The 72,089-nt window shown below is 41.2% G+C and overlaps 2 pseudogenes, besides 2 other annotated features; both read left to right on the top strand.

Moving 5' to 3' along the window:
- Positions 30,061 to 30,706: an enhancer, noted in NCBI's record as "NANOG-H3K27ac hESC enhancer chr13:107075540-107076185 (GRCh37/hg19 assembly coordinates)". NCBI's record gives its function as "activates a minimal SCP1, AML or CMV promoter by ChIP-STARR-seq in naive H9 embryonic stem cells {active_cell/tissue: H9 hESC(naive)}" and the evidence as "EXISTENCE:reporter gene assay evidence [ECO:0000049][PMID:30033119]".
- RPL35P9 (ribosomal protein L35 pseudogene 9) lies at positions 32,626 to 32,993 on the top strand (annotated as a pseudogene).
- RPL35P7 (ribosomal protein L35 pseudogene 7) lies at positions 40,208 to 48,785 on the top strand (annotated as a pseudogene).
- Positions 47,667 to 48,168: an enhancer, noted in NCBI's record as "NANOG hESC enhancer chr13:107093146-107093647 (GRCh37/hg19 assembly coordinates)". NCBI's record gives its function as "activates a minimal SCP1, AML or CMV promoter by ChIP-STARR-seq in naive and primed H9 embryonic stem cells {active_cell/tissue: H9 hESC(naive and primed)}" and the evidence as "EXISTENCE:reporter gene assay evidence [ECO:0000049][PMID:30033119]".

A 72,089-nucleotide genomic window follows, 5' to 3' on the forward strand; every position in this document is an offset into this window, starting at 1 on the left:
CACTCCAGTATGAGGTCATCTTAACTAATTACTTCCAGGACCTACTTCCAAATCAAGTCACATCCTGAGGTTCTAGGAGTTAGGACCTCAACATATGAAGTTGGGGCAAGTGCAATTCAATCCATAACATAGTTTGAGATGCTCAGGGAAAAGAGTTCGTTTCACTGCTGTGATGGCTAATATTAGGTGTCAACTTGATTGCATTAAGGGATGCCCAGATGGCCGGTGAAGCATGGTTTCTGGGTGTGCCTATGAGGGTGTTGCCAGAGGAAACTGACATTTAAGTCGGTGGACTGGGAGAGGAAGACCCAGCGTCAATGTGGGTGGACACCATTGAATCGGCTGCCAGTGCTGCTAGAATAAGGCAGGTGGAAGAAGGTGGGAGAAGTTTGCTGGCTGAGTCTTCTGGCTCTCTTTCTTCTTCCTGTGCTGGAGGCTTGATTTCACTCCTCCTGCCCTTGGACCTCAGAGTCCAGGTTCTTTGGCCTGTGGACTCTGGAACTTGTACTAGTTGCTTCCCAGGGGCCCTCAGGCCTTCGGCTGCAAACTGAAGGCTCCACTGTCAGCTTCCCTGGTTTTGAGGCTTTCCGACTCGGACTGAGCCACTACCAACTTCTCTTTCCCCAGCTTGCAGACGGCCTGTCGTGGGACTTTGCCTTATAATTGTATGAGCCAGTTCTTCCTAAATTACTCCCCCTAAATTTATTATTTTTCCCTTTCCTATATACATACATCTTATCAGTTCTGTCCCTCTGGAGAACACTGACTAACACAACTATCATAGTTCCCAGCATCTTCCCAACGACTCACCACCTCTCTGCACATGCTCCTCCCCTGGGCCTGTCCTCCTAAGCAGGGTTCATTCTGTACATCCCGCTTTGAACTGTCCCTAACATGTTAAAACCTGCTTTTCACAGCTGTACTGTCTGATAACCTACAGTGTGTGTTCCTGAAAAGCCTAGAGGCAAACGTGTCCTCCCTGATTTCTTAACTCCATCGAGTGAGCATCTAACTGCTGAGAAATCTGGGAGAGGGGAGGGAGTGGGCCTTCTTCCTGGTAACTTTAACCCACGGGCCAAGACCACCACCTACACACAGCACCAACTCCCAGCCATAAACTCATGCCCATCTCTGCTTTTTCTAACTTGAAGGTTCTGTTGTGATCCTTTCATCTCCCTTGCAACGGTTGTATCAAAATCATTTTTCAGGTCATCCCTGGTGACTGAAATGTGCCAAACGTTCCTACAGGTAAGTCAAACACTCCTTAGAACCCACCTGCCTTAAGAATTAGTCAACCCTTAAAATTCGCTGCCATGAGGTATCCATGATGTGAGCTATATTCCTTCTGAGACTGTAGATGATAAGGCCGTGGTAGTCCTCTTTCACTTGGATGGTAATTGATATCAGGTACCAGCGACCACTCCGGCTCAGGTCCTCGAATCATGGTGATAGTGGTTGAAGGAGCTAATGCATGAGGGTCCACAAAAGAACATCCAGTGCTTTTGACAGGCAGACCCGCCCTGTGCACTTTGACAGAGGGAACTGGGCAGCTTGGAATTTTTCATTTTTATGTGACTCCTTTTGGAGACAGGTTTGGTATTAGTCCCTTTTCATGCTGCTGATAAAAACATACCTGAGACTAGACAATTTACAAAAGAAAGAGGTATTGGATTACAGTTCCACATGGCTGGAGAGGCCTCACAATCATGGTGGAAAGCAAGGAGGAGCAAGTCACATCTTATGTGAATGGCAGCAGGCAAAAAGAGAGAGCTCGTGCAGAGAAACTCCCATTTCTAAAAATCATCAGCTCTTGTGAGACCCATTTACTATCACGAGCACAGCAAGGGAAAGACCTGCTCCCATGATTGAATCATCACCCACTGGGTCCCTCCCACCACACGTGGGGATTATGGGAGCTACAAGATGAGATTTGGGTGGGAACACAGAGCCAAACCATATCAGATTCTGACCATCAACTCTGCATTCAAGACTCACAGAATGTAGGACCTTTTAATTCTCAAACAGAATTTTAGCCTTGCCACTTAAAGGATTCATCTACTAAATAAAATCACTATGTCCACTCCCTTTTTGGTGCAAAATGTCAGGGTCACCAAGTAAAATAAAGTTTCTTTCTTGATCCGTTCCTGCTGCTATAGAAAAATACCTTAGACTGGGTCATTTATAAACAACAGAAATGTATTACTCACAGTCCTGGAGGCCGGGAAGTTCAAGATTAAAGTGCTGGCAGATTCAGCATCTGATGAGGACCTATTTCTCACAGATGGTACTGCCTGGGTACTCTCACATGGCAAAACGGCAAAAAGAGGCCAGGAAGGTTTTTGAAGCTTTTTTTTTTTTTTTTTTGAGACAGAGTCTCGCTCTGTTGCCCGGGCTGGAGTGCAGTGGCGCGATCTCGGCTCACTGCAAGCTCCGCCTCCCGGGTTCACGCCATTCTCCTGCCTCAGCCTCCCGAGTAGCTGGGACTACAGGCGCCCGCCACCACGCCTGGCTAATTTTTTGTATTTTTAGTAGAGACAGGGTCTCACCGTGTTAGCCAGGATGGTCTCGATCTCCTGACCTTGTGATCCGCCCGCCTCGGCCTCCCAAAGTGCTGGGATTACAGGCATGAGCCTCCAAGCACAGATAGAAATAGAATGCAATTATTAAAAAGGTATCTTGTCAATGGCCTTTGATGGTAGTGAGGGGGAGCATAGAGAAACACACATGTTCTTCTTGTGTATTAACCATTGAAAATTCTATCAATTATTAGGAATGAATCCACTGTATTTCTTGATGTTTAATTTGTTCTTCAAATGCTATTTAACATATTGCTTTTAAAATAGGACATCTTTTGGCTCATGCCTGTAATCCCAGCACTTTGGGAGGTCAAGGCAGGCAGATGACTTGAGGTCAGGATTTCAAGACCAGCCTGGCCAACATGGTAAAATCATGTCTCTACTAAAAATACAAAAAAATTAGTCCGTTGTTGTGGCAGGCTCCTGTAATCCCAGCTACTCAGGAGGCTGAGGCAGGAGTATCACATGAACCCAGGAGGTAGAGGTTGCAGTGAGTTGAGATCATGCCACTGCACTCCAGCCTGAAGTGCTGGAGTGACTTTTAGACAGAACGAGACTCTATCTAAAAAAAAAAAAAAAAAAAAAAAAAAAAAAAAAAAAAAAACCAAAGCACATCCTTCTGAAAATGTCCTCCTTTTAGAGCTTATGGTATTTTTTTTTTTAACTTTAGGTTCAGGAGCACATGTGAAGGTTTGTTGCACAGGTAACTAGTGTCACGGAGGTTTGTTGTACAGATTATTTCATCACCCAGGTATTAAGCCCAGTACCAAATAGTTATTTTTTTCTGCTCCTCTCCCTCCTCCCACCCTCCATCCTCAAGTAGCCCCCAGGGTCTGTTGTTCTCTTCTTTCTGTTCATGAGTTCTCATCATTTGGCTCCCACTTATAAGTAAGAACATGCAGTATTTTGTTTTCTGCTCCTGTGTTAGTTTGCTAAGGATAATGGCCTCCAGCTCCATCCGTGTTCCCGTAAAAGACATGATCTCATTCTTTTTTATAGCTGCGTGGTATTTCATGATGTATATGTACCACATTTGCTTTTTCCAACCTGTCATTGATGGGCATTTAGGTTGACTCCATGTCTTTGGTAATTTGAATAACGCTGCAATGAACATTTGCGTGCCTGTGTGTTTATGGTAGAATGATTAATATTCCTTTGGGTATATACCCAATAATGGGATTGCTGGATCAAACGGTAGTTCTGTTTTTAGCTCTTTGAGGAATTGCCGCACTGCTTTCCACAATGGTTGAACTAATTTACACTCCCACCGACAGTGTATAAGGGTTCCCTTTTCTCTGCAACCTTGCCAGCATCTGTTATTTTTTACTTTTTACTAATAGCTATTCTGGCTAGTATGAGATGACATCTTATTGTGGCTTTGGTTTGCATTTCTCTGATGATCTGTGATATTAAGTTCATAAATGTAACGTTAATGTCCACTGTAAAACCCAGCCTGCTCAATCAGAGAGAGTAGAGATAGTTAAGTAATTATCTATAATATCGAAGCAATCTGCCCTCTCTTGCTTTTTGGTTCATCCAGAAATCCACAAAATGAGCCCCTCCACACAGGCCATCTCACAGGTGGTCTCTGCTCCATCAGAACCTTGGGTCGCAATTGTCTTTCTCCTCTGTCACCCTGCAATCTCCGGGGCTCACCTGGGTCACTGATTACTTTGCTACTCATTTCTTAGGATCTAACCCACTACGGCAAATGGACCATGTGCAGGTGGCATCAGAAAAGTGGGGAAAGTGTGGCCACACCTGCCCAAAAGACCAGCAGCAGACGCCACTGTCATTCTTCTTGCTTCTCAGTAGGATGCTGACCTCACCACCTCCACTTAACTTACCATTTTTTTTAATTTGTAAATCACTTTCAACTCCTTCTCTCCCTCCTTAAAAATGTATTTTAAAATGCGAAGGAAATTCCAAGGATGGCAATGCATGCCCTTTCTAATTAATGTTATAATAAAATGGTATATTTGTATTTATTTTTCTATAAACACACATTCACATATATACACGTGATTAAATTGCATATTAGTGCTGCCCATCTATAAAACATTCTTCTCATTGAAACAGTCACAGGCTCTGACTGGAGTTCCATTTCACCCAGCACCAGCATTCCAGCAGTGTTCTGCTGTATACCTGTGCACAGTGCCCCAAATATATATATACACATATATATTTATATACATATATATATTTATACATATATAAATATGTATAAATATGAGTCAGGCCAGCCGAGAAATTTACTCTATGATTACTAATAGGTTGATGTCACTCTTTTTGCCTTATTTCTCCTATAATATGGGAATTATTACACTAAATTTATACATATATAAATATGTATAAATATATAAATATATATTTATATATAAATGTATATATACATTTATGTACATATATTTATAATTATATATTCAAATTCATGCACACACACATACATTTTTGTTTGGATCATTCAAAATAAAATATGCTTGAAGTAAAGTCACCTTAATAGTAAAAAATCAAATTGAAAAAAGACAAAGTTAATAACCTGACTTATGACTATCAAAAGACAGTAGGGTCTTTTTAGCAAATGTGCCTTTTTCAGTGGCCTCCAATAATTTCTAAGTGCTTATTACCCACCTGAGCATGCACATTTTAAATACCTTGTTCTATTATACCCATTGTATTACATCAATTCTTTCAGCAATTTCCTTGTAAAATTAGATTTGTGCTTCTGTTCTCTCCCGTAAAGCACTGAACCAAAGAACTGTGGTAATCTCAATTGCCTTTCATGCCAGATTTAACCTTATGATACATGCATTAAATAGAGATTAACATCTTGTCTCTGAGAAACTTACATTTAGTAGACTGGCCAAAGTTTCATTAAAATATAAATCAATATACAATTCATGAAAAGAAAACCAGCCAGCTATAGCATCTGCATTCTTCTTTCTAGGAAAATACATTGCCCCTGCTCAGCTACAGCACACACAGGTAAAGCAAGATTTTACCCAGGACGATGAACCGAATGGATTTTCCTAAAGTTATAGAAGTGAACAAAATGGACTTTTCCAGGCCCACAAATCTCAATTTGGGAACTGATTTTTCAAAATGAACTTAGGAAAGCTGACCTAATTCCAGTGATCTCTGAGGCTCTATTTCAGTGGCTAGCACCTTAGATTTACTTCAGTGCTGCTTTAAAACCTATAAGAACAGGGGATATAATTTCATCAGGAAACTAATTCCCCTCAGGAGTCAGCCTCGTGGTGAAATGAAAATGTACTATATGTTTCAGGCCAGATGGGCAGTCCTACAATTGCATAGTAGCAATTAGATGGATCTTTTCATTTCTTCCTAGAGCAGAGTAAATGCATTTTCAACCAGGAGAGTTTCTTCCCTCTCCTCCTGCCGCATGACAGAGAGACTCCAGCAAAACCCCAGGAAGTATGAGCAACAATCAATTGGAAACAGGTACAGAAAAGGCACTGAAACTGCCATTTCTACCCAAATAACCACCACACAAAGATATAATCGATACGTTGCAAGAAGTGAAAAAAAAGAAAAGGAAAATGACAGATTTTGTAGTCTTGTTATAAAGTCTAAATCTCTCTACTCTCCTTGCATTATTGTATTTTTTTATACTCCCAATCCTATAAAAATTACCCCTTTCATTATTTCAGTATCCCTTGGAGAGCTAAGCCATCGTTTTCTCTGTAACTCATGTTCTTTTATTAATACTAAGAAAGATATTTCTTATACTCCAGGACCGAAAATGGCTTTACATATGAGTGAGGCCAGCTGAGAAATTTACTCTATGATTACTAATAGGTTGATGTCACTCTTTTTGCCTTATTTCTCCTATAATACGGCAATTGTTACACTAAATTTTTCAGAGGAAAAATTGAGAAATAAACTAGAATATTTATGGTAAAATGCATTGGTATAACTATTGTGAGTTGAGCTCTACCTACAGAATATCTTTTGTTCCCAAGTAAGTCAAGGACACTTTTGTTTCAATCTTAACCCAAATTGCTAATGGGACAATTTTCTTCCCCACTGAATTGACAGTTCTTTTGATGCTGATATGTGGCAAAAATATATTGATAAATACAAGGTTAAGCACTCCCATAATTATAATATTTTTACCTAATTGGAAATACTATTTTGGAAACATTTCTATTGCTGGGTATATGAAATAACTCTGCATTTAGCTGGAAAAGTCTGGTCCTAAAAAAAGGTGTTATGCTAAGATAAATCATTTCTAGATCTGGTCTCCATAGAGACCAGTTTCTGAGCTCTAGGAAAGTATTTCCCATAGAGGGAGGACCACAGGAATAGTGCCGTGGTGTTCATAGGACTTGATATCTCAGAATTACATGAAAGAACTTCCTAACATATCTGAAATTTGATGGTGGTGCAAGCAGAAATAATAGAACCAAACCCTATAGAAATAGCTTCCACTTTCTCAGTATTTTGTCATGCAGATAGATGTAAAGGAGTTGAAATGCTGCCTGTGAATGACCTTCCTGTTTAGGTGTCCCCATGTCTGTCCTGTGTTATCAAAGAAATTCATATTCCCAACTGTAACTGGTGAAAGCATGCTGAACTGTGCAAAGTGGCATGAGAAAATGTAAAGTTTGGGGGCTGGTAAGATAGCAAAGATTTCCCTTGTTGATGTTCTCTTGTCCAGGCCTTAACAAATTCGCTTGGATTCATGACCTTCCCTGGTTGGCATTAGAAGAGACAGCTGTATCAAATGGACTAGCTTGAGATAAATTATGAACCAGACCCTGTTGGATCTGGTTATGGTGAGGATGAGAGGGAAGAATGCTTCTGCTATCAGCTAAATACCCAGACACTGCTCTGCCTGCAGGGGACTTCAGAATGGATTGAAAAATGTAAGTTTCAAACTGCAAACTCTCAGAAAGCTAGAGCACTTTTTCTGCTTTGCAGAATTGAAATAATACTCTTTTTCACAATACCTAGGAGGAATATTTAAATGTATATTTACCTCTGTTCCTTGCGCAAGGACTTAAAACCATATTCCTGATAAATGAAAATACTTGTTTAACAGCATTTTTAAGCTTCAGAGTAGTCTCAAATAATAATTTTCCCAGAAAAGTTGGATATTCCTGTAATATATATATATATATGCTAACAGATAAATAAAAAATATATATTTATGTTAGCAGATAGAGGAACTGAGTAACAGTTAATGAGTCAAAGGTCAAAGGTGATAAAGCCAATATCAAAATTTACCTCTTTCGAGTTTTGTTGCTTTATATACTGTGTGCTGATGCTTTAAGTGCATAGGACATTTTATCCATAACAATGGGAATGAACAGAAATCCACAGTATGTGAAGAACAAATACTGCTTTCCTTTGTTTTTACAACATTATCCAGAGCAATGTGTGAATCAAGTTAACTGAAACCCAAAAGGATAATTGACTTGTTCATCCTTATACATATGCCTTTAGAATTGCAACGATAATCATGACCTTTGGGTTATTTCCTGGAAGTTAGTCACTAATTTAAAAAACTGGAGGTTATTTCCAGAGAAGTGATAACAATACCCCAAATATAAATCATGTTACACAATGCTGCTTCAATGGCAGGTCTTGCTTAAATTTCTCAAAACAGGAATAAAAAGAGTAGTCCCCGTGTGAAGCAGGAAGCATCAAAAGAGGTTGGGCAGCTGTGCAACTTCAAGTCAACCATCACTGCATCAGAGAAGGGATGGGCAGCTGCACGAAGCCAGACCCATCAGGGAGGAAGAGCAAAGGCAGAGTGGCTTCAAGACAGACCTTGTCTTCCATCTCTGCTAAGGAAATGATGATCTGCCTGAGAAACAAAACAAAGTCAATAAGAAACACAAAGAAACATCTGCAAGGGGGAAGATACCTATCCAACGAAATAAATAAGAAACACAAAGTGACAGTTGAAAAGAAAAAACGTTTAACACCTTTATACTATGCATGTTCTACAAAAATGAAAGACCAAACTAAATGACATCCAATGGAATGGATTGAAGATGTTTAGCAAATCTATAGGAAAACACACAGGAAAAAAAAAAGATGCTCTATTCTATGAAGCTTGTGTTTCTTTCCGGTGCTGTATATTACTGACTGCACAACATCAGTAATTAACGGAAAATGTAAACGCTGACAAATGGAGGCAGATACTTGGCACCACAGTTTTCCTCTCATCATTCATGTTTTAAAGCCGGCGAACATGAAAGTACAGCCATAGGTGGGAGAGACAAGGACAATTTGGCAAAATTTATTGTATAATTCAAATCTGCTACAGACATTAGAAAGAGAAGGGGTGCAGTAAGGCATCTCACACAGTACACAATGTCTTAAATCACAGCAGCAAGCAACGATGTGAACAGGGACTGGCTTTAGTTACTCTGGCCATCTTAAAGTAATAACTGCATTCCTTTTACACTATAGAAGGTGCTTACCTAAAATATGCCTCTACTATGTCACAGCTTGACAAATAATATGTATCAATTATTCTGTTACAATGATGTTTTCCTTGGTTATTCAATAAATACAGATGAAACCCTATGACCTCCCGTCATTGTGCTGGGCACTTCCAAATCACACTTTTTATAGCTCATGTATGTGTTTAAAAGACATGTTAATACTATCTCAGTGGCTTTAACCACACCAAGTCAACCTCAGAGTCAAGCGGATTTTAGAAATTCACAGGAAAGCTTTGTTATTCCTATCTGCAGAATATCAAAACCTCGTTTTAAAAGAATATTTGACAACATCTAGTACAACACTCCAGCTACACCGCCAGGTACAAATGTGGTGAGCAATAATGTCCGCAGGAGGCACAGCCAGTGCAGTGACACACACAGAGGCTCAGATACAGCCATGAAAGAATGAGTGATTTGTTTTCATTTCCTTCTTAAAAATGTTATCTATTAAAAAACTTTTACTATATGTATGCATTACTTCCTAATCACTTTATGTGTGTGTGTGTGTGTGTGTGTGTATGTGTGTGTGCATACAACTAGATGAAATCTTTCTTTCTCCCCTCGTGGTAGTGGCAATACCACTGCATGAGATATTATTCAAATACTGGGGAAAACAAAAGCCCAAGAGTGTTTCTAAAATCAAAATCCAATCCTATCTCCTCCTCCTCATTCTCAGCTATGACCATTAAAAACTCATGAGAATTCATTGGGAGCCTTTATTCACAGTGAACCATTCTCTGAAATAAAAGTGAAAAATCCAGAATTCTTGGCTCATAGCATCTTGGTCTATTCAAACACAGTTGGAAGAGGCCTGGATTATGGCACACCATAGAGGAAAGGCCTCTGGAGCTGCTAAGTCAACATGTGACCTACAGAGTCTCCCAGACCTCGGCAGGAATATTCACCACGAACGCAGCCTGTGAGATGTTGCGCTGCTTTCTACATTAGGGGTTATGCATTATTAAAAGGCATCTCATTACGATGGAAATTATGACCTTGTCACCAGCACTATAAATGTCAAGAAATACCACTTTAAAAGAATATATTGTCTTGATTATAGAAAGAAACCTCTTCCTTTAAAAAAAGAGAAGAAAAGAAAATATGCTTTTTCATTGAAATCCTTTTCATAAAAAGGGTTGTAATTAATCATGGCTATTTCATCAAGCTTCTATAACACAAACTCTTAGAAGTCAAAGGGAAATTACACACACACACACACGCGCACACACACACACAATTCAAGAAATATTGGAAATCTAGACCTTCCTCAGTAAATAACTGTCAATCATGTACATGTTCTCTGACAACCCGCCACTTTCTAAACGGTATTAAAGACCATGTTATCTAAAAAAAAATCACTGTTTATCATACAAAGCAATGCTTCCCCAACATAAACATTCACATAACTTTTGTTGTATGGCAGTGACACCTACATTATTATTTCTTAATATAATTCCTTAAAGTAGACCACTTTTTAGAAATCTAATTGTCCACGTCAACTTCAGGAAAACTATTGGTATAATTGATAACATATTGATAAAATATTGGCAAAATAGCATCTAGTAAAATATCCTGGATTTTGTATGCTGGCTGCACATTTTTCCTAATACGTATACATTCTTTTTAAAAATCTAACAGATTAGTTTACTTAACATACCATACCATGTAAAACATTGATATATTTTTCATTACAGTGAAACCCTCCTGAGAATACCTAAGTCAGTGCCATGAAAAGGGACACCCCTGGCAGCTTCGAACATTGATGAGAGGGCATCATTATGAGACAGAGGGAAACGCACTGGGCCTAATGGAAGAGAGGTGGATCCAGTGAGGACTCTGTGATAGCCACCCTGTCATGATACGCTAGCCCCCTTTCCTCGTGGGAAAATGAAGATAATATGGAATCCTGAATCAGAATTGCTTAAATTAGCAGATATGCAGGTTGCTAATAAAATGTATTTTGCTAAGACAAGCTATTGTATTACAGAGCAGGATATAAACATCAGTGAACTCTGTTGTGTATGACATTTACATACCCCTGCTCTGTCCCAGGCACTCCGTTAGTGACCGGCAATAATGAGAAAAAGAGATCTAGGTTCCACCCTCAAGAGACAATTATTTCATTCAAAGCTCATGAGCATCTGTCAGGATCATGACTCACTCAATATTGATACCTTCAAGGAATTTGTATCTGGATACATGTCTTTGATCAAAAAGATGGTAGAAGGCTTCTCACCTGTACTTTGAATATCACTGTTTTGATATTTGATGTTAGACAGCTTCAACTCCATAAGTTTGTGAAATACATGGATGTAACTACAGTACACTATCACAGGATTTCCTAAACTAGAGAATGTCAGAATTGTTGGAGGTGCTAGATGAAAACGCAAGCAGGATCCGCTTCTGCTGAGTCGAGACCTCATTGGTAGAAGGACTCACTTTTGATAGCGAGTTTAACAAGAGTACCCCAGGTGATTCTGTTTTAGACAGTGATTCTAAAAGTGTGGCCCCGGAACGGCTGCACTAACGTCACGTGGGAATTAAGAAATGCAAACTCTCAGGTCCCACCCCCACTTACTGAAAGAGAGAGTGGGGCCCAAGCCCTCCAAGTGACTCTAGTGGCACACTAAAGTTTGAGAAGTGCTGGCTTAGGACATAGTATAGAAGTAGAACTAAATGCATGTGCTGAGTACCCAAGGTTCGGAAACACTACATTATAAATAGCAAATAAAACGTATAGCTCTAACACACTGGTTCTCAACTTTGCCACCTCATTAGGTGACCATTAGGATCACATGGGATGCTTTCAAATATCTTGAGGCCCAGTACCACACAACAGACTATTTATATCAGGTCCTCTGGGAGAAGAACCCAGGGATCAGTATTTTCTTTAAATATACATTTCTAGGTGTTTTATTTGGATAGAATAACTCTAATGTTTCATTCAAAAATTCTAAAAATGATACAAATATCCTTCTTTCTTCTTTGTGGTTTTTTGTTTGCCCCAAACAAATAGAATGTGAACATACATTTAGGATGGTTTTATCCTGAAAATTTTAAGGCAAAGAAATTACAATATAACTTATTACATAAAGACACTGTATATGTAACATACCTGTGTGATATACGTGAAAACATGTTTATAAATGTAGAGTATCAAGCTTGATGTTTTGGAATTTATTTTAAATCATATAATCTTGAAACCATTAAACCATATTTTTCTGATTACAGAATGTATTTTCATTTACACAAACACACATTTTTGTCAATAGGATATAGGACTTTTATCTTCTCAAAGAGGTCAAGTGTTAAGTCAGAAACATCTTTCAAAGGAAATGTGATAAAAGTAATGTCAAATTCAAGCTAGTGATCTATTCCAGAACAAAGTATCCTATTTTCTCTCTTCAAAGGTTTCTAACAAGTAGGTATTAAACTTCATCTTAGTGTTTAACACACAAATTTATTTTTCAAACTGCTGCTTTGAAAGCAAAAGCCATGAATTCTGTAATGTCATTGCATTACTTTTAGGATTCCATCCCGCAAATGCTAAAGCAGCGGTAACTCCCAGTAGGATTTTATCTGGGCAAGAGGCAAAACTAAATGCCTGAAGTGATCCCACTGTGCACTAATCTCAAGGCTAATTTGTCAAATCTGCGTTTCATTTGTTTTCCTTGCTTTGTAAAAGTGTATTGATAAGCCATTTTTGTCATCTTCCCGGGAATTAGATGCCGATCAATCTCGTTTGCATTCCTGACTCTTGAGTAATTAGTGACCCAGTGGGTCTCCTACAAGAAGGGTAAATGCGAGGACAAATTCTATTGAGCAGCTCTTATTGTAAACAATTTGCTTTCTTGCTGGCTTCCCAGGTTGCTACATTTTGAAGGTTCTTACTTTTTTTATTCAGAATTTGTTCTGCTTCAGAACATCATAAAAGTGATGTCAGCCTTTTGTATACTTTATTTATGTTTTATTGTGCTCAGGGCAAATGATTCTACAAGACATAAAACATCTGGGACTGAGAGATCCTTTTTATGAAGATGGTGTTGAAAGGAAAGAAGGAAACCCCCGACACCACGCCCCTCCTCTGCAAAATCAAAGCCAAAACTGGCTTTGAAGGTCAAGAAGCCTGTGCTGAAAGGTGTTCACAGCCCTGAAAGGCCCACAGTCAGTCACTTTTTCTGTGGTGGGAGCCCCGGGTATCATACAAGCAGCTCCTGTGTCCTTGGACAAGCCCTCCATGGAGAACCACCATACCCTCATCAAGTTCTTGAAGCACAGAGACAATGATGAAAAAGATGGATGGTAGCACCCTACTGGTGTTTATTAAGGACATCAGGGCCAAGAAGCACCAAAACCAGCCAAGAAGGGGCCCCGCACACAATGTGGCCAAGACCAAGGTGGCCATCGAGCCTGGTGGAGAGAAGGCTATCCTAGGATCAACCCAGATGGGCATGATTTGAACACTGCCAGTCTCTGGCATCCTCTAAACTCAGCCCACCCTGCTGATTGTAAAGATTAGTTTTAATCACCCAAATGAAGGAATGGGAGAAGAAATTCTCTGACTCGTCCAATAACATATGTCCCAGATGTCACCTGAGATTTCCTTGTAAATATTTTAAGGATGCTTCTAACATAGTCTTAGTAGGAACCATATAAGCTCCCATTTGAGCGAACTCAGAAAGAGCAGTTTGTTTAAGTTGCTATTGACCTATCTGAATTCTCTTCTCCCTGCACCATCCACCTCCCTCCCTCCTGTCCTGCTCACCACACCAACACACTGGAACAATTGGAAAAGTAAAATCAGTTGTGGAGTTTGATCTAGATAACATAAACCAGTTGCTTACTAACTATGCACTCTTGCGGAAGCTGCTTTAGCTATAAGATTAAAAAAACAAAATTTATTTGCAAGAATTTTAAGGTAGAAATCATGAATATGAAATGCCTGACACAGAGCATGTGTTCACAGAATGATTTCTATTATCAAAAATAGGAGCCAAAAACACCCCACCACAGGAAAAGTGGGACGGGAGGCAATGGAGCAATGGTCAGAACAGATTGACAGTTATCCACTGCAAGAGTCATCTTAGTCATTTAAATCTGGGGGTCAGTTTTGAACCTTTGAGAGGTTCCAAGTTTCAAACACTCCGGGCTAAGAGTCAGCAAATGAATTCTGGAGATAATAAATTTGAGGATCGTGGATGTGGATTCTGCTCCATGTACCTCCCGGCTGACTGTGGACACGGGGAGAGACAGAGCCTATTCCTGTAGATCTCTGAGAGGTAAGGGACTGAGAATAGCTACAAAATCATTTCAGGAAATGACTCAGCTGCTTTTGTACCTTTATGTGGGTTGTTTTAGTCACATAAATGGATCAATGTCTAAATAAGGCGGCGATACTCGGCCAGTTCTTCTGCATTAAGTGAAAAGCAGGACTGTGTGATGGACAGTGAGAAGGCAGGTTCCGGGAAGAGGGTGAGAACCGGAGTGTGGAGCCCCAAGGCAAATGCTGCCTTCTTATTGTTTCACCTCTGCAGAGGCCCCTGGCTTTCTGATGCCTGACCTGACTGTTACCTCGGGATTGCTTTGTGAAGTGGCACACACATGCCTGTCCCAAGGCCTCCAAGAAGCCCTTGCTCAGCTCAGCTAAATCCAGCCTCTCCATAACATCACGATGTTTCTTTACCTGCTTTCTCATCCCTCCTTTGCTAAAAGAAGAAAGAAAAGGTACAAAAGTGAACTGTTGCAGGCATATTCATGGTCTCCTCTGCATCCTGCTCCCTTTTTCTTTTTTCTTTTATTAAAAAGTCTTTATTTCCATAGGTTTTTGGGGAGCAGGTGGTATTTGGTTATATGAGCGGGTTCTTTAGTGGTGATTTGTGAGATTTTGGTGCACCTGTCACGCGAGCAGTATACACTGAACCCAGTTTGTGGTCTTTTATCGCTCACGCACTTCCCGCCCTTTCTTCCTGAGTCCCCAATGTCTACTGTGTCATTCTTATGCCCATGCATCCTCATAGCTTAGCTCCCACTTATGAGTAAGAACATACATGTTCTTTGCAATTGCGAATTGTGCTGCTATAAACATGTGTGTGCAAGTATCTTTTTCATATAATGAATTCTTTTCCTCTGGGTAGATACCCAGTAGTGGGATTGCTGGATCAAATGGTAGTTCTACTTTTAGTTCTTTAGGGAATCTTCACAGTTTTCCATAGTGGTTGCACTAGTTTACATTCCCACCAGCAGCGTAGAAGTGTTCCCTTCTCACTGCATCTACACCAACATCTATTATTTTTTGATTTTTTGATTATGGCCACTCTTGCAGGAGTAAGATGGTTTTGCATTGTGGTTTTGATTTGCATCTCCCTGATCATTAGTGATGTTGAGCATTTTTTCATATGTTTGTTGGCCATTTGTGTATCCTCTTTCAAGAATTGTCTATTCATGTCCTTAGCCCACTTTTTGATGGGATTGTTTTTTTTCTTGCTAATTTGTTTGCTGCCCCCTTCTTCTTAGCAGTAGACTTGGTACAGTATTCTTAGGCTCCCACTGCGTGGAGTGCATAAAAAGCTCTCTTGCAAATGCCAACACTCAGCTATCTCCTTTCTCAAAAGTTTGCAAATGAGTAATTAAGAAATGTTTTCATCTAACAGATTGCACATCATTCTGTCAGGCAGGGAACTCTTCACCCCTTACTCCCCTCACCCCTGTCTCTCTCTTTATTGTGTAATACACTGGGGACACAAAATTAAGAATAAGATAAAAGGGGCAGCATCTTCCCTCACAAAGTATAATGGAAGAGATGATAAATACACTTATAATTAAATATTTTGCATTTTAAACTCCAACGAAAATTTAAAATGTATTTATACGGTAAGTATCAAGCTCAACATGCACTGAAGCTGAGCTATTCTGAGAGCAAAAGTTCTACCTGGCATTGATGGCAAGAAAGGTAAGAAAGGTTTCTGGGGTAGACAGAAGATGGCCCTCCCAAGGTGTCCATGCCTTAATCCCCCCAAACTGTAAATACAGTAGGTTACATGGCAAAGGGGGATTATCACTGCAGACAGAATGAAGGGAACTAACCAGCTGACTTTAAACAGATTATCCTGCATTACCCAGGCAGACCCAAGTAATTATAGGGATTCTTAAAAGTGAACAAAAGGCAAAAGGGGAGGTCAGGGTGATGGGACGCCTGGGGGACCTGTGATTGCTGGCAAAGACAGGGCAAGGAGCCATTGCCTGTGACATGTAGGAAGCCTCTAGAGACTGGAAGAGGCAAGAGACTGACTCCACCCTCACCCTTTCAGACAGGAAGCCAGTCTTGTATTACCTGGAACCCAGTGAGACTGGGGCAGACTTTTTTATTAAATAGAAGTATTTGTATTTTAATGCACCATAAAATGATAATCTCTCTAAGAAATACCTCTCCCTCCATGTGTGAAAATCCTTAAAAAAAAAAAACCACAGTGTTCATAGCCATCAGGAACTTGGAAAACAAACTTTGGTGAATGCGAGCAACTGTGCTAAACAGGACTTGGGTTGTACAGGTTCTCACGTCACTACAATAATTGACAATCTTGCAACGGACTCTACTGCTGATATCCTAAAAGGACAGAGGGGTGAACTGAATACCTGTAATTAAGAAGAGCCCATGGGGCAGGGGATGCTCAAAACCAAAATTTGGCCCGGCACAGAGACTCATGCCTGTAATCCCAGCACTTTGAGAGGTCGCGGTGGGTGGATCGCTTGAGGTCAGGAGTTCGAGACCAGCTTGGCCAACATGGCGAAAATGCATCTGAACCAAAAATACAAAAATTAGCTGGGCGTGGTGGGGGGCGCTTGTAATCCCAGCTGCCCAGGAGGCTGAGGTGGGAGAATCGCTTGAACCCAGGAGGCAGAGGCTGCAGTGAGTGGAGATCGAGCCACTGCACTCCAGCCTGGGCAACAGAGTGAGACTTTATTTCAAAAAAAAAAAAAAAACAAAAATCCGCATAAACTTGGCAGTGTTGGCATTTCTCCTTCCCTTCCTCCTTGCTTCCTCTCCTCTTCCCCACTCAGGCTGGTATTCTCCTGCCATGCGGATGTCAGCTTGCCCTGCAAAAGGGCCACCAGTTTTTTGGATGTCTCTTTGTCAGACTTCCAATCTATAGAACTATAAGATAATAAATTTGTGTTCTTTTACACCACTAAGTTTGTGGTAACTTGTTATAAGGGAAACAGGAAATGCATGCCACTTCCCTGAAGAGTTGACAACTGAGCTGAGTTTGTATAGATTTAAGCCAAGCTAGGCAGGGAGGTGAGAAAGCATATCCTACATGAAGATAACAAGATTCCTGGCACTGGAGCCAAAGATGATGGTAATGAGGGGTAGGAGTTAAGCTGGAACTGATAGGCACAGCTGGACCAGGGAAAGCCTGGTTTGCAGTTTAACTTTTTCCACAGACCATGTTGCCTTTGTTGGCCTGAACCACTGGCCACTCCAGAAATGTCTTGTAACCTTTCAGAGCTTGTGCCTTTGTTCACACCAATCCTTCTACTTAGAGTAAGCTTCCTACCTATTCCACTAGCCCAAATTTTACCCTCAGCCATAAAACATGAATTAACGTGACCTGTGATCACCTCAACTGAAATGGTCACATCTTCCCGAGAACTTTTATGACACTTTATGTTCCTCAGTTTTGGTCCATCGCCCTAATGGCTCGAATGAGAGTTATTTGTGTGTCCAACTCATGTTATTTATTATTAGCATCTGAAGATGAAAACGGCATCTACCTAGTAAATCCTCTGCGACTTCTCTCATGCCGCCATGATGCAGTGCGTGACAGAGCAGGTCCATGATACATAGGTCTTTGATAAGATGTTTATGAACAACTAAAAGAGTGACATCAAGCCCAGGAGACACCTTCCAGTCTGGAGGAAAAAGACCTGTTCCTGGTCCATTAATCAAAACAGAAGGTCAGGCAGTGAATCCCAACAAATAGTAGATGCACCCATCTTAAACACTTCACACGTAAACATCTGTTCACCAGACTTCTGAGGTGGGGTCTTCTGATTGGTATTTTGTCTTGTCTCTTTGCATAAAACGCCCCTAGAACACATCTCTACTAGATTTCTAGGGCAGCCATAACAAAAGACCCCATACTGCACGGGTTAAACAACAGAAATTTATTTTTTCACCTTTCAGGAGGCTGGAAGTCCAAGATTAAGGTGTTGGCAGGTTTGTTACTCGGCTGGCAGATGGCCACCCTCTTGCAGCCTCTTCATGTGGTCTGGGTATGAGCATCCCTATCCCTGGTGTCTTTTTTCCTTCTTATGAAGACACTGGTCACATCAGATTAGGGCCCACTCTGAAGACCTCGTTTTAACTTAATGACCTCTTTAAAGACCCTATGGTTACATTCTGAGACACTAGAGGGTTGGGACTTCAACATACGAATTTGTGGAAGATGCCATTCAGCCCATAATAACATAATTTTCATTTTCATTTGCTTTAAAATAAATCAAGAAGTACATTTTGGCTGGGCATGGTGGCTCACGCCTATAATCCCAGCACTTTGGGAGGCCAAGGTGGGCAGATCACGAGGTCAGGAGATCGAGACCATCCTGGCTAACACGGTGAAGCCCCCTCTCTACTAAAAATACAAAAAAATTAGCTGGGTGTGGTGGTGGGCGCCTGTGGTCCCAGCTACTTGGGAGACTGAGGCAGGAGAATCCCTTTAACCCAGCAGGCAGAGCTTGCAGTGCCACTCAACTCCAGCCTAGGTGACACAGCGAGCCTCGTTCTCAAAAAAAAAAAGAAGTATATTTTGAGTGGAGAATCCTTCTAGATTCTTACATTTTCCCTTCGTCTTTTAAGAGTTTTCTCCCCCACATCTAATTCAACAGCAACTTCACTCCTCTCTCATGGCCATCTTCCAAAGCAATTGCTTTGATTTCACAGAAATAACAAATCCCTTCTCACATTCAGACATCACCGGTTTACCTTACAGTGAATTAAGTCATGTAATTACAATAGCAAGCATCAACAGTTCTGGGAACAAATATAACTGACTTTTGGTAAGCTTACAACTCAACTATTTAGAAGTCTGAGAATACAGAAATGGGCCAAGCAGAGAATTACCCAGCAACCTTCCACACTCAGCCTGTGGTGGGCCTGAGTCCTGTGCTTCATAGCACAAATGGGGAAGCAACCCAGTGGGGGCACTTACAGAGACCCTGGAGTAACAGAACCTGGGAACTGGACAACTTCATGGAGTCTCATACCCCGACTCCTCTTCTAGTAGAATTCCTATGTTGGATTTGTAACACTCTTTTTAATTCTAGATTTCAATGATTCAGTGAAAATCCCTGACAGTGGGTATCTAACAGTTGCTGGATTCTTCCTGGTGATAGGGTTTTCCATGCTCACAAGGCAAGCCTGTTCCTTTCCCAGATGTTTTCATTGGTGAGAAGCACCTGCATTTTTTGGAGATGCACTCTGCCTCCTTGCAATTCCCATTTATTTTAGCCCTTAGGAGTTGTATCTGTCTTCTAAATACAAAGCTTATATTTTATCCGTCAAACATCTAGAGACATTTTTCTTAATCTTATGTATCACCCTCATTCTTCTCTTCATTCCTCCTGCCATAGGATCTCACATCATTTTTCATCCTAATTGCCTCACTCTGGACACATTGTATTTTGCCAAAGTTCTCTTCAAATTGTAGCCCCCAGAACTGTCATTCTGCAGATCTCAGCTGACCAATCCAAAACAAACTGAAACGACACCTTTCCTGATTCTTTACATTTCCACTAAGATAACTAAAAATCACCTTGATGGCTCTCAAGCAAAACACTCAGATCTTTTTTCAACCCACAAGTATGTGAACAAGTTGGTCCCAGATTCACATTTTATAATATCAAAGACAAAGTTCACTTGAATATCACTTGCCGTTTTGAGTCTCTCACACAGTGTAATATGTGTTTGTGTCAAGTCCACGTATGTCATGAAAAATAGTCCATAAAGGAACGACATGAACTCAGCTCTGCAAGTACCAGCTGTGTGATTTGCACCGGAGTTCCCAAATTACAACCATTCCCTTACGACTCTTGTGACACTATGTCTTAGTACTACCGTTCAGTTATTTAACTAAATCAACTCATTTTCCAAATTGTAAATAAATCATTTAAATAGAAATTTTTATTACATCAGCACCACAAGGCAGGGGAAAAAAAAAAAGAAATTTTTATTCCAATAAAGATCCTCAACAACCGGTGCGCCATGTCTCAATTCTCACCCAACACAAACTGAACTACTGACCTTCCCCCAAAAAATCAGCCTGAGGGTCAACTTTTCCATCTCATCTGATGACAACTCCATCTTCCAATGACACAGGTAAAATCAAAAGACATTTGATGGGATCATTTTTAATTTTTCTCTTTCTGATCCAATTGATCAGAAAGTCTTGTTGGTTCTATCTTCAAAATGCAGCAGAATCTGATGTTTCTCCCAGATTTTACAGCTTCACTCTTAGTCCAAGATCCTCTCTTGCCTGGATGTCTGTAACACTCACCGAAGTGGTTTCCCTGTTTTAATCTTTGAGTTTAAACTCAACAGCCAGAGTGATTTTTTAAAAATATAAGTTGGTGCATGCCACCCTCCTCAAAGCTGCCAAATGACTTAAAGAGCACTAAGAATAAAGGCCAAGCCCCTGTAGTGTCTCCCATTTCTGAAATGATCTGTCCCCACTCCATCTGCTGTCTCTTTGACCTCATCTCCTATGCCTCCCTCCGCTGCTGCTCACCCCACACCAGCTCGCTCGCTGTTCCTCTAACAGCCGGGCACATGCTCACAGGAAGGATCACAGGACAGATCACAGGAAGGACGTGGCCCTGGTTGATGCTCCTGCTGGGATGATCTTCCCGAGAAGTCAGCCTAGCTGGCTCCTTTGCCTCCTTGAAATTATCGCTCAAATGGCACTTCTCCGTCACTTCTCTGACTTCTCTGTTCTAAATTGAAACATCCCAATTCCCAATCCTCTTTACCCGCTCCCTTCTTTTCGTTTTCCCATGGGACTCATGACGCTCTAATAAGGTATTTTGTTTTGTTGTTGTTGTTGTTGTTGTTGACACAGAGTCTTGCTCTTTTGCCCAGGCTAGAGTACAGTGGCAAAATCTCAGCTCACTGCAACCTCCACCTCCTGGGCTCAAGCAATTCTCATGCCTCAGCCTCCCAAGTAGCTGGAAGTAATTACAGCCGCGTGCCACCCCACCTGGCTAATTTTTGTATCTTTAGTAGAGACGGAGTTTCACCATGTTGGCCAGGCTGGTCTCAAACTCCTGACCTCGTGATCCACCCGCCTCGGTCTCCCAAAGTGCTGGGGTTCCAGGCGTGAGCCACTGCACCCGGTTTTCTATTATGCTTTCTAATTTACTAATCTAACGGGTCAGGCATTTATTTCTTGTCCCACCCCCTCCTATGAGGAGGTAACCCTGCAAGGCCTCCGATCTCTGCTTTGCTCACTGATGCATCCAGAGCCCCCAGAACCATGCCTGGAGCACAGCCTGCCTGGTGGTCTTCTCCACCTTCATTGAGCAAAGTGGCTCGAAAATTCCTGATCTGCTACTTTCCATATCAGCCAGAGGCTGCATGTTCACACCAGCGACGCCGACCCCACCTCCACAAAGAAAGAAGAAGACCACCTCTGCCAGGCCCTTCGCTTCATCGACACAGACCTAGGGTAACTCACTAAAGCTCTTTGCTTCCCCTGCTTACTGCAGCCTAAAGACAGTTCTTTGGAATAAGGAGCTAGGATATAGTACAATTTTGTGATAGGCAAGTACCTCATTTTTATTATGCAGTGTGCCTGAGGATAAATTTTGTTTAGAGCTCCCTGTTTTTCTGATAGATATATGACCAGTGTGTAGCGCTCAGAGCTAGTGACATAGAAATAATTTAACAGATGTAGGGATATGATTTTTCTCTTCCACTGTCTCTCTCTCAAACATCTTTAGTTTCACAGCTTCCTCACCGCAACACCTTACGTTTCTTATATATTACTTCTCAACACAGTAAGTCTGTTAAAGTATGAAGAAACCTAGGTGAAATTTTTCTTCTTCCTTGGAATATTCTTCTAAAGCCAACAGGAAGATTTAGCTGCAGACCGGCTGTAGAGAATTGTGACACAAATATAAAATGTCAAATAAAGAATAAAAGTGTTTATGTTGGTCCCTTCCTGAACCTACAATAGCTCTATAACAAATAAAGTAAAATAATCAGAATGAAGTAACAGCTATAACAAAAAAAAAATGGTTAATTAGCGAATCCTATCCCAAATATCCGAGAATTATGAATATTCAACCTCTGATGTGTAGAGGGAGAAACCTTACTGAATCCCATGTGTGAGTACCTCTGTCACTATCTTGAGTTGGGTATTTATAGTAACTTACAGCTGCAGATTCTTGACTGTACAGCCGTATGTTTTATTATTCGACCAGATGTAGGCCATAAAACTGTTTTATCTATTCTGGGGTTTGCTTAGTACTAATAAAATAAACTTCAAATCCCTAACTTAGTGGCTGTTGTGATATTGTAACACTTCAGCAAAGTACAGTTTTGCTATCTGGTACACTGAAAATGTTCTAAAGTCAAAGTGTACTTGGAAAGATATATTTCTGCTCCTAAAGATTTCATAAAGACCCTTGCAATTTGGATGAATTGTGCTGTGCAATGACTTGTTTTTCTATTGATTTCTAGGCTGATGGACCATAACCTTCATTGATAGTTCATTCTGGCTTCCTCCAGACTGAAAAGGAAATAGCACTGAGTCTCTTCTCTGCCTTGGAGCCTACGTTATTGATATTCTTTCATCATTATGTAGGAACATAAAGCTTCTGTTATGTTGCAATTATTATGTGTCTTTACTAGAATGTAGTTAGTGAAACAAAAATAGATGAGGCAGCCCACCACAGGGCTGTCCTGCTGTTCTCTGTTACACTGAGTACAATACACAGAGCTCAGAGAAAGCTCCCCAATCATGCTGATTTTTTGGCAACAGTTGCACAAAAGAAATCTTTCTGAAGTTCTCAAAAGTGAAAATGTCATAATTAGCATTTCAACCCAATAGGAGCTATGCAGAAGAGTTGAGTCAATTTTCATACAACAATGTATTATTTTAACTCATCTTTCTCTAGGTACTTTTTATGAATTTCATACCATTTTTAAGAAATGATATAATGAAACAAGATTATGAACCTCCTATGGGAAAGAGCTGACAAAATTTTGCCAGATTTTAGAAGTCTTTTGAGATTTCTTGCACTAGATTTTATCTACCTGCCCAGACCATGGAACGTAGTCCTATCAACCTACGACTATTGAGATTCCTTAAAGCTTACGAAGTTAAACATTCATAGGAACAAAATCTTTTATGCCTTTTTTTAACTTTTCATTAAACGGAAACAAAAAGATCTAATGATCACGCATGCTCACCAAAATAGATATTAACACTTCTGAGAATAACCACTGAAAGGCAGCATAAGTTAATTCAAAGTCAGGATGGGCATGAGAGAGCTCACTGGGTTTACTCCCTGTGATTGATAACAATTACCTGCCATTTGCAGACTATTTCTTGTTCCCTCCCTCTTTCTCAGTACTTCCTGGTACTGACAGGGACCACGTGACTGGTTCCAGCCAATGCAACGCAAGTAGAAGTGATGGGTCACTTCTGGGCTGAGTGTTTCCCTGGGGGTGCAAATCCCTCCAGAGCTGTCTCTTTCTCTGTTACAGCAACCAGTTATGTGCAAGATGGTGGCCACTCTGACTACCCGGGTAACAAAGGGACAATGCCACCACCCAGGATGTACATGAACCTTTCTTATTTTAAGCCACTGACATTTGGGAGTTGATTCTTACTAGCCTATTCTGACAAATTTTTTTAAATGATTATTTTTGCAATAAACTGATTCTTCATTTTGCCTTATAAAGATGGTTATCTACATTAGAAACAGTATACAATTTGGGCGGGTGAGAGGTGCTTCATATCTCCGGGTTAATAATGTGCAGTGATGAATAGGCAGAAAGCAGGAAACAACCGTGGCCACGAAGATAGTTGTTTTTCTAAATCAGGGAACTAGAAAAGCCTTCAGATTCAGACGGGGCAAAGACTGGGGCTAAGAGTTACCTGTCCCCAAATTCCTTTTGTTTTATAAGAGAAGTCTGGTTAAAATGAACTTCAGAAGTTGCTTTGAAGAGGAAAAATCGGGGGAAAGGAGACAAAATATACAACTAGAATCGGCTAAGTAGGCAAAAGTACCTGGTATTTATATTCTTATTATAGGTACATGAATTTCAGAACTTTGATTTTTCTTTTTTCTTTTTTTTTTTTAGTAACAGCTGTGACTTACCATTTCCCCCAACTACTGCCGGCTGGTCAGGGAAAGAAATCATGAGACTGCCGAGCCGCTTGCTCTACCCCGGGGAGCGACAGGAGAAGCAGGTGTGGCTGAAGATGCAAAGGTCTGAGGTTCCTTTGCTGCGTGTCAACTCCTGGCCTCGCAGCTGTGAATGCCCAGCTTTTTACCTTCTCCGTGTTATGACGACAGGAACACTCACATTTCACTTGCTCAAAATAACGTGCATGTCATACGAAAAGTGAACTTGATCTCTTGAACTTCCAGAAAACCCTCATTTGCAGCGGGTGAGCTTTCGTTTTTGGAATACAAATACAATTTAGGATCCCTCTTTACACTCTGGCTCTGCGTCATCCCGCAGCTTCTTCAACAGATTTTCTTTTTGCCCATGGCAATGTGAAACAAAGTTTTGTTTTTTTGTTTTTTGTTTTTTTTTTTTTTTTGCTTCCCAAAATGACAATATTGAGAACATCTGGTTTGTAGCCATCTTAAAGTTTGTTCTGCAATGCCATTAGGTTTAAACATCCGTCATTAAATCAAGGGATTGACAAAATGCTCTGAGTTGAATTGCAACAGAGGGTACTACATAATTATCTTTTTTTTGGAAACAAATTGAAAAAGAGTTAATTGTCTCTTCTTGAAGAGTGTGGGTCCAAATCACCAAAGGTATCTGTTTTCTTTTCCAAATGAGAAAATGTATTTAATTTATTCTACTAATTTTCCATTTTCTGTCCCACTGACTACTATATTTAATTATTCTAAATCTCTCTCCACATAAAGACAGTGATGCGCTTCTGACAGTCATTACAAAGATATTGTTTTGTAAATGTCTTTGCCTATTTGAAAAGCACTAAAAGTTTTCAGCAGTTTTGCCCCCCACTGGTTTCCTAGGCAGGCACGGATCAATATGTCATTTGATAAAATACAGTGCAGGGACACTACCCCATCAGAGTCCGGGTTCTCCTGACGTCTCCTGGTGCCAGCATCTTGCTCTGTTTTCACGTTCTCCGGGAAAGAAGAACTGATCAAACATAACGTGCACTGTGATTAGCTGTTTAAGCTGAAAGTGATAACAGATGAATATCATTAAGACTCCAGGACCTCTTAAATCCAGAAAGAAAACTAAGGCTGGATGAGTAAAGAGGCTGGCAGGTTGCCCTTCAGTACCCAGCTGAACAGCTCATCCACTGTGAGGGAAGTCATATGCGATTGATTAAATATAAGCTCTCTAGACAGCCTGATACCACTCCCAAAGCTTTTACAGTGATGTCTTTCCCAAGTGGTGGAATGAAGCAGCTTTTCTCTGCTTTATTGGGAAATGGGAAAACCCTGGTGTCTTCCTTTTATTCCCTAAGTTCAAGCTGCTTTTAGTTATCATTTATGTAAAGGATTAGATAATGTGAGAATATTTATTATGCTTGAAAAACATCATTTTTAGTCAAATTTTAAAGTTTCAATTTTTATTTTAAAGACGGGGGTACATGTGCAGGTTAGTTACACGGGTAGATTGCACCCAGATAGTAAGCATAGTTACCCAAGAGGTCGTTTTTCAACTCATCCCTCCAAAAAAATTTTTAAAAGAATTTGCTTCTTAAGAAATCTAGTATATAGAAACACTATCTTTTCTGTATGTAATTATTTTTAGTTTGGATAAGATACCTTTTTTTGAATGGTTACTAAATTATTCAGAATGCTAGATCCCAAAGCACAAAGAAAGAGAATAAAAATTAAGCAAAAGCAGGGTCTTTGTGTAAGGAGGAGCTGTGGGGTTCAAGTCAGGGCTTCACCCCTTAACTAGTTGGGAAATGTGGGCCAAGTTTATTTAACTTTGAAGTCTATTTTCTCAACTCTCCAATGTTAGTAATAAATCCTATTCCACACGGTTGTTATGAACATTACATTAGATAATGCTGATAAGGAACCTGGCAGGGAAGTGCTAAATAACAAGTAGCTATTCCCAATACTTCCAACAATTTTTTTTCTTAATTTTATTTTAACTTCCAGGATACATGCGCAGAACATGCAGGTTTGTTACATAGGTGTATGTGTGCCATGGTGGTTTGCTGCACCCATCAACCCATCCCCTAGGTATTCAGGCCCGGGTGCATTAGCTATTTCCAACGATTTCTGAATATCAGAATCATTTCTGAAGATCACTGAATATCTGGTGGACATCTTCGTTGCTGTTTGTCATAGAACATGTGATCTTGGCCCCCAGGTTTGTCCTTTTCAGGATGGGTTTCTTTGAGGCATGACTTTAAATGATTTTTGTTTTTCCATTTTTATAATAACTAAGAGTTTCACTTTTGTTCTTGGTTGGTGGGGATTTAATGAAATGGAGAATTGAGCACCTTCCCAATTAAAGTTGACCAACCAGGCACACGAAAGACATTGACTTTTCAAAGCACAGAGACAGCCTGAACCCATTATGCATGTGAACGGTACCACACATCAAAATGTCCCATTTAGCCCACTCAAAATTAGCATTAAAATAAAATGGGTAGGTAGACACTTTTTAAATCTTTTTAAAATTTTGAGGAACAAATCAAGAGAGTAGTTTACAAAGGCAACCCTTGGGCATTGCCTTCCTTCCCATGGAGGAGGGCAGAGCTGACTGCGTGTAACCAGGTTTCTGCTGACACCGTCTTCCCCCATCTCCCATCTCAACTGCTGAGTAGAGACAACCCTTCAATTATTATCTTTACTTGATTCTCAAATCCATAAACACGATGTTAAAGGAAACCTCAACCCCATAATGAGACGTTGTAATACTTTGCATCATGTTTTAAAAACATTTTGGCTCTGATCATAAATGGGGAGGATATTGTTTAAATAGCAGTACCTCCAGTGAATACAAAAAGATTCCTAGAGTTATCTTCCAATACTTCACAAAAAGCAATTTATTACACAAAATGTTAGGATGTTTTTATCATTAATAAGAAAATAACTTGATTTTTATAAAATGAAAAAATCATAGCCATATATGTGATTATAAACATATAATTTGTATGTGGTATTCATACTGGACTCTATCCTGTCCCCAGCCTACATATACTAGGACTAAATATTACCAGATAAAACACTGGTACAAAACTAGAATATGGGTTTTAAATTAAGCAAGTCTAACTTTCAAATTGTATGCTTCCTTATGCCATGGATAAGAAAACATTACAAAATGTAAAACCTTCTTGAATTGACACTTCAAATTTTCAAATGAATTCAGCCTTTTTGAGGTTTGAATTCCAATTATTTTGGACAAAATGGCACTTCCTGGCCTTGCAGGGAAAAAATATTCTTAAGGGGGCTTCTTGAAAATCTTCCTAAAGGATCCTGTCCCTCAGGATGCTTTCCAAGGCAAACAAAGTCTGAAGAGATGAGTGAAAATTAAGTCGATCCCTACAGATTAACTTCCTCCAGGGATCAGCCCCACCTGGATGTCAAATGGCCTAGGAACAGTCCCACAGGTGTGGTTGGTATTTGCTTCTAGGGTCAGTATCCTCTGATATAAACAAACTAAAGAGAACTGAGTGTGTTTTTCCTTTGGTTGAAAGTAGAAAAGGCATGAGAAAGGAATCTTGTTTACCCTAATAACTTCAAAATATTTATGAATATTTGAGTTGGGTTTAATTTCTTTTTAATCTCATCTACCTTATGATGGAAACTGCAAAGCATTTCCCCTATACTCCTTAGATTTTATAGAAGCTTGGCAGAAAATTTAGTATTTTCCAATGTACATTGGACATAAATGTGGAATTATAACAAACTATACTATTGTTAGCATCTGGGGCTATACTCCACTTTCATAAATAATGTAAATTTACTGACCATTCTGAGGATAAACACCCAAAGATAAACAAATAAAAGTAGATGCTGGTAGCTTCTATTTAATTTAATAGACGTCCAAACATTGGAAAATTGCAAAGCAGCAAAAAAAAACAAAAAAATGTTATGGGGATTGCCCAAAGAACAGGTAGAATTCTATCAGCTCTATTTTCTTTCTTACTATAATTTTTTTCTAAGTTCCCTAAAGATATTTAATGGGAGATGATTACACAGGGAGTGTGTACAACAGCTGATTTAAAAGCAGGTCAGAATCAGATTTAATGATTTAAAAATTACAATTATGATTACAAATACACGGGGGAAAACTTACACATTGAAAAAAACTATCAAAGAATGAAAATACAGTAAAGTGTTAATAGTTTTTTACCTTTGGGTGATGAGTCCGTTACAGTTTTGATTTTGTTTTTGTTTTATGCCTGTTTGTAATTTGTGTTTTCTGTATTTAGCAGTAACTAAACACACATATGTAATCTTTATTTTCATGTGAATTATTCAAAGGTAAATGACATAAAACACACACATACGTATATATATTAGAAAATAACTAGGTGAGGTCATGCCACAGACCTTTTTTTTTTTTTTTTTTTTAGACGGAGTCTCGCTCTGTCACCCAGGCTGGAGGGCAGTGGCGCGATCTCGGCTCACTGCAAGCTCCGCCTCCCGGGTTCACGCCCTTCTCCTGCCTCAGCCTCCCGAGTAGCTGGGACTACAGGAGTCCGCCACCACGCCCAGCTAATTTTTTTGTATTTTTAGTAGAGACAGGGTTTCACCATGTTAGCAAGGATGGTCTCGATCTCCTGACCTCGTGATCCGCCCGCTTCGGCCTCCCAAAGTGCTGGAATTACAGGCATGAGCCACCGCGCCCGGCTGCTACAGACCTCTTTAAGAACTCTACTCTTGATAATTGTTTTGGTCTGTTGGTAGAAGTAAGACTATGACATAGTTGAATGACTATATTTACTCTGTGCATTTATTTTGCAGTAAGACTTTCACTGGCAGAGCGCTGGCTTGGTCATTTTGGCGTGCCTCTACTGTCCTAATGTCTCAGCAGGACCTCAAACTCAACATGTCCAAAACAAATACAATTATCCTCCCCTGTGCGGAGTGACACACGCATATATCCCACCTAAATCCGCAGCTTCTGTAACTAATGACAGAATTATGCCAGCCTTAAAAGTTCTGGAACAGTGGCGGGCTCTTCCCTTCTTCCTCGCCTCCTACTGTGAGATTCAGCAGCCCAAACTCGCTTTGAGCTCTCTTGATTTCCATTGCCACTGCTCCGTCTCCAGGTTCATTCCCTCTCTGCTTGACTGTTACAGTAGCTTCCTCTTCTTCCTGGCTCTACACTTTATCCTCCTGACATTTAATACAAACAACTCTTCTGTCATTTGCCCTTAGGAAAACCCCCAGGTTTTTTAGATAGGCCGTCTACTGTCCCAGCTTTGGAGGTCAGGAGCTGGCTGTCACTGCCCCTGAACAAGCCTGAGCTTCCCTCTGGTGCCTGCACATGGCACGTGATTCTCATGCTCCCCTCCCACCGCTGCCATTTAAAATATTTGCTGTTCCCCAAAGTGGCTCTTTCATGATGATCACAACCCAATGTGAGTTCCTCCTCTCCTTTGAGCCTCCCTTAGTACTTTATCTGTGTATCTCTCTACATCCATCAAAACCTACCACAGGAAACACTTACCTGTAAACTCACGTTCTCACACGGGAGGCTCGGGAAGGGTAGCCACTCAATTCCTCTTCTTTGCATCTATGCTTTGCACCATGTGAGCCTCTTACCCGCATTGGTTGAATTTAAAAATATGGATTGCCCTGATACGAAAGATTCTGCAGACTGGAAACCTGGAAATTTCCATTAATAAGTTGATATCTGTAAGGCTCTCAGAGCAGCGCCTGGCACGTCGTAAGCACTGTGTAAGTGTTATCCACTCGTCCTATTAGCTATTAATCAGAGCTCAAATACAGGGAAAGGCAATGAATGACTCAGATACTGAACTATGTCAAAAAAGTGAAAACCAAATGGAACAGACACATCTAAAATTCAGAGCCCACCACACACATCACAATGTGGGACCCCAGCAAAAAGCCCAGCCCAGCTGAAAACAAAGGTTCCTGAAGTCTGAATGCAAACAAAGGCCAACCTAACGACACCTAAGGGGAGGGGAATTGGAGAATGAATTCCCTGGGGGGGACTTCCTGACCCTTTCTGACCTCCAGACTTAGCCCGGGGCTTGGAAAGTCACTCAAGACAGTATCTTTTATCGAAGTGACTGGTGAGACCAGTCCCAAGGGGAAGATTGACCTTTTTACTTCTTTATAGTGAAAAGTACAATGTGGGAGGGGAAGGTTAAGCTAACCCAGTCTCTGGAAGGTAACTCCCCTTCCACTTTCTATTGCACGTTTGCAAGAGTTTGTCACCGTCACCTGAGAGAAGCCTGCCTGCTCACCCGCCCACCCGCCAGCACTAGGCCTGTGGAAGGCCTGGGAAGTAGGGTGCAACCACTCCCTTCTCAGCTGAGTGCAAAAGAACCACAGCTAGCCCAAGTTGTTCTATAAACCCCTGAGAAAGAGCCTTCTTGGGAATACGGAGCGTCTAAGGTTCATTCCCAGAAGTAGTGACTGCAATTAACAAGAAAATTTAAAATTTTCAATTTCAGGAAAATTTCCATTTTAGGCAGAAGCCAGAAAAGAAAAAGGAATAATTCTTCCCTTATGTACAAGTTCGCCTCCCATTTTTTTGCAGGAAGTAATCAGCTTCGTGGTACCTCGTTTGAATCAGAAGTTTAGAAATTTATGTAATGATGAGCCTTGTTATGAATCTTAATCAATATTTTTTTGTCCAATTTTGTAAGGAAATAGAATTATCACATGAAAAACCTCATCTTGTTTCATTGTATTTTAACTCTCATTGATTCCAAAATAATAAAACCTCAGCAACGGCAGCTATTGAAAGTTCTTGGCTCTGAGACACGAGGATTCTCAGAGAAACTGAAGAGATTACATCCCAGGACACCAGCTATTTATCCTCCATCATTTTACATCTAAAATATTGACAGTGTCCCAGGCAATTTGCTATTCACAGATCATTTCATTGAGTCAGTACAGCACCCCTAAGAGGTAGAATATTTGTGGTATAGAAAGTCCACACACTCAGAATTCAAAGTAAGTTTATCATTAAAAAAAAGGTGGAAAAAAAGGAGGGAGAAGCTTATCCTATCAGAAACTGGAATCCTCAACCTTTAGGTTGTTACCTCATCAAAACTTCAGGCTTTGGGGCCGGGTGTGGTGGCTCACGCCTGTAATCCCAGCACTTTGGGAGGCCGAGGAGGGCGGATCACTTGAGGTCAGGAGTTTGAGCCCAGCCTTGCCAACATGGTGAAACTCCATCTCTACTAAAAATACAAAAATTAGCAAGGCATGGTGGTGAGTGTCTGTAATCCCAGCTACTCAGGAGGCTGAGGCAGGAGAATCTCTTGAAACAGGGAGGCAGAGGTTGCAGTGAGCAAAAAAAAAAACTTCAGGCTTTTTTTGTAAACACACGAGTTCAACCAGTTATTCCCTCCAGGAAAACACTGTCTTTGCTCATAAAGATTTGCTCCATGAGTCAGATATAGGAGAGAGGACCTTATAATCATCAGTACTGGAGGGGAGAAAGGGCCTTTTATTAATAAGTTACCAAAGCTTGAGAAGCCTCTTTGAAAATAAAGCAAACAACATACATTTTTAAAGGATCCCAATATTTGTCTGGTAAAACATTTCATATTTATAAGTGATCAATTGCTTATCGATAGAAGAAAAATAGTAAGGATCTCTTGAATAGTTGAGATCTTAACTTTCTTTGTCTAACTATAGACAGGTAGCATTGTATTGTTGGGGAAGGCTGATTCTTCACTGAAATTCATCTTCATTTTTTGTGTGATAAAGCTTAGAGTTTAAGTGGGTTAGCCAAGTTCACATAGCTTACAAGGAATTGCTTGGATTGGAAATCAGCCCCATTAGAAAGCCCGAAATCTCTGCATTTTTCTATTCTACTTCCCTGATTTGTTTATTTGCAAAGGTCAACGATAGCATTTCCCATAGAGGAATTTTGTCATGAGTAAGTGAGATAATAATATGTATAAAAGACTTGGCATAGTTTATCGGCTGAACCCTGTGCCCCGAAATTCACATGTTGAAGCCTTCACCCTCAGTACCTCAGAACATGACTATATTTGGAGATAGGGCCTTTAAAGAGGTAATTAAGGTTAAATGAGGTCATATGGGTGTGCTCTAATCCAATGTGATTGGTGTCTATATATATATATGTATATATGTGTCTATATACATGATGAATGGGTGGCCTGTGCAGCAATGGCCAAGATCAAGTCTCGAGACCTTCACAGGAAGAAGGAGGCGGAGCTGCTGAAACAGCTGGGCGACCTGAAGGTGGAGCGGTCCCAGCTGCGAGTCGCCAAAGTGACAGGCGGCGAGGCCTCCAAGCTCTCTAAGATTCGAGTTGTCTGCAAGTCCGTTGCCCGTGTTCTCACCGTTATTAACCAGACTCAGAAAGAAAACATCAGGAAATTCTGCAAGGGCAAGAGATGCGAGCCCCTGACCCTGAGGCCTGAGAAGACTCACGCCAGGCGCCGCCGGCTCAACAAGCCGAGGAGAACCTGAAGACCAAGAAGCAGCAGCGTTAGGAGCGGCTGTACTCACTGCGGAAAAAAAAAAAAAAAAAAAGACACAGACACACACACTGAAAAGATCATGAAAAGACAAGAGAAAGACAACCCTCTACGAGCCAAGGAGGAAGCCTCAGACAAAAAAAAAAAAAACAAGCCCATCACATGATCGTGGCCTTCCAGCCTCCATAACTGCGAGAAACACATCTCTCTTGTTCATGGCGCCCATCTGTGATGCTTTGTTATGGAAGCCCTGCTAAACGAATATGAACATATATTAGGTATTTAGGAAATGTGAGGCTCCTTTACCTTGGGAAATATGGAGGCCGGCTGCAATGACAGCGAATAAGCTTCCTCCAGGGTCAAGACATCAGCAACTTCTTGTGCCGTGTGAATGGCTTGGTGTACACACGTTGCTGCAAAGTTTGTGTCTTATTTCTTATTTGTGTCTCCCCTTCCAGGCTCAGAGCCCATTGCTTTGCTTATAGTAAGATTCATTAAAAGATGGAAAAAAAGATGTGAACCCTCAACAAGCCCCTGGCACAGGGCAGGCCCTTTTGAGAAAGTGCATGAACCTTTCATACTGCCAGGCTTTGTGTGGTTAGTAAGTTCAAGTTGTCTTTTACAGGACGGAAGACAACTTTGGGGGTTTGAAGGAGCAGAGGAAGATGCCTAAACTCCCTGCCTTGTTCTCCTGGAGTAACTGAAGCAGTGGAAAATCCTATTTATTGATTAGTAATAATACATATTTTGTAATAGTTTTTAAAAGAATAATGGTTCAATTCCCCTCTCTGCCACTTACAGTGATAACAGTAAAATTGAAAAATACCTAAGCGCATTTAATTTGCAAGATGGATTCTGCTATTGCCCACACCTGTTGGTAAGAGGTGAGCCCCAAAGCACTGCTACCCCGAGGACTTTGTCGCTGCCAGGAGCATGCTGGGTTGTCACATAAATGAGTCACTGACAATAGGGAATCTGACAGCAAGTGTTCCTTGGAAACCACTCCCAACTAATGGAATAACCCTCCACAACCACCCCAGGTGAAAACAGTGCTTGCCAAGTTCCCATACAGTACTCCATTAAGTCTCAGACTCATAAAATGAGAAAGAAGCACTGGATGGCCTCTTCAGCTGTTACAGTCCAGCCTGACACTGGGAGACGAGCATCTAGGCTACTGTCAGCATGGTAATAGTTGAAACTTTAAACAAATTAAACCTACTTCTTCAGATACTGGTGCATGCCTCAGAGGTTATCATTTTTAGAAACCCAAGCACTGGGAATTGATGTTTCCTGAGCAGGAGATTGCCAAGAACAAGATCACAAACTTTTGGTGTTTTTCTTTTTAACATATGAGTTCAACCAGACATTACCATATATCACTCTTTACTGAGTCTGAGGGCTTAGGAGAAGAAACCAAACTGATTTTTTTCTAAGCACGTATTCTATTCAAACATAATGAAACTTAAATGGCTTATTAAAGAAGATGGTAATAATTTTATTAAAATGTAGATCAAACGAACAAAAACATTTAAAAAGCCTAGAAACGTTAGTAGCATATAGAAAGCACTCAGGAAACATAGGTGTTACTTTCCATGTGCTGCCAATGGTGCTAACAGCAAATAGACTCACAGCTTTAGACATTTTCCTCTCTTTAATGGTTTTTAAAAAGATGACACAGGCCAGGCGCGGTGGCTCGTGTCTGTGATCCCAGCAATTTGGGATGCTGAGGCGGGAGGATCACTTGAGGTCAGGAATTCGAGAACAACCTGGCCAACATGGTGAAACCCTGTTTCTACTAAAAATACAAAAATTAGCTGGGCATGATGTCAGGCACCTGGAAGTTGAGGCAAGAGAATCGCTTGAACCCGGGAGGCGGAGGTTGCAGTGAGCTGAGATCGCGCCACTGCACTGCAACCTGGGCGACAGAGCGAGACTCGGTCTCAATAAATAAATAAATAAATAAATAAATAAATAACCAGAAGATGACACTAAGGAAGCAATGGAAGCTGTAAATACAAGCTCCTAGGTGAGAATTCTGGTGCATGGGGCGTATCGTTGCATTAATTCAATATAATGACTAAACAGCTTTGCAGCAATAAGACTGCCTCATCTAGACAGAATCTGATGAATCAACAAGAGGTGTGAGAAAGCAATTATGGATCCAAAATTGATAAGAAATAGTCAAATAAGTTGTGGAAAGTTGTAAATGATATTTCATAGCTCTAGGAAAATTAAATGTGTTGAATATAAAATACAAAATTATTGGCTAACAGTATGGAACTTGGCTTGTAAATGAGGAATGGAAGAGAACAGAGAATTATAAACTGGGGAGAAAAGTAAACATTCTATTTAATCTTAGACTTGGCTGTCAGGTTTTTTTTTATTTAAAGTTAAATTATTTACAATTGCCTATTGTATTTAACTGCAATATTCACATACATCTTTATAACTTTAGAACATTTTTTATTTTCACGAGGTCTCTAACTATTAAAAGTACATTGAACCAAAACACACATGCCTTTTTGTGGTCAGCAGAGAATTCCAATCCATCCATACACATTTGAGACTATTAGCCATAGGCAATGGGTCTTGCACGATGCCCTGAAGAATAACATACTGACATGTTCCAGAAGGGCTGCGCGCCCAGCAGAAAATGCACACGACTTTCAAAGTCTTTGAAGAGTAGCCAGATTCCCTGGGACATTGCTGCTACCTAGGTTAGGCACTTTGTGAATTTATTTTCAGGAGAAAAATAGTATTCTTTAATAACAAACTACTATAACACAGGACAGATAAATGAGTGTCTTCTCTCTAGATCTCCATTTCTTGAGGAAGTGGGAGAAGATCTGATGGTCTGTAAATTACCATTTCAGTTCTGACATTCCTCCAATCTTTGGAAGATAAGTTGCCCTTTAAATGGTTCCCAATAAATATTAATTTTAAACATGGATGAATATGTTATACCTAACCAAACTCTATGTAGCTTATAAAAGTTTCTTTCAAGTCTACCACTTAAACATGAATCCAACTTTAACTTGATGGATATTATTTCAGAATATATTTTTCATAAAACAGACCTTTAAAAATATATAATGATGTGTTTTTGCTTTCATTCCTTGGGTAAATTGGAGCTACTTGGTCTAAGCATTGTTCCAGTGTCTTCGAAGTAACTGTGCATAGGCCAATTGTCTTGGTATATGTCACCTAACCCATATTTTGTTTTCCTAGGCTTTGTTTCCTTTTTTAAAGTTGATTTAATGTTTTTCAAAGTATCCTAAGTTTGCCTCATTTCCAGATGAACATCCTTTAAAGTTCAGAAATTCATCCCTCTCTGCCTTTTAAGGCTGGAGAACACGTTGGCACTGAATAGTTTGGCAGCAGAGATGGAGAAGCAGCCTGCACAGGATGAGAACTGGAATTATGGAGGCAGCTGTATTGGGCAGTAGGTTTCCATTAAATGGATGTCTTGGGCTTGCCATCTTTCACTGTAATTGCTGTGTCCGGGAAGTTGACTGTCTCTGGAGATCAATCTATTTTAAGTTTAATGGATCTGTAGAAGCTATTGAAAGACTGGTACAACTCTTTCTCCTTGACTTTTCCGGTCCAAATGAAGACATTGCTATCAGTTATGCTGCACCTGCCTTGCATGCCAACGTTCCAGCCCACTCCACCCCCAAGAGGAAACCTCCTTCCATGGACTTTATGTATTGGAAAGCTTTTATACTAAGTTACTTGAGTTTATTAGTAACAACATATTTGCTTTCCTATGTGATATATATACACATATATGTATGTATATGTATGCACATATGTGTGTATATATGTGTATCTATATGTGTGTATATATAGAGAGAGAGAGAGAAAGTGAGTCTCTTCTAATCAGTGTGAAATAATTTGTGTTATCAAACTGAATTGATACAATACCAAGAAAAAGCAAAGAAAATTCACATGCATTTATTCAATCTATATATGCATTGGCCTTACTGCAGGCAAGGGTACAATTTTCATAAACTTTCATTTGAAAGAACTTTGGCATTCAAAGATGTAACCTTTGTGGGTTAATAAAAAGGCAACGTAAATGTTCATAGGACATAGTCATTAGTGGTCTTTCTGAAAAACAGACGTAAATCATGGACCTTGGGGTGGTAAAAGGTCACTTGGCTAGTGAGGAATCCAACCCACCTCCCCAGCTTCCACGTCAACAGCTTTGTGTGCTCAGCTTGCTGTGGTTTACCTAGAAACACTAGTGAGAAAATGCGAAAACTGTTCCTTCTGAGAAAAAAAAAATGGCATCAGAGGTGAAGATGGAAGAGAAGAGGACTAAGAATGATTTTTAATTCACGTTCAGTCAATAATGTTTAAGTACTTTTCTGTAGACCACTTCGTAGGCACTGGGGATGCAGTGATGAACAAATCAGACATGGTCTTAGTCTTCATGGAACTTATAAACTATGCAGGAGAGGAACACAGCAAAGAAAAAAGAATCCCCACCTAAATATATAATTTAGAATTGCTACAAGCACAGGGAGTCAAAGCAGAAGGTGCTATGAGTGAATGTCACAGGGGACCTCACCTAGAGGAGGCATCAAGGATTACCTGTCGGAAGAAGCTACATTTAACCTGGGTCCTGCCTGCTGAATGAAATAGATGCTAATGAAGCGGAGAGTAAGGAATAGAGCTTTCTAGACTGAAGAAACAGATACAGAAATCCTCAATAATTAAGAGGGGTGTGATGGATTGGGTTGTGTCTCCCCAGACTTCCTATGTTGGAGTCCTAACTCCTGGTACTTATGAATGTGATCTTTGTTTGGAAACAGGGTCTTTATAGAGTTAATCAAGTTAAAACGAGATCATTAGGTCAGGGCCTGATTCAACATGACTGGTTTCCCTATAAGAAGGAGAAATTTGGAGACAGACATGCATACAGGGAGGCAACCATGTGAACATGAAGACCATCTACAGGCCCAGGAGAGGGGTCTGGAACTGACGCTTCCCCCACAGCCCTGCCCACGCCTTGGTCTCAGACTCCTAGCCTCTAGAACATGGGTATCATACATTTCTGTTGTGGAAGGCACCTCGTTTTTGGTACTGAACTTTAATGTGGGAGCTCTAGGAAACACAAACAGGAGACATCTAAGACAAGCCAGAGAGGAGGGTTATAGGTTGACTTGAGGATTTTAGGTTTTCTATCAAAAGTGCAATGGGTGTGACGTGGTCTAGCTTCACAAGGCCTGCCTCGATAATATTTGGGGAACAGATTGGAGGGCAGTAGAAGTGAATGTCTGGAGACCAGCACGGAGGCAATGCCAGGAGGCCAGTTAAGGGGTGATGGTGAGCTGGGCACAGGGGCTCATGCCTGTAATCTCAGCACTTTGGGAGCCCATGGCAAGAGAATTGTTTGAGGCCAGGAGTTCAGGACAGGCCTGGGCAATATAGCAAGACCCATGGTCTACCAAAAAAAACAAAAAAGTAAGAGGTGTCAGTGCCAGAAGTAGGGAGGTGGTAGTCAGGTGGGGCCTGAGCCAAGGTAATTTTGGAGTTAAAAGCAGTAGGTCTCAGTGTTGGACCACAAATGTGGTGATAGTTGTGGAAATGGTGGCTTCAGGAAGGACTTATGGGCCTCTAGTTTCCACAGCTGGGTGAATAATAACTCCTTCTGAAATGAAGAATCGAGGAAGAGGAGTGAATTTGGGATGAATGGTCAAATAAGTTTTGAAAATACTAAGTTTGAGATGCCTGTGTAATACCTAAATGTAATTTTTGAGTAGACAGTTAAACATCTAGACTTGTAACTCAGAAAAGAAATCAGATCTGAAAATATAATAAAATTGGTTCTGTTGGTATATAAATGGTGTTTTAAACTGTGGGAAAAGATGAGATGATCTGAGGAGAGAAGGTAGAATGGGAAGAGAACGGCCAGCACTGGCGCCTGAGGAGCCCTGTTAGAGGAAGCTTGGTTCAGGTTTCCTCAGTCTTGGCTTTGCTGACATACGGAGCCAGGTAATCGTTGCTGTGGGGGCAGCCTTGTGCATGGCACGATGTTCGGCAGCATCGCAGCCTCTGCTCACGAGATGTTAGCAGCCTCCTCTTAATTATGACAACCAAAGATGCCTCCAGGCTTTGCCAGATGTCCCCTGGGGCCCCAAATCACCCCTTGTTGAGAACAACGAGTGTAGAATAGACAAGCAAAGAAAAAATATAAAGAGTAAGTAGAGGGGGAAGAGGAAAAGCAGAAGGGTGCGATGTTTCAGAAGCCAGGAGAAAAGACAATCTCGGGAAAACTCAAATCACAGATTGCTGCCGAAAAGTCAAGAACGATGCTTACTGTGAAGGACCTAGTAGTTCTGCAGATGATCGTAACTTTAGCAACAGTAATTCTGGTGGCTCAGTGGGAGCACAAGCTAAATTGAAGTAGATTACAATTCCATTTTTATTTATCCAATTGGTAATACATATACACGTAGTCAGATTTTAATGACATCTGTGTGATTATTTTGTTTAACATAAAATATAGCAGATGCTATTGGTTGTCTACTCAACAATTTCTCCCTTTTAACAGAATTTCAATTTTTTCATACAACATGTTGTCTATTCATGGGAAACTGCTTTGCAAAGTCAGTGGTGGCAATCCCTTTCTCCTTGGCAGTGGCTGGTTTAGAAATAGACGTGTGATGCAGATGTAGTTAATGATGACATCAGAAGAAATTTAAAGGCATCTGGGAAACATTTCCTTGTTGATATAGACAACCAGGAAGGAACCTACCTTTCATCTGGGTGTGGCCTCCTAAAATTCCTAGAGGATTTGGTCACTTCTAACACAACTTTTCTCCCCACTATGGAAGAAGAATTAACTTGAGAACAAGCCAAACAGTGCATGTAGCAAAAGGGAAAACGGGAAGAATGTGGGTGTTTGAATGAAGAGGGAAGACTGAATCCGTCAGCCTGGAAGCCGTCCGTCTTCAGGCGTCTTAATACATTAAACCTAATTTCCTGCCACCTCCCATCTGTTTGCAGTTGTTTTAGTTTGTTTGTTTGTTTGTCTGCTAGCATTTATCATCAGCCCAGCATCTTTTTCCTCAATCTATTGTCAACAACTTCTGGAACAACACCATTCTTTTCCTCTGATGTGCTGTTCTCTTACTAACCCAAGTGGAATTCAGAGTTGCCCCATTTTACAGTTTTCCAAAATAAGGCAAATCGGCTACTGTCACCTCTTGACCTCTGATCTCTTCTCTGCCCCAGCTGGTTTCTTTTGAAGTCCACACCATTCCATTAGCACTTCCCTGACCACAGTGCTATCTCCACCGGTGTCTGCTCCTCACCCACATGCCTTGAGGATCTGCACACTTGGCCCATCACTCTTCTCTTTGCAGTGTCCTGGGAGCCATTTATTTTAATGGTCCTTGCAAACGGCTAGCTTCACACTTCAACAACCTCCAGTGGCCTTCAGCTATACCCTCCTCTAGCACCAAAACTCACAGCCACACCTTAGACCTCAGCATTACCTGAAGCCACTCCATCTCCACCATCTTAAACTCAGAAATTCTTCTCCCCCTCCCCCACCCCCGGTTACAACCCCCTACTCTCACTCCTGTTTACTCTCAGTGTGACCTTTGATTCTCATCCCCTCTCTCATCTCCCATGAGTCCCTTTCTGGATGTAAAATACAAACAAACAGGGGCTCCCATGAGCCCCTGAGAAACTGGAAACTACAATCAATTACAAGGTATTATGACCACTTACTCATGATATTTTTGTGACAACCCAGCCTGAGACCACATCTGTTCAACCATTTCAATTAAAATTTTCCCAGCACTCAGAATTCACACATCCTCTAAACCCACCTTGTCAGAAACTAAGCCATGAGTTGTCCCCACTTTTGATTCTGGGCTGTAGAAACTACCAGAAGAAAATTAGGCTGGGCATGGTGGCTCACACCTTTAGTCCCAGCACTTTGGGAGGCTGAAGTGGGCGGATCACCTGAGGTCAGGAGTTTGAGATCAGCCTGGCCAACATGGTGAAACCCTGTCTCTACCAAAAATACAGAAATTAGCCGGGCATGGTGGCTGGCACTTGTAATCCCAGCTACTCGGGAGGCTGAGGCAGAGGAATCGCTTGAATCCAGGAGGCGGAGGTTACAGTGAGCTGAGATCACACTACTGCACTCTAACCTGGGCGACAGAGTGAGACTCCATCCCCCACCACCCAACAAAAGATAGTTCTAAATGTTTCTTTCTTTTCCCAGAGGGTCATTGTTCTGTTCATAGAGAACCAGCCTCGGAGGTGCCTGATGTTTCCCCTGGTGGCCTCCCTCTTCCCCTTTCCTTCACCTGGTCATGCATTCAGACTCTGGGTCCAGGCCATGGCGTGAGCATCACCCTGTAAGGCAGCGGCGGGCACTGTGGTCCACAGACCCTACAAGTTCTCCATGAAAGTAGGTTTGGGGGTTTTGGATTCTTCAGATTAGATCCCATCGCTACCACCACCCCTCAGAAACAAAACACAGAAGGCTTTTCCTTTTAATAGTGATTAATGGTAACAACACAACTTTGATACATTACAAGGGAGCTGCATCTTTCAAACATTTAATTAACATTTTTGTTTTTTTTTTGAGACAGATCTCGCTTTGTGGCCCAGGCTGGAGTGCAGTAGCACAATCTTGGCTTACTGCAGCCTCCACCTCCCGGCTTCAAGCAATTCTCCTGCCTCAGCCTCCTCAGTAGCTGGGACTACAGGTGCCCGCCACCACGCCCAGCTAACTTTCATATTTTTAGTAGAGACAGAATCTCACCATGTTGTCCAGGCTTCAAGTGATCCACCCTCCTTCATCTCCCAAAGTGCTGGGATGACAGGCGTGAGATCACACCCGGCCTAATTAACATAAATTTGATGTACCAGCTTCAATGAAAGAATAACTAATTCAATTTGATACAAAATGCTACAACTTTATGCTGACCATCCACTCACTGAGCCTGGCGGACAGCTGAGAGGAGTGACCGTGGCGTATGCTGTTTCCTCGTCCAGTCTCAGCTCCTGTGGCCTCCCACATTGTCTCAGTCACAGCGAGTGTGATCCTGTTGTTCACATATATACATGTGTATTTTTATTGCACATGGCTGTCAACACCATTTGGTGACATCATCTCTTGTTCCATCCTAGCGCCTCTGCCCCCTTCCAGCCCTGGGACTATCACAGTCACTGAGAGAAAGTCTGTGTCGGCTGGGCGCAGTGGTTCACACCTATAATCCTAGCACTTTGGGAGGCTGAGGCAGGCGAATCACCTGAGGCCAGGAGCTCGAGACCAGCCTGGCCAACATGGTGAAATCACGTCTCTACTAAAATACAAAAAATTAGTCAGGTGTGGTGGCACATGCCTGTAATCCCAGCTACCTGGGAGGCTGAGGAAGGAGAATCACTGAAACCCCAGAGGCGGATGCTGCAGTGACCCGAGATCACGCCACTGCACTCCAGCCTGGGTGACATAGCAAGACTCTGTCTCGGAAAAAAAAAAAAAAGAATAAGAAAGTCTATGCCACCCACACGGCACCACTACAGGGACTAGTGCTGGGTGCAGCAACTGGCATAAAGAGACTAATAGTACTTGCTGGATGAATGACTGGAAGGAAACAATCCCCACAGCTGTAAGAACACTTGCTGAGCACTGCACTAAGCCACTTCCACGAATGTGTTTCATGGCAGGCAGCTGCTTCCATTCCTCCTATTTTGCAGATGAAGAAACTGAGGCTTAGGCTACTCAACTAGAACATGGTAAAGCAGGGATTTGACCTTCTAGGACTCTGACTCCAGAAACTGTACTCTTAACCCTTTTACCATTCTGCACCTATGTAGTCACTGATCAATTAACCTGCTTCTGATGGTAATCTAACCTCCAAAACTTTTCCAGGGAAAATGCTTAGATTCCTACACAATCCTAGCACTTCATTAACATCATCTATTGAGTGGTAAATGTAAGCAGTGTTAGGTGTATCTGTATAAATTGAGTTCAATTTTCTAAATTAGTATCAGAAAAGTAATTGGTCAATGAATACAAATATTGTGGGGTGGGGCAGAAGAAGGAAAGTATTATTTTCTTTCATTCACATTAAAAAAAAGTCTTTGTACATCATGGTAGGCTATCTTTACCAATTATTCTGTTTTCCTTGTAATAGAAGTGTACCCCTCACTCACTGACATCCAAGCCTTATGATATTTTTGTGACAACCCAGCCTGAGACCACATCTGTTCAACCATTTCAATTAAAATTTTCCCAGCACTCAGAATTCACACATCCTCTAAACCCACCTTGTCAGAAACTAAGCCATGAGTTGTCCCCACTTTTGATTCTGGGCTGTAGAAACTACCAGAAGAAAATTAGGCTGGGCACGGTGACTTGACTTATCCTTCAGCCTGGATCTGCAATGAAGACAGGCAGAGCAGAGCCAGGCAATGTCGCATCTACCTGCAACTGACATCCCGTGAGAGCCAGACTAAGTCTTTGTGCTAAGTCCTTGAGATTCTGGGGTTGTAACCCAGCATAACTTAGTGAAAGTTGAGTAATACACACATTGTTATGGGTCAAATTGTGTTCCCAAAAGATGGTGCTGTCCAAACCCCAGGAGCTGTGAATGTGACCTTTTTTGGGAATAGTGTCTGGTCTTTGCAGATAATCAAGATGAGATGAGGTCATCAGGGTGAACCCTAACCCAGTAAGACTGTCCTTAAACAAAGAGGAAATCCAGACATGGGTCAGAATGCATGGAAGGAAGATGGTGTGAAGAGGTGCAGTGGAAAGACCACCACCATCTCCACCATCTCCAAGACCTCAGGGATGCCTGAGGTCACCAGAAGCAAGGAGAGAAGCTGGGAACAGATCCTGCGCCAGTGTCTTCCAAGGGAATGTATCCCTGCTGACATCCTGATTTCTGGCCTCCAAAACTGTGAGGCAATGCATTTCTGCTATTTTAAGTCACTCAGTTTATAGTACTTTGTTATGGCAGCCTTAGCAAACTAATGCAAACTCATTTATCTCCAATTACATAAGGTCTTGAATAAATGGATGTTGTGATTTAGAATTTAAATGTAAAGAATTTTCCAGTGTTAACCCTTAGAGGAGTTACTAATTGTTCTAAATAGAGCTAAATAGAAAATTCCGAGGACATCAAACTTGCTAAACTATGACTTTTAACTTGTTCAAGAAAGATATAATAAAATGAAGATTTGAAACCACAGGTAGAAGTTACAATATCAAGAAGACATAGATTTTTTAATCGCATATGTACATTAGACTAATTTTCATATTCTGTGGTTTTTTATGATAGTAAATGAAACACTGCAAATTATACCTTTTTCTCTAACATTCACTCCCAATATTTAGGATTTATGCATTTTTTCTATATAATAAAATGGAACTGTAATACTGATCTCTTTCTCCTCTCCCACAGGATAAAAACTCATTTTCTATAGTTCACGTGCTATATGTGAAAAACGTACAGTCCTTGTAAAATGCTTTAGGACCTAGGTGAGCGCCACTGAGAATTGGCTGAACTTCTTCAGCATCATTTTTAAAAGGTCTATAAATTTATTGTTGTTATATCTTGGTCTTCTCAAAGCTGGACTAGTAAACGAGATGCTCCATGTGATTTGAAGAGCACCGCAATGTTCAGTACAAGTTGTTCTTTACCCTACACAAGGCAGACCCTCATGGGCTAATTGTATAATACTTAAAGCACTGCATATTTGAACTAGTAAAGTCAGGAAGGCTGAAAGATTGATCCTTTTTTATTAGCCACAGCAGACTTTAGTGTACCAGATTAGCTCAGTGCTGCAAAGGATATTGGTAAGTTGTTCCCCAGGTGGAAAGGTGGAAAAGGTATTAAAATTCTTCAGTAACTCCCCCGAGCCTCAAGAAAAAAACAAATTCATAGCAAGACACATCTGAGACCTCTGAGAGCTGGCCTCTGATTTCCTCTCCAGACTCCTCTGTCTGACTTGCTACACTGAATTGTTGAAAGGGGAAATTTTCTAGTCACCTTTTTCTGGGTAACTCTACCTTTCCTGATTTACCGTGCAGCCTAATTTTAATTAGGGTAATTAATGCTGTCTGCAACAACCGAAAGACACTGCCATCTTCAATGGCTTCACACAGAGTATGAGATCTTGCTTAGAAAGAGCCCAGGGCAGGTCTGCCTGCTGCCCTCCATTTTGCATTCACATCAGTTTGGACACAGGTCTCCCAGGTGTCCACGTTGAAGGAAGAGAGGGAACAAGAAGCACCAGGTGCTGCAGCCCAGCCCTCTTGAGGTCCCCAGGTGAGAACTGGTCGCCAGGCCACACCTCACTGTGAGGATGGCGAGAAGTACAGGGGAACACATGGGCTTTTTGTGGGGCATTCCTCCCTGCCTGATACCACAACCCCGGTCTGCATGGTATCCCAGCCGTAGCTCACACCACCCAGCCTTGCTCCTGTCTTTCTTCCTCATTAGATGATCAGTGCCTCCAAGTTGCTTCTGCACCTTATTTGTTTTTGTACCCAGAGCTTCCAGCAGCTTCCCTCTCACACTTCAGATGCTCAATAGCTGTTAAAATATGGAACAAATGGATGGATGGATGGATGGATGATGGATGGATGGATGGATGGATAGAGAGATGGATATATGAATGAATGGAGGGAGGAATAGAGGGATAAATAAGGGAAGGAGGCATGTATAGATGGACGAATGGATAAATAGATGGATATATGGATGGGTGGAGGGAGGAAGGGAGGGAGGGATGGGTGAAAGAAGGAAAGGAGGGATGTATACATGGATGGATGGATGGATGGAAAGAGAGATGGATATATGAATGAATGGAGGGAGGAATGGAGGGATAAATAAGGGAAGGAAAGGAGGCATGTATAGATGGACGAATGGATGAATGGATGGATATATGGATGGATGAAGGGAGGAAGGGAGGGATGGGTGAAAGAAGGAAAGGAGGGATGTATAGATGGATGGATGGATGGATGGATGGATGGATGGATCATTCGGCTTGTGGTATTGCAAGGCTGTTCAACACCTATAGAGAAAATTTCTTAGACCCATTACCTTCTTGAGAACTCTTTGATTGGGAACCTTCTAACATTGAGAATCCTGGCTCCCCAAAGTAGAGCTCAGGAAGTTGAGTTTTCTCCAATCTCCTGTGCAACCAGAACACAAGAATGTCATCTAAGTTTCTGCAGTCAAATAGACACACACAAGACTTTAATGCAAAGAAGCAGGCAACACAAGGCAACAGGCCCTGCATCCCTATGTTTGCAGGGGATGGAGTTAACACAATCAACTTTGTGTCATCGGTGGAAGCCGCAGTGATTTCACAGGAGTTACAGTGGAGCTCCTGGTGTAGAGGAAAGATGTGGGGACAGCAGTACTGGAGCAGCCCAGTGGAGGCGGTGTCCTTATCAGGTAAACTCTGAGGGGTGATGTGGGCATTATCCCACAAAGCTTAGCCTTGGCTCAGGTTTTACAACCCTCCCAATATTTCTGCCACCCAATATTTCTTTAATTAAATCCCTTTCTACTTACAAAAAAGAATCAGCTTTCTTCGCATGCAATTAAGAACCAACTAAGATCCAAGAAAATAGCATGCGGCCACAGGACATTGGAACTGGAAGAGAGAGAGAAAGTATGTGTGTGTGCACATGTATGTGCATGTGTGTGTGTGCATGTGTGTGTGTATTAGGAGAATCACTGGGGAGGGGAGCAGATGTAGAGGGAAGCAGTAAAGTCATAAAGTTGGTGAGAGTGGCATCTGGGCATCAGAGGTCAATTTTGCCAGCTTCATTCTCACTATAAATCTTTATTTTGTTCCTGTGAGGTGTCACTGTTACACTATATTGCAAGAGTTCAGCGATCGTGGCCCATTTATAATCTTAACATGTATCTATTTAAGTCATGCCTTGGGTCTTCAATCTACCATTAGACAATATTTATTAAATTCATGAAATTGTGCTTCAAGTAAAAACTGTGGTAAACAGCTTCAAGTAGTACACATATTCTTTGGTTTTTCTATAAAGTGTAAATTTGAAGGCAAGGTTAGATTGAAGAGATTTCTGAGCTCACAGAAAAGCTGATTGCCTCATACCAAGAAACAGAGTTTTGCTCAATTGAAGAGTCTAAAGTGGTTGCACTATCAACAGTCTTAAAAGTAGAATTGCAAGGATATTCTGAGGTAGACAGTGCTTCTGTGTCTTACTAATAACATTGTGTGCGTCCTAATAAATATCGACTTAAGAAGAGGGAACTACTATAATTGTGGAAGGGACAGTTGAATAAAAGAGAATATGGAGTTTTGCTCAAAACATTTTAACTGAAACATTTGTTTGTTTGTTTTCATAAAATATTCATTTCCACTGAAAGTTTGTGGACTATCAAAAGTTTGTTTCGTAAGGGATGGTACAAATTCACTTATCAGGTATTTTTTAATTTTAAAAACCAATATTTCAAGCAACCCACCAGAGATTTCCACTCTCAATTAAAAAAAAAAAAGTCTTCTCTGAATTAAAATAACTTTAATGTTTGAAATGCCTTGATTTAAGATTTTTCAAACTGGCTCATTCACAATATGAAAGTGGTATACCTATGAGATCATTGACTTTTGCTTGCAATTATCCTAGCAGTTTAAAGAAGTGTAATTGATGCTAAAATAACTGCTTCTTAACATTTTCAAGGTACTGAAAAGACTAGCTGGAAGTGAAGAGTTGACCCTTTCTGAAAACCTGAATAACCAGAGGTTCCCTAGTCATCAGTCACAGCAACAGCTAGCTCTTCTTTGAAAACAGGTCCATTTTTCAAGCTGTTGTTGGCATTGCTATAGATCCTGGAGGCATGACTGAAAACAAGATCATAACTGAGCCTTAGGAGGTCTGCTTATCTCTCACAGCAATGAGCTGGCAGAGGATGGGGACCCAGGCTCTTTGAGTGCAGGGGAACAATGCCCCTGCTTGGAGACCTAACTGATTGTAAACCTTCTTGGTAAAAAGGTGTGAAGAAGTGGGTCTCAATGTTTTGTTTGCTGCCTTAGGATTTGTGTGGGGGTGGAGGCTGGAAGGTTATACGGAGTAGGCAGAAAAGACATGATTAAAACTATTCATTTCATGAAAAAAAAAAAAAAATTTGCTCTGGCTTCCCGGCAGGCTTGATCTCTTTGTTACGCCGTTTATTTGGAAAGTCCTCTTGAAATGTCATTCAGGAAGTGCCACTCCAGCGGCCTCGCAGAAAAAGAAAAAGGATAGTTAGGGAAGAAGAGTGAGAAGATAAAAAGCATCCAATTTTAAAAGAATAATATTGAATTAGAAGCATCTTAATTTGTGCTTGCTCAATCCTGTGAATTTTACCTAGATTACAATCAAATTATCTCCTATAAGAAAAGAAAGATTTTAAGGAATTGCTAATCTTTTATTTAAAAAATAGTGCTTGATCTTTCTCCTTCTTCACTAACATGTTAAAAACATGATTTCACCATATGGAAAGCCAGTCCGTGCCTAAAAGGAAAAACAGAAACAATCATAAAATAATAATGCCCATAATTAAAATAAGGGCAAACATACATTTGGTAAATATGTCAGTGTAATGAATAAATAGTTGGTGCACTCTATGATTTGGTTCTCAACTAATTGATGTAAACCTTCAATTTGATTTTCTGGTTCCTTTTTATGCCTCTCAATAACCTCCTTCTGCCCCTCAAGATCTCCCGTTGACATCAAAGGGAGTGTAGGGTACACGAGAAGAGACACCAGCAGGAGCACCGAGGAGAAGGAGGGTGAGCGCTGCAAAGACCACATTTGTTGGAGCTAATTTTTAAAGAATGAACACACAGTTTGAGTCTATGTTTAATGTAAATATATAATTATCAAGAAGAAACACTGCAACCCTTCTATCCTTCATCTGTGAAAGCTAGATCTAGAAAAGCTAGGCGTTTCAGAACTTCAGGAGTAATATTAGCATATACTCATTTAAATTGTGGATTATTTTCATTCTCTGAAACCAGATGAATGTGGAGCAAAAGCAACTTTGGCAATTTAAAAGAACGAGTCAGGTCTTTGGGTTATTAATTAGAATATAGTCAATCTGCTTGTCTGCATTGAAACTTGTTGAGTAGGGACAGGGAGAACTGGGGAAGTGGTGAATAAGGAAGAGATCATCATTTATAATGAATTTGAGATTTATTTTCCAAAGTTTATCTGTGTTCTGCAGTCTTGCTGCAAAATGGATTCAAACTCAAAAGTTGGATAAATAACAGCATAACTCACTCACAACATTTTCAGTTATAACTATAATTAGACACTCCAGTAAATCAAATATCTTGCCTAGAGTTTCTGTATTCCATAAAAAGTATAAAAAATTTATTTCTCTCAAAGAAAATGATATTCTGTTATATAATCAATGTATTTAATAACTGAGCAAACTGGAATCATTTCCATTCCTAACATCAGTAATGTTGTCTGACTCTTAATGAATGTGGCATCGCATGAAAGTTTATTGATTGTTAGAACCAAACAAGGTAGGTAAGAAAAATCACTTTTATCCTTTAAAAAAAAAATATATGGAGAATTTGAACACAGCTTTTTTTTTTTTTTTTTTTTTGAGATGGAGTCTTGCTCTGTTACCCAGGCTACAGTGCAATGGCCCTATCTCTGCTCACTGCAACCTCTGCCTCCCGGGTTCAAGCGATTCTCCTGCCTCAGCCTCCTGAGTAGCTGGAATTACAGGCACCCACAACCACACCTGGCTAATTTTTGTATTTTTTAGTAGAGATGGGGTTTCACCATTTTGGCCAGGGTGATCTCGAACTCCTGACCTCGGGATCCACCTGCCTCAGCCTCCCAAAGTGCTGGGATTACAGGCATGAGCCACTGTGCCTGGCCGAACACAGCCTGTTAAAACTTGTGTTAAACTTTTTGTAGTTAGTAAAGAGCTAGATTCTTATATTTTAAATATTTTAAATATATTTTTACATTTTTTATAATTAATTCACTTTTTAATGTACAACTAAAGTTTCAAATATGTAAAAATAATTCTACTTTAATTTATATATATGAATGAAATATATATGTATATTCCAACTTTGTCTTGTTATAAGAAATAGCTATTTAGCATTATTTGACCACTTTGAGAGATAATGTTTTCTAACAACGTGAAATCTTGAGAAACATCTAATCTTTGTGTTGAAAGACAGTAATATTTTACATGTTTCTTGCATGTGTGCCAAAATTTCACTCCACTGGTATTAAAAAGTTTAAGCAACTAAAGCATGTTCTGTACTACAGTGTATAAGGCAATACAGTAATTTAAAATGATTTAGTGAGGAAGAAAGAGTGAGAAGTGTTAGGAAAAGAATAGCTGTTATGTGCCTCAGAGATGGTCTTAATTTATAACCTGAAGGGTTTTATTATAACAAAATCCAGTTGCATAGTCTCCACATTAAAATTAAAACTGGTCTTCAGGATACATATTATAAACCCACGACATCAAAGACTATGATTTTGAGAAAAAATTATTCTTTAGAAAGGAAATACCCTATACTTGTCTAAAAATAAATTTTGCAGAAAGCCACCAAGACAGTGTTCCATTGTAGGCTGTGAATCGTTTCAAAGGGATGGTGTTCTGAATATTAACATCATGTCACATCTCCCCAAGATGCATGCAATTACCCTGGAGAGAAGCGCTGGAATTGGAAGGTCTCAAGGGCTTACTTAGATAATGACATAAAATAAACTGCAACGATTCCCCGTGTGCTTTTCCAGGAGACATATTATTTAAAACCTATCTAGGACTTCAAGAATGAAAGACAGAGGAATGTCCACTTTATGAAATTGCTATTAAAGTGTGACATAGAGTTGAAGACAAGGTTAATTATTGGTTTTTAACCGAAGTATCAGTCTTGTTTAATATCAGTGCCCTGTTCTTAAATATTGAAGCAAGTCACATTTTTCAGGGACAATTGCCTTTGAATGAAGAATGACAGAGCTCTGGTCTTCGCTGACCCTTGCAACTCCTGCAGCGTAATCCATGGCAACTCGTTACTACGGCAACCAAGGAACATGCACCAGACCAGGATAAAACCGTGAAATCTGATGTCATATTTTCATAAGACATAATTGCAAATGATATTCTAAAGCAGATTTGTTAAACGTGTGATCTAAATTATAAGTTAGTTGGAAGTGATTATGAAACCTTCATTGGGACTAAGAATTAAGGGTCTGTGTTCATGCACTCAGTGATTGTGTTCATGCACTCAGTGATTTTATTGAACACCTACTATGTGTGGCACACAGAGATGAATAAGACATGGTTTCTCATATCTATTCTTCCCCTCAGCCTCACCCACTTCAGCTAGAAGTTCCAAGTTCGTCCACTGCTTTTTTCACAGGCTTCCCCCACCCCCACCCCCGCCAAATGAAGTCGGTATTTTCAAATGTTTCCATTGGTTTAATCAATATAAAATCCATAACCAGATCTCATTGAGGGTAGAAATTATACAAATATTTGCCAAATTTCCAAGTTCCTTTCTGTAATAGAGTTTTGCTCTCAGTTTTACTTTTCCCATCTTAGAAAATTGACCAGTATTTTTGGCTCTGGGTCCCACAGCAGAAAAGAAGGCTTCTAATTCATTCTGTTGGTGTTTTGAGTTCCTGAAGTATTTGCAGTGACTTTCATCCAAGTATCTCAGGTATTTCTTCTTTGTCACACATTTTAATGAGAAAGTGAGAAAGAAAACTGTTATTGATCTTAGTCTATCAGAATTTTGCAATTACACTATAAAAAGTCAGTTTTATATGTTATGCTTACAACAAAACATGGTACCTAGTATTGAGTTTTGTATTTGGGCTCTGTTAAGGATTCCTTGGTAGACCTGAGATGAACATGGCAATTGTCATAGTGATGTGTATTGGCCCTAACCCTGCCACTGGCTCTGACCAATTTGTTTCTAGGTCAAAACCCATAACCAATCTGAAAACAAATGTTATAATCATTCTTTAAATTTGCAAACTCTACAAAGGGAAGTATCAAGCCTCTTGGGAAATAGGAGAGAACAAAATGACTGCACAGAAACCACCATTTCTCCATCCTCATTCACAAATTAAATGTAGATTGTTCTAACCGTTGCATTTCCCAGCAACCCCTGAACCCCAAGTTGTGTGATTAAGACATGGTTCCCAGTGCAATCACTCTCTGATAGATATCTACCGACCAAACTGTTCTGCTCCAACCTGTTTCTAAGTCAGGTAACTGAGCTGCTCTTTCTGTTTCAGATCTGTTTATATTGCAAGGACAACCCTCATGTCACATATTAAGACAATATAAAGAAAAGCCTATTTGCACTTCATAAGAGCTTGGATGCAGAAAAAAATCTGCTGTGTGAGAGCCGCGGTCATTCCATTATTCACTGAAAAAACATTTATGCAGGACCTGTTGGCCAAGTGCTTGCAATGGCTTGAAGAAATACAGTCCTTGAATAAACTCACAGTTAGTGGAGAGAACCAAATACTAGACATGCTAAATAAGCAACAGTTATCAGACTTGTCATTAAGAGATGCACAGCCTGCCGTGGGAATGTGATGCAGATCTGAGGGGAAGCCTGAGTCTCCCTACAGAAAAGGTGTATGAGAGCTCCATACAGAGGGAATGGTACATGTGCTGGTGTAAAAGATGGCACAGCATTGCAAGGAGATGCAAGAAATTCAGTGTGGATGGCATTTTGTTTACCTATAGCAGAGAAAGGCACGGGTGACAGTATGAAGGGCTACACTTACGAGTTTGCTCATCTCCCTCAAAAAAAAAATAAAAATAAAAAAACAAGGGACATTTTATAGGATTATTTTCATCTATCTCCATGGAGTGCTGGCCCGGCCAGCAACCATGAGACCTGGGACAGCTTCAGCTACGGCTTTATATCAGTTATCTATTGTTGCATAACACAGAACCCAGAAACGTAGCACCCTACGCAGCACAGTTTTTATTTCACAGTTTGTGTGGGTCAGCTGGTTGCCTCTGGCCCAGCTGAAGGGACACTAGAGAGAGACAGAAGGATGTGCATTCCTGCTCATTCATGCAGTTGACCTCCCCCGGGATGAGTAATTCAAGGGAGAGCAAGATGCATGCACTCAGGCTGAAAGACACCCAACACAGAAGCCACAAATTTTTGTAACTCATTCTCAGAAGTGAATTACCATCACTTTGCCATCTTCTCTTTGTTGGAAGTAGGTCACTTGGTCCAGCCCACAGTCAAGGGAAGAGTATTACCCAGGCTGTATACACAGAAGGCAAGGCACAGGAGTAGTCTGAAGTTCTTGCGTATGGCTGGCAACATGATACCATACCACAAGAGCAGAGAGGGCAGGGATAACATCTTTTAATTACATCAATGATTTCAGGTAGCATTTATCGTGTATTTACTAGAATCTAGGTACTGTGTTTATTTATTTTTTTTCTGGTTTGCTTGGTGGGTTGAGCTACAGAAGTACAGTATTTAATTCCTATGACAACCACATGAGATAGGAAGTATTGTCTTCATTTTACAGGTGAGGAAAGTGTAATCAATTTGCCCAAGGAACAACAGCCAACAAATTTTAAGGTAGTGTTTGGAACTGGGATTCAGACCTGACTCCACTATGTCTCTCTCTAAAACCTGCTCATTTAACCACTGTCCACACAACCTCCGATATCCCATCTGCTTCTGCGAACCTATTGTCAACTAGAGTCTTCTTTGGACTTTGGAACAAGGTATAACTTTAATGATGCTCAAAAGAGGGAAACATAATATTTCAAAGAAAAATGTCGAACAAGACCTTATGACAGTGACTCCATGCCCTGAAGACTAGAGCTCCTAGGACTCATTGTGTTACTATTATTAAACAGTACAGAAAATTGCCCATGCACAAACTGAATCACAGGCTTGCAGTTCTGAGCCTGCAGTACATGATCTCACCCTGGTTAAAGACACCACCCTATTGACTTTTGATGTTCTAAGTGGCATTGTGAAGCCGACCAAAAATGCAACTGTAGACAAAACTAGTCTTGTATTAAGGCCAATGCTCTGAAAGGAGGACACACAATACACAGAATTTTCATTCAAAATTAAATACAAAAATCAAAATTTGACACCACAGCAAATAAACATCAAAATATGTAGAGTTCCCCAAAAGTGGTCATGGGTGATGAGCTGTAAAAGAAAATCTATTTTTACCAAATGGTTGAGAAGCTATGAAAGCATCGGGTAAGGGAGCAAGGAGACACGGGCTCCACTTGATGCTGTGGTTCAAAGAAGAAACATGTTCAAATGTGTTCTGTAATAATAGCTCTTGTTTTTGTTCATTCCAAGGTACTTAAAGTACTTTGTGAAATCATGACTAAGAGATAGAAGGAGATGGGATTTTTTGTTTTGTTTTGTTTTCAAGACACACTCTTCGCTCTGTTGCCCAGGCTGGAGTGCAGTGGTGCGATCTCGGCTCACTGCAACCTCCACCTCCTGGGTTCAAGCAACTCTCCTGTCAGCCTCCTGAGTAGCTGGGATTACAGGTGTGTGCCTCCTTGGCTAATTTTTGTATTTTTAGTAGAGACAGGGTTTCGCCACGTTGGCCAGGCTGGTCTCGAACTCCTGACCTCAAGAGATCCGCCTGCCTCAGCCTGCTTGTGTGCTGGGATTACAGGCGTGAGCCACTGCGCCCAGCCAAGATAGGTATTATTATTATTCTTTTGGGTGCAGAAGCTGACTCTTCCTTCCTATTGGTCCCCACCAGTCATCCAATCTTAGATCACAGAACAACCACTCCGTCCCAGGAGCTTATTTGGACAGCTGGGGTGAGCTCATGAGGAAGACACATCCGTGAGACACTCACCCACTGTGGAGGAGAAGGGTCATGATGTGGAAAGGCAGGTGGCACAACAAAACGCTGCAAGAACACAGACACAAGAGGGAAGGATTCTTCCAGGGGCTATTAGAAAAGGTCGACAGGGGAGATGAAATCTAAGCTAGACTCTGAAGGATGGGTAGAAGGAAAGGGAAACCAGGAAGAGGGAACAGTGTATGTGAAGCTGTCGGGGAGTAAAGAAGTCTGCGGTCTCTGAGGAGCACTCAGTAAAGACAAGGTCAAACCTCTATCCACACACTGGCCCCTCTCAAGCCACCATGTCTCACTTCAGTTTAGCACAGCATACGCCTTGCTGCATTTGGCCTTTTGTTTGTGTTTAGACAATGTTTGTGTCCCCCTGAAATGTGTAGGCTGAAAACTAATCCCCAGTGTGGTGGAGTTAGGAGCTGAGACCTCTGGGAGGTGATGAGGGCATGAAGGTGAATCCCTCATGAATGGGGTTAGCGCCCTTATAATAGAGACTTCAGAGAGCTCCCTTGCCCATTCCACCACATGAGAACATAAAAAGGATGCACTGTCTGTAAACCAGAAAATGACCCTCAACAGCCCCTGAATTTGTGGGTGCCTTGATCTAGGACTCCCCAGCCTCCAAAGCTGTGAGAAATAAAGTTCTATTGTTTATAAGGCACCCCATTTATGGTATTTTTGTTCTGGCAGCTGATATGGTTCGGCTGTGTCCCCACCCAAATCTCATCTTAAATTCTGGGTCCCATAATCCCCATGTGTCATGAGAGGGACTCGGGAGGAAGTGACTGGATCATGTGGGTGATTTCCCCCATGCTGTTCCTGTGAGCGAGTTCCCATGAGATCTGATGGCTTTGTAAGCATCTAGCATTCCCCCTGCTTGCATTCATTCTCTTTCCTGCCGTCCTGTGAAGAGGCGCCTTCCACCATGATGGTAAGTTTGCTGAGGGCTCCCCAGCCATGCAGAACTTTGAGTCAATTAAACCTCTTTGCTTTATAAATTACCCAGTCTCAAGTATTTCTTCACAGCAGCGTGAGAACTGACTAATACAGCAGCCCAAACAAATGAAGACAGTTTGATAATCACCATTGTCTTTTAGTTTAGTTTTTGTTCTGATGAAACTCTTGCCTATTAGAATTACATATTGAGGTCCCATGGGTGGTGCATGCAGGCTTTAAGCCACAGAGAAAACTTTAATTTTTCTCAGAAAAGACATTTTGCAGGGTTGTAATATGTTATTTATTTTGCTTCCAGATATCAGCGGTGCTCCATGGCCTTCCCACTACTTCTTTATTAAAATCCCATCCCTAACAATTTCGCTCCTGCTGGGTGAGTGCCAACACAGGCACTTACCTGGAGTGCCCATTTCGGGTCAGCCTCGTAGGAACTTCTATAATCACAAATGCATAACACAGAGCAGGTGCCTCTTTAAATTACCCAGTACCAGCAAATGCTTTTTTTTTTTTTAACTTTAATTTTAGCAAATAAGAGAAGGAAAAAGAACAAATCCATGAAATATAAAAATAATTTCTCAACAGAAAGTACCTTTTCCCTGGAAAATAAACACCAATGGGTTTATTACCAGCCATCCTTCAATTTTGGGTCATTTTGCCACATAAAACATTAAATGATTTCTCCTTTTGAAAACTATTCTTACCATTAACTTAATGTGAAACAAACAAAAAAAACCTGAAGGATAAAATTAGATTTTGTGATATATAAATACGGTTTTTTTCCCCAGTTACTGATCTTCTGCGTTAAAAACAAAAATCAAATAAAACTGAAAGTACCCAAACAAGATAATAATGTTCTTAACAGAAAACTAGACTTATGTACAGACATGGAAAGTTATGCAAGGAACTTGGTAAAGAAGGGGGGAAAGAAGGCAGTTGAAAGATTCCATTTTGGTTTAAAATTATTTATAATATTTACGTGTTCATAAATTAATTATCTTAAATCTGAGGAAAATTATTTAACAGTGGTTTTTTCTGGGTGATATGAGAAAATTTCACTTTTTTATATTACAGACTTCTCTATGTTTAAAGCTTTGTATATATATTTTAATCTTTTTATAACGAGCACATGCTTCTTTTATAGTTGGAAAAAATCAATCAATAAATAAACAAACACTTTCATCGTCTACCCCTTGTAAGTATTGTATGCCTCTCTTACAGTCTGAGAGTAGATAAGATTTCTCCAGCACTTTTAAAAGTCATTTCCTAGGCCAGGTGTGGTGGCTCACGCCTGTAATCCCAGCACTTTGGGAGGCTGAGGCAGGTGGATCACTTAAGGCCAGGAATTTGAGAGCAACCTGGCTAACATGGTGAAACCCCAACTCTACAAAAAATACAAAAAATAGCCAGATGTGGTGGTGCACACCTGTAGTCCCAGCCACTCAGGAGGCTGAGGCAGAGAATTACTTGAACCCAGGAAGCAGAGATTGCAGTGAGCCAAGATCATGACACTGCACTCCAGCCTTGGTGACAGAGTGAGACTCTGTCTCAAAAAACAAAAATAAAACAAAAATAAAGTCATTTTCTTGCTAGAAAGGGGAACTTTCCTCTGTCTTGTTCCAGGATGCTTCCTCCTTCTTAGGTGAAATATTAATAATCCCGTTACCCAGCAGTGGCAGTGCTGCTAGACTGCGAGGGGCAGGAGTTCCCACAGATGTCGGTGAGCTTTAAAATTAGCAAAGCACACCCAAACCCAAACCCAAACCCAAACCCAAACCCAAACCTAAGGAATCCTACTAAGCCACAGCCCGATGGAGGAACTCTGCCTCCTGAAATCAGCGGGGTCCAGCCTCTGCCTGGAGCAGGCCTCTCACTATAGACACTAACCTGCCAGGATGCAGTTTCACTGCTAAACTTAAATCATTTTTTCCTCATCTGGAAAAACAAAATAAAATATGTTTCAGGCTTTTGCCTCATAAATAGTTCCTAAACCTTCAGGACCTACTACCATTTGTCTTTCTCAGATTTTTTTTTAAATAAAAATGGTATCTGCTTTATACTGAATTATGTATTTGTTATGAGTTTAATATGCAGAATACTCAATGCAGTTTTACAAAACACAGCAGGCATTTTCCTGTGCCTCTCCTGTGCTTTGCATCTGAGTGTGTCTGAGAATCACCAGCCCAATATCCCTGGTAAAGGACTCGGGGTCTGTCTTCTGAGCTCTGCTCTGGTCATAAGGGACACCAGAGCTCTGCGAACAAGCCTCAATCGCCACCCCCTGCTTTTATGCGTGTGGTTCCCTCACCTGGGTTCCTGCTCCTTCTTCCTGCCTCCTCCCTCCAAGGCACCTGAGACCTCACTGAAGGCTCAGCTCAGGCTTTACCTTCTTCGGGACACTCTCCCTGGTCTTCTCCCCGAAAACTCACCACTTTCCCAAGATGCTCCCATAGCATCCTACACAAGTCTCTTTTCTTTTTTTTTCAACTATTCATACTGCAAACACTTTTCCTTATGTCTCTCCCTAAATTACAGGTACTATATTCACTTTATCTTTTCCCAACACAGTGCCAGCCACAGTGTTTAATGTGTTTGCTAAACAAATGATTACTTGAGTAATTAAGAAATAGGAAAAGGGTTTGCTATGGTTTGAATATTTCTGCCCCCTCCAAGTTTCATGTTGGGACTTGAACCTCAGTGAGAGAGTGTGAACAGGTGGGGCCTTTAGGAGGTGATGAAGTTATGAGGGCAAAGCCCTAATGAATGGGCTTAGCAGCCTGGTGAAAGGGTAGGAGAGAGCCGGCTAGACTTGGCCCTTCTGCCATGTGAGGACCCAGCACAAAGAACCTCACCAGACACCAATGTGGGTGCCTTGATCTGGGACTTCCCAGACCCCAGAACTGTAAAAAACAATGTCTATTGTTCATAAATTACCCTCTCTCGGGTATTTTGTTAAAGCAGCATAAATGAACTAAGACAATGTTTCACCCTACCCCTGTCTCTAACCCTCACTCCAGTCCAAACTCAACTCATCCTATGTGTCTCTTAACATGAGTGCAGAAGGAAAAGAGCAGGGAGGAAAGAAAGGGAGGAAGGAAGGGAGAGAGGGAGGGATGGAGGAAGGAAGGAAGGGAGGAAAGGAGGAGAGAGGGAGGGAAAAAGAAAACGAAGTAAAGTGATCTGCCTGCTTCAGCCTCCCAAAGGTCCAGGATTACAGGCATAAGTCACCATGCCCAGCCCTCTCTGTGCTTTTTTATGTGACCTGTATTAAATGATCACTAGAATTTAGTTAGTAGCTTGTACAATGATGCTCCTCACCCCTAATATATTAGGGTCTCTTTTAGCAAATATTTATTGAATAGCCATCATTTGCCAAGCAGTATGCCAAGCAAAATAAGCCAGATATTTTGCTCACTAAATATTTTTCTATTTTACTTCTCGTGGTTTTTATGTATGTCCACTTTTCCTGATTGGAATATAAATTTCTTAAGAGCAGAAGCCTTCTTTTTAAAACAATGAGCAAAGTATCTGGTAGGTCCTAGCCTCATAAATTCCGCAGTTTGATGGGGTTAACTGACATTGATTAGCAATTACACATATATATTTATAAACCATGATAATTGCCATATATATATATGTATATATATATGTGTATATATATATATATATACACATATATATACACATATATATATATACATATATATATATATATATATATAGAGAGAGAGAGAGAGAGAGAGAGAGAGAGAGATGGAGCTTCGCTCTTGTTGCCCAGGCTGGAGTGCAATTTCGGCTCACTGGAACTTCTGCCTCCTGCGTTCAAACCATTCTCTTGTCTCAGCCTCCCAAGTAGCTGGGATTACAGGTGCCCGCCACCACACCTGGCTAATTTTTTTTTGTATTTTTAGTAGAGACAGGGTTTCACCATGTTGGCCAGGCTGGTTTCAAACTCCTGACCTCAGGTGATCTGCTTACCTCAGCCTCCCAAAATGCTGAGATTACAGGTGTGACCCACTGCGCCCGGCCAAATAAATTTTAAAATACACATAAGAGGAGGTATTGACGTGGTCTTGAAGAATTAAGAAGGTTTCCCTATTGATCAAAAAACATGGCAAACATGTTGAACAATCTAACCTGAAGGATGGAACGGAGTTAGCCAGGCTAGGGGGCTGGGGTGAGAGCTGGAGTTCACAGCAACCGGAGAAGGAGGAACGCCAGGCTACAAAGCTTTTGGGACAGTGGGTTCCTAGACATGGCCCATTCGGTCAGTGTGCCTGAGGAGCAAAAACAAAGGGAGGGAGGCGAGGCCAGAGAAGAAGACAGAGGCAGGTGATTGGGAGCCTAGCTGGCCATTCTTAGGAGAAATGGGAACCACAGAGGGCTCCTGGCATGAGAGTGGCATGATCAGATGGGAATGCTGAACAGCTCTCTGGTCACAGAGTAAGGATACAAGGAAGGCAAAATATGTGCAAGGACACCAGGTAGGAGTCCACAGCAGCTGTGTAGGCAACAGAGAATGACGGCATGGACCATCGCAGTGGCAACGGGGAAGGGAGAAGGAAACTGCTGAGGGACTTGTTTAGAAGCTAAAATCACGAGAATTTGATGATAAATTGGATATGGGGAAGTCGGGGAGAATAGCATGAGGGTGGCTGAAACTTCTGGATTGTAGGATGAACAATTCACTATTCATTTGTCTAATCCACTGAAATGAAAAGCTGTTTTTTAGACATGTTGAATTTGAGTAGTCCTCAAGACAACCAAGCCGAATGTAAGTGTCTCTCATATTAACATCAGGACTGCAGAAGAGGCAAGTCGCCCATTCCAGCTTTGGAAAACAGACTCAGACCAGGAAGGATTTCAGAAGAGAAAAATGCCTTTTTTTTTAAATGCCTCCCACTTGAGCTATTAAAAGGAATATCAATTAAAAGTATTTAATGCATTAAAAGTAATGGCAAAACCAAAATTACTTTTGCACCAAGTAATTGGTGCAAAATGAAGCCCACTTTAGCCTTCTTTATCTTTGTGAAACTTTTCTTTATGGAATATGCTACAGACACCACGAGTGTCAACTGCTAGAGCAAGTTTCCGTGAAAATCCACGATGGAGAAAGCTGCAGAGTTGGTTAAGGCCCCACTATTCATTCATTTTTTTTTCATTTAATAGCTCATTTATTTATATATGTATAAGTACTCTCTTGTTATACTACATTTTTCAGTTTTACTTCTTATGGTTTTTATGTATGTCCACTTTTCCTGATTGGAATATAAGTTTCTTAAGGGCAGGAGCCTTCCTTTCATCCACTTATTCCCCCACAAGACCTAGGAAAATGACCTACCTGACAGGCTCTCAGTGAAGATCGCTTGAGCCAGTTGAGGTATCATTAGCTAAACTGACTGAACATCCTGGAAAGAGACATGAGAGCAGTTTTTGGATGTTGTTAATATACTGAAATCAGCAGGTATGCATGTGGCCTTTATAACTCTGCAGAGGGAAATGTTTATGCACTGGGTCACTCACTTATTCAACCAGCAAGCATTGCACACCATCACAAGCAAGACACCAAAGGGGAAGCAAAGGTGCTTTTTCTCCTGGGCATGGCCGGCGAGCACCAGGGGCCAGCTGGCAGTCACCATGGCCCATCTGTCTGGGGTGCTGGGTTGGTCTGGTGATTCTCTCTCTGCAAACCAGACATAAGCCGCTGAGTTAGTTTGTTTGGGCTGCTATAACAAAATACTATAGACTTGGTGGCTAGTAAACAACAGGAACGTATTTCTCACCATTCTGGAGGCTGGGATGTCTGAGCTCACTGCACCAGCAGACTTAGTGTCTGCTGAGGGCCTCTTCCTCAGGGACAGCTGTCTTCTCACTCTAAGCTCACAGAGTGGAAGGAGTGAGAGGTCTCTGTTGTGTCACTTTTATAAAGGCACTAATCCCATTCATGATGACTCCACTCCCATGACCTGATCCCCTTTCAGAGGCCTCACCTCCTGATACTGTCAACTTGGGGATGAGGATGGCAACATGTGAATTTGGGGGAACACAAACACACCTGCTACATCCTCTGCTCAGCTAGATGGCTTGCAGAAAGGCACATATCTCCCCCAAATCACCCATGGTTGGATGATCTGATGTGTTTTCCAAAGCCAGAATGGCTTGGCTCAGCTACACTCCCAAGTGTGAGCATCAGAGATGCTTCAACTATTTAGAGTAACCACTTCAGAGGAGAGAGCTGGCGTAAAAGTTGAGACAGACGAGAGGTTTCTTGTCCAACATTGCTGGCGAAACAAAGAGAAGCACACACCCCTCCCTGTTCCCCAGGGCTCTGAGACACTCCACATCCATTTCGTCGTCTCTCCATGCCAGCCGCCGGAGCACGCTCACTGCCATCAGGGCGGTAGGAAGATCCAGATCCCCTGTGGGGCAGGAGGAGGTCTGGGGATAGGGGCTCCATGGGAGGCCATCCTGGGCCCTACTGCCCACTGCCCAGGGGAAATCCCTCCCCAATAGCTGGGTAGTGCCCTCCAGGTCTACCAGATGCCCATCTGTAGTGCGCACTTCCACCCCAAAATCAGGGCCTGATCCTGCAGAGCCTCTGCTCCCACCAGGACCCTTCCCTGACCACAGACCCTGAGCACACGGGTGAGTTCCTTTGTGCTCCATTTTCTCAACTCTGCCGCAGAGAAGGAGGTTTTGCCCAATGCCAGGGGGCTACTGGGGAAATAACGCAAGGCTCTCCAATTCCTTCCAAGTGTAGAAGTGTTTTGTAGTCTCTAATCATTTTAATGGTCGTTAATAGTTTTTAAAAGTCACTTAGGAAGTAGTGGTTTACCAGAATCTCTGAACATGGGATAATTATGGATTAATTAAGCTATCCTGGCCTAAACACTGGGGCATCGAGGTCAGACACAACTGAATTGCCACCTTACTCTGTCAGCTTGCTTTTCAAGGTGTAAGAATTGTGTTGCAATAGACTACAGGACTTAACTTCGCAGTGATGAAACAGCAATGCATTTCTTTCATCAGCTTAACAATTTTTCTTTCATGCTGGCTAGTTGTTAAAATCAAAGTCTGTGCTGGCCCAGGAATGTTTAATTCTTCTCATATGTGTATTGTTATTTTTATACTTTTGATTATTTTCTTAATCTACTTTCCAGGCTTACTTATTTTATCAGCTGAAAAGCTGGAAAATGTCCTTATGACTAAATACTTTGCTGTTTATTATTTTACTTATTTTTTTAGCCAAACCCTACGATAACATTCTAATTTGATAATGTTCCATTAAACACATTAATAGGAGATGGAAAAGTATAACAATTAAGGAATGTTTTAGCAATTTTTAGGAAAATGCACCCTCTAAGATAGAAACATTATATTTAGCTTTTTGGAGCTTCAGTTAACCTGTAACAAATGATTTGCATTAACAAGCTGTAGGTATATTTATGTGCACATTTTGAGAAGTATGAACTAGAGGCAATATCATATGAATAATGTCCTGGAGTGGTAGTACGAAAATAAAACTCACGTGCCTAATTCTAACACTCTCGTTACAATTAGCAAATCACTTAGCTTGCCTTCATTTCTCCATAAGGTGCATAGTGGAAATTATGTTAATACATTATAATAATGTTACTACGAAGAACTAAGAACAGCAGAAGGTATCCCACAAATCCTGCAAAAAGAAGTGCTCAGTTAGAGCTTAGGTTTTAAATACATATTATCTACAAACAAAACCAATTTATATGCCATTTCTAATTTTTAAGATATAGCTAATAATCAAACTTGATCTCATTCTATGATGTAATAAATTTCTCCCCAAGAATGAAAATACAAGTGTTAGAACTTAGGCTATTATTATTTTATTTATTTATTTATTTATTTTTTATTTTTTGGAGAGGGAGTCTCGCTCTGCTGGCCAGGCTAGAGTGCAGTGGCGCGACTCGACTCACTTGCAACCTCCGCCTGCCGGGTTCAAGCAGTTCTGCTGCCTCAGCCTCCTGAGTTGCTGTGACTATAGGTGAGTGCCACCAAACACGGTTAATTTTTGTATTTTTAGTAGAGACGGGGTTTTACTATGTTGGCCAGGCTGGTCTCGAACTCCTGACCTTGGGTGATCCGCCCTCCTCGGCCTCCGTAAGTGCTGGGATTACAAGCATGAGCCACCATGCCCAACCAGCTGTTGTATTTTTTTATGGCAAAAACTGCAACAAAGAAGAGAAATTCAAAATAATTATTTGCAAGTGATATTTATCTGTTTAAAGAAAGCTTAGTATGAAAACGACCATGCTAAGCCCTCTTTAATGTTTTGACTCCACTGAAGTCAGAATTCCTTTTGTAAATTCGTACTTCCTTCACATTTTTTTTTAGCAGCTAAAACTTCCATGGTACTCAAGTTTTACATTTAATTTTTAGAAAGTAGCTATGGAAGCAATCAACATCTGCGCTGACATCTGAAAATAAGTATTGAGAAAAAATTGGGAAAACAATAAGATTAAGTAACTCATTTACAGAACGAGTCTAAATTAACCACAGGTACAAATGTCTTAAGGTAGCAAAAATTTGAAACTAGATGTTTGGATGCTTTAGAAAGCTGAACTTTTCTGTGTTTCAGGCATAATTTTTCTAAACAAGTTTTTTCAAAATAATTAGAAAAGGAAACAAATCCTTATTAACTATACATATATATATATTTATATTTAGTCACAATCTATTTCTCAGGTGGTATTGTGAAACTGTTAACTTCCACTACAAAAATGTATTGTGAGCAGAGCTTAAAGAAATATTATTGTTTAATATAATACCAACTGTTACAATAATTTCACTTTGCTTTGGGGGTTGGCCTTGCTTCTCTTACTACTTTGCTCAGCGTATTAAAAGATACTGAAAAGGGCAAAGCTATGGAAGCAGTAAAAAGATCAGTGGTTGCCAAGGGTTAGTGGAGAGGGTGGGCTGAATCAGCAGAGCACAGAGGATTTTTAGGGCAGTGAAACTACGCTGTGTGACACTGCAGGTACAATGGTGGATACGTGTTACTATACATTGTCCAAGCCCATACGAAATACACCAAGAGTGAACCCTAATGTAAGCTATAGATTCTGAGTGATGATGGTGTGCCAGTGCAGGTTTATCCACTGTAATAAACGGACCACTCCGTGGGGGATGTTTTTAGTGGGGGCTTTGCATGCGTGGGGGAAGAGGAAATACGGAAAATCTCTGTGCCTCCTGCTCAGTTTTACTGTGAACTGACAACTACTCTCTAAAAAGTGTAATTTTAAAAACTTTTTAGAATATTATGTGCATTATATAAGTTAAAATCTTCACATATAAACCTTTTAATCTATATTTCTATTTTATGAAGGACATGAATGCACCTAACAGTCTGAGAACAGCTGGAAATTTGCTTTTCCTCATGTCTTTCACTGCTGAACATTTCCAAACAGTTCTCTTTTTTGAAGCCAGACATCTTGAAATACTGAATTTTCCAAGTCCCGTTGTTCCTGCTGACCACACTCTCCTTCTCCATGGGCTAGTTTTGCCACATTCTGCTATGGAAGGGGTTCGCCCTATCCACACCTGATGTGCAGGTTTCTCCTTAACTAACCTATTTTTTCCTTCCTTCTCACAATTTCTACTCACCACCATCTTACATTCACAGGAGAAGGTCAAGCAAAGAGAAACAGGATGCACAAAATGCCTGGGGTGGGCTTAGCATCCACTGAGAGTATATTTGTTGAATGAATGAAAAAACAAAGTAATATTTAATTTATTTACATCCAGGCTTCAACTTCACAGTTATTCCTGTATGCAGCTTGTAGTTAAGATTATGAGTGAAGGAAAAGCCGCCTTCCTGTCTCCAGCCCTCCCAGGTGATTTTTGGCATGTAGCACTCACGCCAGTCTCTACCTCTGCTGCCCCATGGGCTTCCCCCATCTCTGTCTTCACCTGGCATTTTCGTCTCCTCCTCTGACTTGGCAGACCAGTCGCATTGGATTAGGATCACCCTAATAACCTCACCCTGACTTGGTCATATCTGCAAAGACCCTATTTCCAAATGAGGTCACATTCCCAGGTCGTGGGAGTTAGGGCTTGAACATATCTATTTGAAGGACATGACTCAACCCATAACATAGACCTTCCCAGACTGGAAGTGCCCCGTGCCTCCAAACTACACCTGAACAAGGGTGACAGCAAAAATGGCAGTGGCAGCAGTAGCAATAAAATACACTTAAACAAAAAAATGCCCAACGATGATTTGGAACAGCTTAATGTTTCTTTATTCTAGAAGTGCTCATTCTGAACGAGTTGACAATCAACATTGAGAAAGGAAAAGAAATCTCTACATGTTGACTTTATGAAAGTCAACGAATTACTTTTGTGTAAGTTTTCAATGCCTAACTTCAGCTGGTCATTGCAGAGGAGATAATGTAATATGTATTTATATAAAAATTTTAGAAAATCTGTGGTTTTGCCCAATCATGTGAAACCTTTTGGTGAACTGACAAGGTTTTGCAGAAGCAAGACGGGAGGTGTTTAGGGTGCATACCTGTCATTCTGTCCGGCGTGCGCATGAGCCAGCCTCTAACCTACTTGTGATGGGGGTCAGCTTGGTAAGTTCTTGCTGGTTACTGGAATGCATGCAGAGAAATGCTCTAATTCCTTCCCACTGGACTCACAAGTCCAAGGTTAAGGAGCAAGGTTAGGCAAGTAGGTAAGATGGCTTTAAGTATGTCATCCTGCAGACTCGGAGTAAATGTCATTACCTAGGCTCTCATTCAAAACATAGACATTCATAGTTTATAGCTTTTGATGGCATCGTCATTTATTTGTGGGGCTTGGGGGTGGTTTTTGAGACAAGGTCTTGCCCTGTCACCTGGGCTACAGTGCAGTGGCATGTCACAATCATGGCTTACTGGAGTCTCGAACTCCTGGGCTCAAGCGATTCTCCTGCCTCAGCCACTTGAGTAGCAAGGATTACAGGCACATGCCATCATACCCATCTCATTTTTAATTTTTTGTAGAGATGGGGTCATCCTATAGTTGCCCAGGCTGGTCTGGAACTCTTGGGCTCAAACTGTTCTCCTGCTCAGCTTCCCAAAATGTTGGGATTACAGGCATAAGCCTCTGTTCCCAGCTGGCATAGTTATAAGTTGAGAACATAGATAGAAAAAAATAGCATATGAAAAGTAAGATCTCACCTGCCCTCTCTGCTCCACCCAACAGTCATGGCACGCCTCATAGATGCTGTTCTCATTAACTCCTTGTTCTGGCCCTCCAGCAGTATACTGAAGGTGAAATCTGTCCAACATCCGTTGGCTTTTTAGCTATACAAAAATTTAGGGAGAAAATATTTTCTGTTCTTTTAAAAAAGTATAAACAAAATTTGGCAGGTTTTTTTTTTAAGGTGTGAGCCTTAAAGACTGAGACCATGATAATTCTAATTTCTAATGAGGCAGTTCAGTCCTGCACCTCCGAGGCCCTCAAGCCCACTCTGAGCCTGGGAGAGGCCATTGCCTGGCTGGTGTTCCATGTGATTAAGGTGGCATGAGTGAGGAATGCTGGCCTAGGTTCGATTGTAAAGTTCTAGGATTCTGTGCTGCTGTATGGAGCTTAGCTGATAAATGGAGCCCAAAAGTTGTGTGATAATCAAAGACAGATATAGGATACACATATGTAAGGTGAAGTGTGGGGGGTGGGGGGTTTTGCGGGATAGAAAATACCAGATCACTACTTCAAAGTTGAAATATCTTATTGTCCCCATGAGCTAACCATAAATACCAGTAGATTTTAAAGTTTTTTTAATTTTGTTTTTATTCATTTTCTCTGCTTAAGGAGAGCACAGGCCAATTACTTTGTGAGAGAACAGTAGTTCTCCATCCATTTAATTCATTCATTTATTGATGCACATTTATGGATTGACTAATTAGAACAGGCTGCCAAAGATCAAGGCAGAGAGGAAGAGACAGGAGCAGTGCCGCAGTGTCCACGTCCTGCAGGCTTCCACACCTGTAATCCCGGCACTTTGGTAGGCCAAGGCAGGTGGACACTTGAGTCCAGGAGTTCAAGACTAGCCTGGGCAACCTGGTGAGAGCCCGTTTCTACAAAAAATACAATACTTAGTCAGGTGTGGTGGCATGCGCCTGTAGTCCCAGCTACTCGGGAGGCTAAGGTAGGAGGAGGATTACTTGAGCCCTGGAGGTCAAAGCTGCAGTGAGCCAAGATCCAGCCACTGCACTGCAGCCTAGGCAACAGAGTAAGACTCAGTCTCAAAAACAAAAACAAAACAAAACAAAAAAACACCTAATTTTTTTTTAAAAAAAAGGAAGGAGAAATGTCACTAACCATTGGATTTAGCAACACCAAGGATAGAAAATGTTTGAGAAGTTTTAGTGTGAAGGGACACAAAAACAGTTGAGTCTTATTGCCAGAGGACAAAGAAAGAGCTGGGCACCCACACCCAACCCAGGAGTTTGGTGGGACACTCTGAAGAAGGTTAGGTCTAAAATCACTGGAAACCTGGAGGGATTTTCATGCTCTGTTAAGGACCACACACTTTAGCCTCTAAACAGTGGAGACCCTAGCAAAAAATGCTTGCTGTGGATAGATGTTGTCATTAAATTCTATGGCTACCAGAGGTGTATGGAATGGAACAGCAGTCAAGGAGGGTGGATCATAAGTAGTCAAGACAAGAGATGGTGATGCCTGGCCAGGCACGGTGGCTCACACCTGTAATCCCAGCATGGTGGGAGGCCGAGGTGAGTGGATCACTTAAGGCCAGGAGTTCGAGACCAGCCTGGCCAACATGGCAATACCCCATCTCTACTAAAAACACAAAAGTTAGCCAGGCACAGTGGCACGCACCTGTAGTCCCAGCAACTCGGGAGGCTGAGGCAGGAGAATCGCTTGAACTCAGGAGGTGGAGGTTGCAGTGAGCTGAGATCGAGCCACTACACTACAGCCTGGGCGACAGAGTGAGACTCCATCTCCAGAAAAAAAAACAAGGAAAAGCAAAAGGTGATGACAGTCTGAAGGACACAGAGCTGGAATCATATTTTAGGAAGTAAGATCGTCCTATATTTGCTCTAAGGTAGGAATAAGAAAGAAAAATTCACCAGTTTGTGAGACTGACCAGAAGGAGAGAATACAAAACATAGAGCTAGTTTTGTTCATTTCGCTTTGCTCTTTGTTGGCTGAGTTGGAAAACTGATAAAGTGAATTTTTGGCCTTCTTGAATTTGAGGTGTCTGTGCAACGGTTAGATGAAGATGCTTTGCGAGGTGAGATATGGACATCTGAAGTTGCAGAGAGACAGCTTGGCTGAAGTCATCGGCTTGCACGCTGTGCTTGGCGCCATGGGGTCAATGGCATCACTGAGAAGAGCAGTGCAGCAAGGACACAGCCCCGGAGACTTCCAGAGTCTCAGAGATTCACAGGGAGTTTTGGATGTCCGAGATGCACACTGTGTTGATTGAAAGTTTGGTTAACGCAGACAGCCCTGCTGGTTGATAGCAAAGGTAAAGATGGGGAAAATTATTTTGAATGCGCCAACAGCTCACATTTCGAACTCTTTTCTTCCCTCCATACGTAAGCCAACATGTGAAGGAAGCATCTTTATTATAGTCTTCTTCCCTCTTGTTTTCTTACTGTGAGTCTGAAGTTACTACCTGCAGGAGTTCCAACAGTAATGTCAAAGCCAAAAGGTTCAGAAGCCAGCTCTAATGGGTTGATGGGCTGCTAAGAACCATCTATGAGGCTTAGGAAAGTGGATCGTCAGGTGACACTCAGTGTGTGCTGCAGAACTAAGAGCAGGCAATGGATTGAAAGCAAAAACAGAGAGATTTATCAGAGACAGAGTGTTGCTGACTAACCTCAATATAGGGGGAAAATGTGGATTTTTATTAAAGTGGTGAGTAGCACATAAGCCTTCATTCTTATCCTGCTGCATCCCTTAGGCTACCTATAAAACCATATTGAGAAACTGTATTTTTCTAAATCATGAGGCGATTTCTTGGTATGAGTCCCAGAATCTTCCTGACCATGTGCTTGGTGAGGGGCGGGCATAAAGGGATTGAAATAATTTCCTCCCTTGGGCCATGGATAAATATATCTGACAACTCTGGATGTATTTCCCTTCAGTCCCTAAGAGTAGCTTTGAATTTTGGGGTAAACTCTGTGCAATGTGAGGATGAAATCCGGGTGACTCTGGGTGACGAAACGAGGGAATGCTGCTTCCCAGCCCTGAACAGGGATTGAAACTAAAGTTTCAGGCAGTGGGGAAAAAGGGAGGGGTTGCGTTCTGGACAATGAATATGAGTGAGTTCACTGATGACACCTAGGTGAAAGGCTGAAATCTGTGGCAAAAAAATGAGGCCGTCTACTTTAAAAACGTCAGGTGGAGGAGGCAGCACACAAAAAAATACGATTACAAAAACATGCGGAACATCTGCAAATCTAATTCTTTGCTTTGCGTGTTTAAGAAAAACTGCAGAAAAGTAGAGAAAATAACAAAACAAACACCTGTGCAGCTACTACCCAGAATCTACAAATGCCAACATTCTGCTGTATTTAATTCTTTTTAAAGAAAAGTGAGAAAACATTTTTAAGAAAGTGAACTATCCTTCCCTTTTCCTGTCTCCAGCCTGGTGCTCATAAACCACCCTCATGAGAATTTGATGTATGTATTTCCCAACCATGTTACACACACACACACACACACACACACACACACACACAAGTTACTGTGGCTTTTAAAAAAGGACTTATGTATAATATTGTACTGCACTATATAATTCTGCATCCTGCTGTTTTGGGTTCACGGTACCTTTTTGATGTCTATTTCACGGTAATACGTGTGTCTCCTATTCATTTCAATTATCGTGTACCCATGTCAGCTTTACTGTATGAAGGTACAATATATAGTCATCTCATTTAAATTGTTATACATTCACTTAAATTCCATGATATCAATATATTACAGTTTTTTATTCATTCGCGGCCCTGGGATGAATACCCTTGCTCATGTTTCCTGCTGCTCGCCCACATGAATGTGTCTAGGATACATGCCTCGAAGTAGAAATGCATATCTGAAATTTTCACAATCACCAGTCTTCTCCCTAAAGATGTTGAACCAATCTATTTTCCCGACAAAATACATCAGTGTTGTTTGGAGGTCCCTCACAAAAAAAGAGTTGGCTATTCAGTTGGCCAAGTCTCATGGATGTCTGACAATTTAGACCAGCATTTTAATGAATGATAGGAAAGCCTTACAGAGCACAGAGGACTTTGTGGCTGACTGGATTACTGTCGGCCAATATTCTGGTGACCCTCTCTGCAGGGCGCTTCTTGTGGTAACCCTCATTGTGGGAGAATTGCACAATTCTGGCCCTGCGTGCTTTTGCCTGCAACATAGCATTAGAAAGTGATGTGTGTCATTTCTGAACAGAGGTTTTAGGAGCCAGCCTGTGGCTCACCATATCTATTTCCTCTACCCACCCTTTTTCCAGAAAAAGATCACTTCTTTGATGGAGATCCCAGAGTAAAGGCCATAGGGGGCAGGGATTCGGTCAATCCACAAGGAACATAAAGCAGGAATGAAACAGAAACTTTTGGCTGGGCACGGTGGCTCACGGCTGTAAACCCAGCACTTCGGGAGGCCAAGGTGGGTGGATCCCTTGAGGTCAGGAGTTCGAGACCAGCCAGGGCAACATAGTGAGACCTTTTTGTACTAAAAATACAAAAATTAGCTGGGCGTGGTGGTGCGCACCTGTATTTTTAGCTACTTAGGGGGCTGAGGTGGGAGGATCACTTGAGCCCAGGAGGCAGAGGTTGCAGTGAGGCGACATGGAGTCACTGCACTCCAGCCTGGGCGGCAGAGCAAGACTCTGTCTCAAAAATCAAAAAAAAAGAGAAAAACTTCCGTAGTGGAATCCACATAAATGGTGTGGCCATTTGTTGTTGGGGCATTACCTAACCTATCCTGATGTAGACACCTTCAGACTGAAGAGAGCCAGGAATGGTAGCAGCTGCAGTGAAATTAAAGGAATGACTGCGTACATGCTGTGTGCTAAGGAATATGTTTTTAGGGCTGTGCTAATACTGCTCGAGGGTGAGATAGAAATGCTATGTTTTATTAATTTAGAGCTATGTTATCAGAAATGTAGAAGTTTCATAATTCCCTATAATTGCTATATGTAACAGAGGAGAGCAGGAAAAATCCAACCTTTTACACCGAGGGAAATAAAAATAAGTAGTCTGCATACTTGGAAACCTTTTTTTAAAAAAATTTTTTGTCTTAACACCCAGGATTTCAG

Source organism: Homo sapiens, chromosome 13 (assembly GCF_000001405.40).
Source record: "Homo sapiens chromosome 13, GRCh38.p14 Primary Assembly".
Lineage (NCBI taxonomy): Eukaryota > Metazoa > Chordata > Mammalia > Primates > Hominidae > Homo > Homo sapiens.